The sequence below is a fragment of the Nomascus leucogenys genome, chromosome 18, assembly GCF_006542625.1.
Source record: "Nomascus leucogenys isolate Asia chromosome 18, Asia_NLE_v1, whole genome shotgun sequence".
NCBI lineage: Eukaryota > Metazoa > Chordata > Mammalia > Primates > Hylobatidae > Nomascus > Nomascus leucogenys.
Genome location: NC_044398.1, coordinates 42,261,254 through 42,324,725, shown reverse-complemented (window position 1 = coordinate 42,324,725; position 63,472 = coordinate 42,261,254). Strand labels below are relative to the sequence as shown.

General features: G+C 47.7%; 1 protein-coding gene across 2 annotated transcripts; it reads right to left on the bottom strand.

Moving 5' to 3' along the window:
* Nucleotides 1-19,897: 19,897 nt before the first annotated feature.
* On the bottom strand, nt 19,898-45,449 carry TMEM72 (transmembrane protein 72). Of its 2 annotated transcripts, XM_030798459.1 has the most exons (5): nt 45,173-45,443; nt 28,899-28,965; nt 24,817-24,888; nt 23,111-23,250; nt 19,898-22,245 (listed from the first exon to the last, which is right to left on the bottom strand). In XM_030798459.1, the coding sequence occupies exons 1-5, from the start codon at nt 45,240-45,242 to the stop codon at nt 21,767-21,769; spliced, it is 828 nt and encodes a 275-aa protein (XP_030654319.1). In that variant the 5' UTR covers nt 45,243-45,443; the 3' UTR covers nt 19,898-21,766. The 2 variants fall into 2 exon arrangements, with proteins under 2 accessions (XP_030654319.1, XP_030654320.1); XM_030798460.1 differs by lacking the exon at nt 28,899-28,965 and having other exon boundaries at nt 45,173-45,449.
* Nucleotides 45,450-63,472: the final 18,023 nt, after the last annotated feature.

Genomic DNA, 63,472 nt, shown 5'->3' with positions numbered 1-63,472 from the left:
CCCCTATTTCTTCAAGGCAGAGGTTGGTAAACCTTTTCTGTACAGGGCTGGATAGTAAATATTTTAGGCTTTGTGGGCTAAATGGTCCGTGTCACAACTACTTACTACTACTGGGGTAGTTTGAAAGTAGCCATAGACAATATGTAAACCAAAGGACATGGTTGTGGTTCTCATAAAACTATTTTAAAAAATGGATGGCAGGGCTATAGTGTGCCAACCCCTTCCCTAGATGATCTTGTGCCCTAATTGTCTCTCTGACCTCATCTCCTCCTACTGCCTCTCCTCCCTGCTCTGATCACACTGTTTCTTCCACATACCCAGCCTGTTCCTGTCAGGGTTATTCCTTCCCTTGGAGGGCTCTTTCCCCAGATGTCCACAGCGCTCCCTCCTTCCCCTGCTTCAGGTCTTTAATCACAAATCACCTCCTTTTTAAGGCCTTCCCTGGGCCCTCTGTAAAATGCCTGTCCCTGACCCACGCATACCACTCTGGCATGCTGTATATTCCAGTCTTTATCATGAGCTCCTGGAGGAAGAGACAACTATGTTTCCTTAAATACTGATTCTGTCTGGATTGTCACAGTGTTTAATCAATATCTGAAGTATGATTTTTTTTTTTTTCTTTTTGCGAGATTCAGGTAAGAAACCAGACTCAGGGAGGCCGAGTTCCCCCTCCAAATGACATGTGCAGATAGTGGTAGAGTCCAGGTTTGTGCCTGGTGGCCCCATGTGGTGGTGTCTGTACCACCCGGGAGTGAGGAAAAAACATCTACCTCTAATGGAACACACTGGGTCTCAGGGGAGCCAAGGCCACACAGAAGTTCCTGCAAGACTCCTTGTTCCAGGGCACCACCCCAGTAAAGGAGGCCTTTGGGAGTCCATTAAGTGAGCAGGGCATCCTGTTCATCTTGGGCAATTGCATTCTTTTTGGCCTTCCTACCTCAGAAAGACTTAGGAAATGCTGTTATTCTGCAAACAGTTTGGACTGATTTATAAGATCCATAAAAAGACAAATGGAAACACTCACGAGCCAATGTTCTTATGAAAGAGCCACAAGGGATAAATTTATGTTTGACTTGCAAGTAGGGAAGCTCATAAGAGCCTAAGAGCTTGATAAAGCCTACTGGGCCCGTCTGTCAGGCAGGCTGCTCTGTATGGTTTTGGCTTGAGGCATGTTGGCACCAGGGCACAGCTTCCAAAAGACCGAAAAATTACCTTCTTCCCTTTGGTGCTCCCAGGGGGAAATGCCTGGGTACAATCACATGTTGTTGAGATGTAATTTAGATTTTTGAGTCCTGAAAAATAGGTTTATATATCTTGATGTAAATGATATTAATAATAAGAACCATTTTCAAGCCATTCTCTTAAGACGGTAAATGGGATTTTGAATTAATTTCCGATCGATCTGATTGATTCCTTAAGGCCTTTTATGGATGGCTTTATGTGATTTTTTCCCCCTTCATTGTATCCAACATTAAATTTAAAACAAATGACTTTTACTTCTCTTTCTTTCTTTCTCTCCTCTCTCTCTCCCTCCCTCCCCTTCTTTCCTTTCCTTCCTTCCTTCCTTCCTTCCTTCCTTCCTTCCTCTTTCCCTCCCTCCCTGCTTGCTTGCCTTCCTTCCTTCCATCTCCTTCCTTCCTTCCTTCCTTCCTTCCTTCCTTCCTTCCTTCCTTCCTCTTTCCCTCCCTCCCTGCTTGCTTGCCTTCCTTCCTTCCTTCCATCTCCTTCCTTCCTTCCTTCTTTCCTTCCTTCCTTCCTTCCTTCCTTCCTTCCTTCCTTCCTTCTTTCTTTCTCTCTCTCTCTCTTTCTCTCTCTTTCTTTCTTTCTTTCTTTCTCTTTCTTTCTTTCTTTCTTTTCTTTCTTTCTCTCTTTCTTCCTTTCCTTCTTTCTTTCTTTCTTCTCTCTCTCTTCAAGCAGGGCTTGCTTGCTCTGTCCCCTAGGCTGGAGTGCAGTGACAATCACAGCTCACTGCAACCTTGACCTCCTATGCTCCAGCGATCCTCCCACTTCAGCCTCTTGAGTAGCTGGAACTATAGCCATGTGTAACCACACCCAGCTAATTTCTAAAATTTTTGTAGAGACAGGGTCTCTCTATGTTGTCCAGCTGGTCTCTAACTCCTGGACTCAAATGGTCCTCCTGCCTCGGCCTCCCAAAGTGCTGGGAATTCAGGCATGAGCCACTATGCCTCACCACAAATGACCTTTTCAAGCAATTTTTCAAAAGGTCTGTGTGATTCCAAATGTGTATTCTTTAGAAAACAGTTGATGATTGTGCGTGCTTGATAGGAAGAGACCACGTACAGAACATTTCTTGCTCTGTTTGCTTTGGTGAAATCCTTGAGCAATGAGGTCATGCCATTGCATGATCTTAACATACAGAAGACTTTGTATTTACCATCAATTTTCAGGTGAATTCTCAAAAAATCTGCATACCACTTATCTTTCCTTTCTATATGAAATAGTTTTCATTAACTCCATTTGTTAGCATATGAATAATAACTTTAGGTTAATATATTTTACTCTTCAACCTGTACCAGAGGCAGGCTAGAAATGATAATTTATTCTCCAAATGCACATAAAGTTTAATGATATATGCTATGTAAGTGCCTTCTTGTTAAACAGACAGACATAAATGCACAGATTTTATGTATTATTTTTCCATTATGATTATGCTTTAGAAAAGCCTTTGCATGCCACCCTGCAGAACTAATAAGTGCCTGAGCACAGGGTTTCCTAGGATGGGGGGAGCTTGCTTTAAAAGATGGTATAGTTAAAAACTGCTGCTGAAACTTGCTTTTGAGGAAAAAATAAATGCTTGGCTCAAGCACTTTCTCTACTTGGTCTCTGAGAAAAGGGTGAGCTATCTAACACATGTCTACTCTGAACACATCTGTGAGGACAAGGACAGTCTGAAAGCCCACATGCAGAGAACATAACTAGGCCTGGTTTGTTGATAGCTTTTTCCCTTTATCCTCACCTCCCTATCTTCCTGCTACTAAAAATATCTATCTATCTATCTATCTATCTATCTATCTATCTATCTATCATCTATCTATCCATCTATCTATCTAATCTATCTAGATATAGATATAGATTTATCCAACAGAACAAACTGGAAGGCTGGAAGAGGACATCTCTCCACTTTCCTAGGCTGCCCCTGCCTCCCCAGGACTGTGTCACCTCCCCACCCATCCACACTTCACTACCCTTCTACCTTTGCCTTGGGCTGTTCTCGTGTGGGGCACAGACAGTGTGGGGCTGCTGGTAAGCTGATTATTATTAATGGACGTTGTAACTGCTGTGAGTTGATAACATCTTAAAAATAAGACAAAAATAATTACGATGATGCAAGACTCCTGAACAAACTGCATTTTCAATATAACTCTAATTTTAACAACATCAGAAAGCAGCTTTATGTTGTTCAATATTTTGATCGTTTAACAAACAGCAGCACTGTAAAAGGAAAGTAGGCACAAAACAGTTCAGTGTAGGAGGGTTTACAGAAGGACAGCGCTTCTCAAAGGAGAATGTCTTAAAAATGGATTTTCCTTCACAAAGAGCCTGGTGTTGCAGCTTGGGCTGCAGAATTCCTATGAATAGTGAGATACCACTGAGATGCAAAGCTGTGAACTAGTAAGTGATCAGGACCTTCCCTCAAGCCAGGATGTGAAACAGCCAGAGGAAGTGGAGACCTCCCAGATGGAGAAGGAAAGGAACCTTGAGAGGGCACAGCACATATGCGCAAACAAGGGCGATCTGTCCAGCTCCTGGACTGCACATTTTAAAACACACCATCCTCAGGGCATTCTGGGAAAACCCACCAGCCAAACAATGTGGCTGCTCCCACGTCCTGGGGGGAAGCTCTGTCCTCTCTATCTCTTTTAAGTATGCAGCTTCCAAGGAATGTAAAACATTCCACAAGGAGGAATGGCCAAGCTGGCCCACAGCTAGCTAGACTTGACCTGTTAACCCTGTGTTTAAAGATGCTTCAGTTGAGTTGACCTCACCTCCCAGCCTGCCATCAAAGCCACCTCTGTTAAGCCTCCCATTTGATGGGGGCTGCCCATGCCCAAGCTGCCTTCCCAGTCTTCCTAACTGTGAACTAAGGACTAGTGTTTAAGAAAGGATAGAGCCATGTAATTGCAAATTGTCTTAAGTTTTGTCTCATTTGGGGATCATCTCTGGCTTTTTACCTTGGAAACAAATGCTCTCAAAATAATGAATAAGCTGTCAACCTTACAGCTGAGACAGAATTAGAATGATTAGTGTATTAATCAGGGTTATTCCAGAGAAACAGTATATATATTTATATATATCTCCCATTGAGGTCAAGAAAGACATGCGTATAGCTAGCTAGGTAGTTCACTATATAGCTAGATAGATAGATTATAAGGAATATTTGGCTCATGTAATTGTGGGCTGCCAAGTTCAAAATCTGCCAGGCTGACCCCAGCAGGCTAGAGATTCAGGTAAGTTGATGTTGCAGTGTTAAGTCTGAAATCTGCAGGCCAGCAAAGTGGAAACTGAATCAGGGTTTCCATGTTACAGTCTTGAGGCACAATCGCTTCTTTTTCAGGGCACTTCAATCTTTGCTTTTAAAGCCTTTAGTTGATTGGATGAAGCCCACCCACATTACAAAGGGAAGTCTTCATTACTCAAAGTCTGCTGATTTATATGTATGTGTCATCTGAAAAAATACCTTCACAGCAACATCGAGACTGGTGTTTGATCAGACACATAATAGGCTAACCAAGTGGACACCTAGAATTAACCATCACAACCAGTAAGCGTGGAGAGTTTGACCCACAGCTCATACTCATGTTTTATCAGGACAGACTCTGTAGCAGAGCATGGCCTGATGCCAGGGCATTCCAAGGTTCCTTAGCATGTAATGGTGTCTCTTTTCCCTGGGATTTTATCCACTTGTGCAACCTGTGGCAATTTTTGAGAAATGTTTGCTACTCCATTGGTCTAATGAGTCAACCTTCGGGATGGGCAAACATTTTCTGTAAAGGACCAGATAATGAATATTTTCCTATTTGCAGGCCGCTCAAGCAAAAGCAGCCATAGGCAATATGTAAGTGAATGAGTGTGGCTGTGTTCCAATAAAACATTATTTACAAAAATAAGCAGAGGGCCTGATTTGGGCCATAGGTGAAGAAGAGTTTGTATGATATCTCCCTTTGGCAGGGATATTTTCTCCCCGCCAAACATGGTGAAGGGGATGGGTAAGTGACGCTGTGGGCTGGGGTGCTTTTAGTTGTGAGGAATAAAAAACCCAAACAATGGGGATTTTATGACCTCACATAATAAAAATCCCCAGCAATGGGTAGCTCCAGACTTGGTTTATTCAGTGTCTCAAAGTCATCTTGAAGGACTCAAGTTCTTTCTTTCTTTGCTCATTGCCATCTTCAGCATATTGGTTTAATTCTCCTTGATATTTGCAAATGATTTCTGTGCTTTCCCTCAGACACGCCCACATTCAGGGGAAGAAGAGGAAGAGTGTTCCAATGAGGCTCCTTTTATTTTTTGATTTTTTGAGACAGGGTCTCACTCTGTTTCCCAGGCTGGAGTGAGTGGCACGATCACAGCTCACTGCAGCCTTGACCTCCCAGGATCAGGTGATCCTCCCACCTCAGCCTCCTAAGTAGCTAGGATCACAGGTACATACCACCACACCTGACTAATTTTTTGTAGAAATGGGGTCTCACTTTGTTGTCCAGGCTGGTCTCAAACTCCTGGGCTCAGGCAATCCTTCCGTCTTGGCCTCCCAAAGTGCTGGGTTTACAGGTGTGAGCCATGGCGCCCCACTTAGGGATCCTTTTAGTACTGAGGGAAGGAAACCTTTGCCAGAAGCTTCCCAGTCACCTTCTCTTTCTTCCCATTGGCCAAGACTAGGGTGCAGGCACCTTGGGGAGGGTGGACCACTGTGACTGACCCAGTGCAGGACATGGCTGGCCAAGGGGAGGAAGGTACATAAGCCAGGACAATTCAAGCTCCATCAGAAAGCTGGGGGTCAATAGTATCCCCTGGGAGAAGCCCTGCAATGCCTGCCACAACCCTGCAGAGTCCCAGCAGCTGAGGGGGTCTATTCCAGGGGCGAGATCACGGCCTGCAATGTGTGAGCTGGGTCTCAAGAGGGAGAGAGGGAACAGGCTGGAGAGACGGAAGTCTGGGAGAGCAGCTCCTTGTGAGAGCACCATGCATGAGGAGTGAGGCTTGGGGCAGCTGGGAGAGGACCCAGATATGGGGAGAGAGAGAGGGAGTGTGGCCAGGAGCACAGGGGGCCACTTAGGCCAGAGAAATGGGAACTGAAAATGCTCTGGTGAAGGGGAGAGCAGCAGCTGGGCCTAAGAAAAGCTCCCATGGGCTGCTGGAGGCTTGGGGAGGTGGCAGTGAGCTCTGGGCGCTGGGCACAAGAGGCTTTTGGAGGCTGGGTGCTGGCTGGACTCTGTTTGCCAGCCTTCTCTGTAAGTCCCAGGCATTGGAGCACAGCAAACAGGAATAACAGGAGACCTGGGCCCTTAGAAGGAAACTGAGGAGCAGCCTGGATGTCCATGCTGTGTTCCTGAGTATTACGGTGACATTTTCTTGGCCACTTTTTATCTGCATGGTGTTGGGGAGACCCTGCTGAGGCTAGGGTTCTTGTTCTGGCCTTGGAGGTGGCAGGGCTGGGGCCTGGTGGGAGAGCTTGGCATAGCTCCCAGGCTCTGCTAGGGCCCAGCTCTGCTCAGGAATTATCAGTCACTCAGGGAAAACCCAAAGGGCACTAGGCCTCCAGCAGTCAGCAGCAGTCACAACCAAAGTGGGGAGTGGCTCCGTTTGCCTTCTCCACCTGAGCTAGTGCTCCCCTTTCTCGTGCTTCCTTTATCTCCCACATCGATCAGCCACTTTTTCCTCCTCTTCATCTGCACTGCTACACCCCACCTTGAACACTTAGCATCCCAGGTGACTTAGCTGGAGGGAACCTGCTATGGACCGAATTGTGTTCTCCTAAATTCATATGTAGAAGCTCTAATCCCGTGTGATGGTGTTAGGAGATAGGGACTTTGCAGGGTGACTGGATCATTTGCATGGAACCCTGCTGCGTAGGATTAGTGCTTCTGTAAGCAGAGACATAAGAGAGATGACTTCTTTCCCCCACGTGAGACTATAGCAAACAGGCAGCTGTCTGTGACCCGGGAAGCCAGCCCTCCCTAGAACCTGATCATGCTGGCACCCTGATCTTGGACTTCTAGCCTCCCCTCCAGAACTGCGAGGAATAAATGTTTGTTGTTTGAGCCACCCAGTGTATGGTATTTGTTATGGCAGCCCAAACTGAGTGAAATAGAACCTTAGGGGTTACCTGGTCAAAACCCCCCTTGTTCAGATGATGAGAGGAGAGAGGCCCAGGCCATCAGGCAGGTGAGGTCTATGGCCAGCCTCAGACTTTGGTTTCCTGATGGCATTAAGAATCTCTGCTCTGAGCCTGGAATGAATACAGGCTCTACCTGTTTTTAGCTGTGTGCAAATTACCATGCACTATGGTTTCCCATCTATAGAATGGGGCTGTAAGGGACCTGGCCTCACAGGCTCTGGGGATTGGAGGAGATGGAGCAGGCAAAGCACTGAATCACTGAGGTCTCAGTGCTCTCAGTGATTATCATCATCGTTGTTGATACGCCTGCTTGCCTTATATTCTTTGTACTGCACAAACACCTTCTTTGTTATATATGGAAAATAAATCCACCTGCTTCAGACTCTGATGGACTTGGCCATGCTTCCTTTGTCCCAAGATAGACAATGATGTGCATGATAAGATTCTAGCTCTGCTTCTGAAGGTCAACTCAAATCTACCTTCCAAGACTTCCCTCTGCCTGACTTCCTCCTCATAGCACACTGTGATTTTACTGTAGTGCCATGTCTGCCTCATGTCAGTCGCACATTTGGCTTGTCTAGAGAGCACACAGCATGCCAGACTCACCCCTTCAGTCCAGCACCTTGTGTGATGCCTGGTCCACACAGTAGGTGCTTAGTAAATGTTTTCTGAGTTAAACTGACTTTTGCCCTTAGCAACCTATTCTCTAAGTTTATGCTGGTGCTGCTGGTTTAAAAGAAACGAACATGTTTCAATGTGGAAAGAGGAACTCAAGACTTGGGGCCTGCAAATACCTCACCCAGTTTCCTGGAAGCTGGAAACTGAAGCTATAGTGGGCTGGTGGCACCCTCACCCCTGGTGGAGCGTGTGCAGCCTCAGGTAGAAGCACCTATTTAGGGACAAATGAATAATCAAAGGCATGGCCCATTTGCTTTACTCTTGATCTGCTCTTTAAAGGGAAATTTGATTTGAAACTCACAGAGTCTTCCATATCAATGAGGTGGTAGACATCTGCTTGGATGGGCTCTTGCTCCTGCCCCAGTTATTCCCAGTACAACCTTCTGTGGTTCTGATGCTCCCCACTTCCTCCAGATCCCTGTCCTGAGACTATGCAAGCTTTCTAGAAGCTCATACTGTAAAAAGAATTGCACAGCATATGTTTAGACACAGTGCTGGGTTTTCCTTGGGCTTGCTCTTAAGTTTGGGCAAATGCTCCCTAGTAATGTGCACAGCTGGGCATCCCTGAGCCTTGGAGCTGGCAAAACCTTTTGGGATGGCCTTATCCCTTGGGTTGCATGTGGGCAATGACCCCAGGCTCCAAATCCCAGCAGAGTCAAATAGGACCATACTCCTGGACTCCTGACTTCCTGGATGCTGCTATTCTTTCTATGCAGCTGTCTCACCCTTGTCATAATGGGAAACTCAGGGCATAACATTCCACTTAACTGCAACTTTGCTTCTCGAAATACCTCTTCTCTTCTGTGCAAAGATCATGACTCAGTTCTTCCTTCTTCTGTGGACAATGACAAGACATTCAGCCAGTCAAGCAAGTCCCATGGGAAATCCCCATTTTGGCCAGCAGAGACAGTTCCTCTTTGTCTCCCAAGAACACTACTGTTTTGCTCCCCTTTCCAGGTAGTCAAACAGCTAACTGTTCACCAGCAGGTTAGCAGCTGAGCCCAGGGCTTTGAGGGACAGATGACAGCTGGATGGCTGACCAGCTTGCAGAGAAAGCTTGAAATCTTGGGCACACAGGGAATGGAGCAAGAGATTTTCCCATTTGGACATACCGAAGAGTAAGTTCTCTTTGAGAGTCTGGTGAGAGTGAGATGGGGTAGAATTCCAGGAAAAGGGGATGAAGTTTGTTTCTCAGGCAAACATGCCATCAGCAAGGTATGGGCTCTAGGCTGAGCTGACAGCAGCAGATAGGGCTTGATGAGCATGACTTCCAGCCTGCAGAGAGAGCTGCATTCCCACAAGAAGGGAGCAAATGGCCCCAGAGCAGCCGTAGGCACCAATGTCCCAGGAAAGAAGCATTCTGGGGCCAGGAAGATCCTGCCAATACTTCACTTATATCATAATATTTAATTCTCAGCCATTTGTGAAGGTCAGTACTATTATTATTGCTTTTTTTCTGTTTTTTTAAATGTATTTTTTATTATTATACTTTAAGTTCTAGGGTACATGTGCACAACGTGCAGGTTTGTTACATATGTATACATGTGCCATGTTGGTGTGCTGCACTCATTACCTCATCATTTACATTAGGTATATCTCCTAATGCATTCCCTCCCCCTTCCCCCCACCCCACAACAGGCCCCGGTGTGTGATGTTTGCCTTTCTGTGTCCAAGTGTTCTCATTGTTCAATGCTACAGAATGGGAGAAAATTTTTGCAATCTACTCATCTGACAAAGGGCTAATATCCAGAATCTACTATTGCTTCTTTATAAATGGAGAAACAAAGGCTCAGAGGAGTTCCACTAGCTGGCCACACAGCTGGTGAAGGGCAGATATAGGGCTCAAGCCTAGGTCTTGTGTACTTGATGGTCAAAGTTCTCATCAGTGCACTCCATTTCCTCATGGTCATGGTAAAAAAGTAAAAATTAGGAGCAGTACTTTAGGACGCAGTAGCTCAGATGCCTCATTTTCTAGCAAAACAACTATTTTACTGGAGAAAATGACAAATATTAATTCATTTAAATCTCTGGAAATTGTCCTAAGGGCACACAGCAAATGGAGAAACATTCATTTAAGAAAATCTACTAAATTTTGGTGAAAACAGTGAGGGAGGGTCCATGGCATTTGACCCATGACCCACTCCCCTACCCTCTCTCAGCTCTGCCTTATGGAAACTCTGCCCTAGGGGCTCTACTCTGGGCAGGTGTGGTCAAGAACACAGGGGCTTCCTCTCCCTGTAGCTCTCAGTCTAGGCTATAATTTCACTCTGGGAGGGACAAGATGCGGCTGTGTCTCATCCCACTTGGCCCTGTGTTGCAGAAGCTCTATTCTAGGGAGGCACGGCCAAGATAACTTAGGTTTACTTTCTCTTCTGAGCACCGAGTCATTTAGCAGAAGCTCTATTGCAGGAGCAACAGGTTGAGAATACTGGAGCCTTGATTACTCCACCCCAACTCACTCCTAGGGCAGAGGTTCCACACTGAAAGGGGCAAGCTGAGAATACCAGGGGCCACTTCCTCTAGAACCTACTTGTAGAGCAGAGGTGTCACTTCCCCTAGTACCTACTTGTAGAGCAGAGGTGTCACTCCAGGGAAGCAGATAGTTCCCACTCCCAGCTCCTGTGCAGTGCTGCAGACGTTTTACCCGGGGAGAAAGCAGACAGTAAGAATGAAGAGCTTATAGCTCTGCCTGAGAGGAAGGATTTTGTTCAGGACAGGATATGGATAATTCTGTGCATCATACTGTTATTGAAAACAATGAATATCTTGGGGAGAGCAATTAAAAGTGCTCATAACTCCATGAAACCGGTAGCAAAAACAAAAGGGCAGGACACCCAGAAATTTAACAAATAACTGGGAAAAGAGACAGCCAAGATCCCAAGAGCCTTCTTGGCATCACAGTCAATTCTGGGAATTGGGAAGGCTGGGCAAATACTAGGCTATAGCCAGTCAGGAGCAATCAGAGCAGAATGTGGGGCAACTTGAAAACACTCCCTAATTTACACACAAATCCATTAAAAAAAGAAGTATAGATGCCTTCACTGGCACAAGGGGCTTAAGCACATGCTCTGACCAAACCCTAGACTGGGGCAACTCCTAGAAAGCTAGGCCAAAAAAATAAAATCACATATATCTCAGGCAGTCTAGATCACAGTTTTGTAGGCTCAAGATTGTGCCCTCTTAGAAGTGATCAGAGAAGAGACATCCAAGCTACTGGTCCCTAGATGAATGTAGGAATAAATGTAACCTCTTTGAATTTTGATAGAGGCCTCCAAGCCTTATGCCTCTAGTTAGATACTTACTTAAGAGGTAAGTATCTTATTGGTTAAGGGGTCTTAACCACAACTTTTGACCAGTAAATGGCTTATGCTGACCCAGGAGAAATTCTGAGGTAACCAGTCTGAAAGATAAGGACAGGGAGCAAGGACATCAAAAGCTAAACATTGGGGAAAAAGTGACTGACTTCATAGAATTAGCCCATACCAGTCAATAAACAAACGAATAAACAAACAATAACAAGAGACCAGGTGAAAAAGGAGGGAGAATCTGTATCCAAAATTGATACCAATTATGCTCTAAAATGTTTAAATAAGGGAGTGTGATCCACAGGGAAAATTGCAAGCAATAGACACAACTTTTGAGGGGGCCCAGATGTTGAACTTAGCTGATAAAGACATCAAAGCAGCTGTTATAAATATGTTCACAGAACTAAAGGAAACTACATTTAAAGAATGAAATAAAAGTATGATTGTATCTTACAAAATAAAGAAAAGAGATATAAATTATTTTTAAACAGACCAAATGGAAATTCTAGATTTGAAAATTACAATAAGTGAAATTAAAACTTCACTAGAGAGACTCAACAGTAGATTTGAGATAGCAGATGAAAGAATTAGCAGACTTGAAGATAAATTGACAGAGATTATGCAACCTCAATGACAGTAAAAAGAATGAAGAAAAAGGAACACAGCATCAAACTAATGTGGGACACTATTAAGCACACCAACATATCCATAATGGAAGTATTAGAAGGAGAGGAGAGAAAAAAGGAGAAGAATAAATATTCTAAGAAATAATGGTTGAAGAATTCCCAAGTTTGATGAAAAACATTAATATGAACATCAAAGAAACTCAATTAAGTTCAAGAATAAATGCAGAGACCTACATTCAGACACATTTTCGTAAAAATGTTGAAAGACAAAGACAAAGAGAAAATCTTGAAAGCAGTAAGAGAAAAATGACTCATCACACATAAGGGAACCCCAGTGAGAATAACAGCTGACTTTTTATCAAAAACAGTGGAGACCAGAAGGCAGTGTGAGGACATTCAAAGTGCTGAAAGTAAAAACAAAAAACAAAAACAGAAACTTCTGACCAAGAATAGTATATCTAGCAAAACTCTTTCAGAAACAAAGCTGAAATAAAGATATTCCCAGGCAAACAAAACCTGAAAGAGTTTGTTGCTAGCAGACATACCCACCTAATAAGGAATACTAAAGAAAGCTCTTCAGGCAATGACAATAGCAGCACAAAGGAGACAGGTGGAAACAAAGCTACATTGCAGAAAAGAAATGAAACCAGATGGTAACTTGAACTCAAAGAAAGATATGAAGAGAACTAGAAATGATAAATAAAAAGGTTAATATAAGAAGTGAAAAATATATACTCTTTTCTTCTTTCAGCTTCTTTATAAGACTTGATTGTAAAAAGTAATAATGACAACAATGTGTTGCTGGGTTTGTAATATTTATAGATGTAATACATATTAGTAGTAGTATAGAAAGTTGAGGAAAGAATGGAGCTATATAGGGGTAAAGTTTTTATATTTCAATGGAATTAAGTTAGTATAAATCTAAGGTAGATTTTGATATGTTAAGACATGTGTTATAATCACTAGAGCAATCTCCAAGAAATTAACTAAAAGGAACTAAATTTTTGCACTAGAAAGTATTTATTTATACAAAAGAAGGCAGTAAAAGGGGAACACAGAAACAAAAAATACACAAGATATATACAAAAGTAGAAGCAAAGTAGAGGAGAAAATGAAGAGAAGTTGGTGAATAGGTCACATATATAGTTAGACAGAATATATATATATATATATATATATATATATATATATATAAGTTCTAATGTTTGACAGCAGAGTAGGGTGACTATAATTAGCAGCGATGTATTGTATATTTCAATGTTGCTAGCAGAGAGGAATTGAAATGTTCCCAACATATAGAAATGATAAATACCTAAGGTGATGGATAACCCAGGTACACTGACTTGATCATTATACGTTCTATGCATGTAACAAATACTCTAATGTATCCCATAAATATGTAAAATATTGTGTATCAATATAAAAAAGCAAAATGAGATATATAAATCCCATCATATCAATAACATAAAATGTAAATGAATTCAGTGATCAAATCAAAAGGTGGTGGTTACTGTATTGGATAACAAAACAAGATTTAACTCTATGTTGTCTACAGGATACACACTTTAGTTTCAAAGACACAGGTTGAAAGTAAAAGATGAAAACCTGATACACACTTTAGTTTCAAAGACACAAACAGGTTGAAAGTAAAAGATGAAAACTATTTCCTGGGCAAATAGCAATCATAAGAGAACTGGAGTAGCTACAGTAATATCAGACAAAATTGACTTTAAAACAAAAAAGTTACTAAAGATAAAGAGAGACATTCCATAATAATAAAAAGTCAATGCGTAAGAAGATATAAAATTACTGGCTTACATGCATCTAACGTTAGAGCCTTGAACACATTAAGCAAAACCTAACAGAACTAAAGGGAGAAACAGGCACATTAATTATAATAAAGACTTTAATATCCCACCTTGAATAATGAGTGGAACGAATCAGATGATCAACAAGGATATAGAAGACTTGAACAACAATACAAACCACTTAGACTTAACAGACCTCCACAAAGCACACCATCCAACAACAGGAGAACACACATTCTACTTAAGATCATGTGGAATACCCTTCAAGTTAGACAGTATGGTAGGCCATAATACAAATCCAATACATTTAAAGGAATTGAAATCATACCAAATGTGTTTGCCACCCACAGTGGAATTGAGTTAGAATAGGTATAAATTAAATAACACACTCCTAAATAACCAACAGATCAAAAGAATAAATCACAAGGTAAACTAGAAAATACTTTGAGATGAATGAAAACAAAAACACAATATATACCAAAACATATGAAATGCAGTTACAGCAGTGCTCAGAGAGAAATTTATAGCTGTAAATGTCTATATTAACAAATATATGGCCAGACACGGTGGCTCACGCCTGTAATTCCAGCACTTTGGGAGGCCAAAGCAGGTGGATCACCTGTGGTCAGGAGTTTGAGACCAGCCTGGCCAACATGGTGAAACCCTGTCTCTACTAATAATAAAAATTAGCTGGGCGTGGTGGCACACACCTGTAATCCCAGCTACTCAGGAGGCTGAGGCAGGAGAATTGCTTGAACCTGGGAAGCAGAGGTTGCAATGAGCTGAGGTCGTGCCATTGCACTCTGGTCTGGGCAACAAGAGCGAAACTCCGTCTCAAAAAAAAAAAAAAAAAACAACAAAGAACAAAATCAAACAAAACCCAAACATATTTCATACCAATAACCCTACTTTCCGCCTTAAGAAACTAGAAAAATGAGAGTAAACTAAGTGCAAAGTAAGTAGAAGAAAGGAAAAAATAAATATTAGAAAAGAAATAATGAAATAGAGACTGTAACAACAAAGGAGAAAATCAATGAAAACAAGTGGTTTCTTTGAAAATATTGAGAAAATGGACAAAATTTTAGCTAGATTGACCAAGAAAAAAGAGAAGGCTTAAATTACTAAAATGGGGAATAAAAAGAGGGGGCATAATTATTGATTTTATGGAAATAAGAGAGATTACAAAGGAATACTATGCCGACAAATTAGATAACTTAGATAAAATGGACAAAACTCTAGGAAGACACAAACTGTAGAAACCGATTCAAAGGTGAAATTTTAAAAAAATCTGAGGCTGTATATCAAGTGAAGAGTTTGAATTAAGCCAAGGCCCAAATAACCTCACTGGTGAGTTCTACCAAAATGCAACAAAAAATCGATATCAGTCTCTCAAAAACTCTCAATAAATAGAAGAGAAGGGGACATTTCTTGATTCTGTGAGAGCAGTATTGCCCTGATTCCAAAATAAGAGAAAGACATCACAAGAATAGAAACTACAGACCAGTATTCCTTATATAGAGAAACACAAAAATCCTCAACAAAATATATCAACATATAAAATATAACCCAGCACCATGTAAAAGGATTACATACCATGAGCAAGCGGGATGCATTACATGAATACAAGGTTGATTAAATATTTGAAAGTCAATTAATGTAATGAACCTTATCAATAAAGGACAAAAACCACATAATCAATTCAATATAGGCAGAAAGACCATGCAACAAATCCAGTACCATTTCATGATAAAAACACTCAACAAACTGGAAGTAGAAGGAAATGTCCTCAATCTGATGCAGGGCATCTGTGAAAAATCCACCAGTAACATGGTACTCAGTGGTGAAAGACGAAATGCATTCTCCAACCATCAGGAGCAAGACAAGAATGTTGGCTCTTGTTGCTTCTATTCAACATTGTACTAGATGTTCTAGCTAGAGAAATTAGGCAAGAAAAAGAAAGAAAAGTCTTCCTAATTGGAAGAAGTAAAATTTTCTATATTTGCAGATGACATGATATTGTATGTAGATAATAACAATGTATCCATTAAAAAAAGATTGTATAATACTGCACGGTGGCTCACTCCTATAATCCTGGCACTTTGGGAGGCTGAGGCAGGAGGACTGCTTGAGTCCAGGAGTTTGAGATCGGCTTGGGTAACACAGTGAGACCCTGTCTCTATCAAAAGTAAAAAATTAGGTGTGGTGGTGTGCACCTGTAGTCCCAGCTACTGTTGAGGCTAAGGTAGGAGGATTGTTTGAGCCTGGGAGGTCCAGGCTGGAGTGAGCCATGATTGTGCCACTGCACTCAGCCTGGGCAACAGAGAAAGACCCCGTCTCAAAAACAAAATACAAAACAAAAAGACTGTAACTAATAAATTTGTTTAGCAAGTTTCCAAAATGCAAAATCCGCGTACAAAACCAATCATATTTCTACATTCTAGCATCTGAAAATGAAATTAAGAAAACAATCCCAATCACAAAAGCAAGGAAAAGAGGAAAACACTTAGGAATAATTTTAAGAAAAGAAGTGTGAGACTTGCACGTTGGAAACTACAAAACATTGTTGAAAAAATTAAAGATCTAAATACGTGAAAAGACACCCCACATTCATGGATCAGAAGATTTAATATTGTTCAGATGGAATGGAATACTCCCCAAATTTATCTACAGAGTCAGAGAAATCCCTATGAAAATCCCAGCTTTCTGTTTTGCAGAAGTTGGCGAGCTGATCCTAAAATTCATATAGAAGTGCAAGGGACCCTGAATAGCTAAAACTATTTTGAAAAATAAGAACAAACTTGGAGGGGGCTCAGACTTCCTGGTTTCAAAACTTACCACAAAGCTACAGCAATAAATGGTGTGGCAATGGCATCAGGATAGACATACAGATCAACGGGCTGGAGTTGCAAGTTCAGAAATAAACCCTTTCATTTACAGTCTATTAATGTTTAACAAAGAGGCCAAGACAGTTCAAGTCAACAAATGGTGCTGTAACAATTGTATATTCACATGTAAAATAAGTTAGATTCCACTTCATACCACGTACAACAATTATCTCAAAATTGATTATAGATCTAAATGTAAGAACTAAACTATAAAAGTCTTAGAAGAAAATATAGAAATAAATCTTCATAACCTTTGGTTAGGCAATAGAGTCTCAGATTTGACCACAAAAGAATAAACAACAAAGAAAAAAAGAAAAATTGAATTTCACTGAAATTAAATTGTTTCTTCCTTAAAGGATACTATCAAGAAAGTAAAAAAGGCCGGCACAGTGGCTCATGCTTGTAATCTCAGAACTTTGGGAGGTCGAAGGGGGTGGATCATTTGAAGTTAGAAGTTCAAGACCAGCCTGGCCAACATGGTGAAACCCCATCTCTACTGAAAGCACAAAAATAACCAGGCAGTAGTGGCATGCGCCTGTAATCCCAGCTAATCAGGAGGATGAGGCAGGAGAATCACTTGAGCCTGGGAGGTGGAGGTGGCAGTGAGCTGAGATCACACCACTGCACTCCAGTCTGGGTGACACAGTGAGACCCTGTCTCAAAAAAAATAAAAATAAAAATAAAAAAATAAAAAAGAAGAAAGAAAGAAAGTAAAAAGACAACCTACAGAATGGATGAAAATATTTGCCAATCATGTATCTAAAAAGGGTATAGTATTCAGAGTACATTAAAAACTCTTACAACTCAAAATGAAAAGACAAATAACCCAATTAAAAAACAGGCAAAGCGTTTGAATAGACACTCCTTAAAGATGATATTCAAAGGCCAATAATTACATGAAAGAAGCTCAACACTACTGGTCATTAAGGAAATACAAAGCCACAGTGCATGTATGACTGTAATAAAAAAAGACGATGACAAGTGTTGGCAAGGAGGTGGAGAAATCAGAACCCTCATACACTGCTGGTGGGAAAGTAAAATGGTGCAGTCCCTCTAGAAAACAGTTTGGCATTTCCTCAAGAAGTTAAACACAGAGTTACCATATGCCCCAGCAATTCCACTTCTAGATTTATACCCAAGAGAAATGAAAGCAGATGTTCATGCAAAAACATCTATGTGAATGTTCATAGCAGCGTTATTCCTTATAGGGACAAAGTGGGAACAACCCCAGTGTCCATTAACAGACGAATGGTTAAACAGAAGGTAGTATATCCATACAATGGAGTATTATTCAACCATGAAAAGAAATAAAGATACGTGCCACGACATGGATGAACCTCAGAAATATCACGCTAAGTGAACAAAGTCACAGAAAAACCACTATTATATGATTCAATGTATACGACAGAAAGCAGATTAATGGTTGCTTAGGGCAGGTGATGGGAGGTAGGGAGTGAGTGCGAATGGGTGCTAGGTTGTGTTTGCTTTGGGGGATGATGAAAATGTTGTGAATTTACATTGTGATGAACATAGTTTAAGAATCTACTAGAGGCCTGGCATGGTGGCTCATGCCTATAATCCCAGCACTTTGGGAGGCTGAGGCGGGTGGATCATGAAGTCAAGAGATCAAGGCCATCCTGGCCAAGATAGTGAACCCTGTCTCTACTAAAAATACAAAAATGCTGGGCATGGTGGCATGCGCCTGTAGTCCCATCTACTCAGGAGGCTGAGGCAAGAGAATCACTTGAACCCTAGAGGCAGAGGATGCCGTCAGCTGAGATCACACCACTGCACTCCAGCCTGGCGACAAAGCGAGACTCCATTTATATTAAAAAAAAAAAATCTACTAGGAACTGTTTAGCTGTACACTTTTTTTTATTTAAAAATTTTTTAAAGATTATTTTGAGACAGGGTCTCACTCAGTTGCCCAGGCTGGCGTGCAGTGGAATTATTTCAGCTCACTGCAGCCTTGACCTCCTAGGCTCAAACCATTCTTCCATCTTCGCCTCTTGAGTAGCTGGAACTACAGGTGTGTGCCACCATGCCTGGCTAATTTTTTGTACTTTTGGTAGGAACAGGGTTTTGCTATGTTGCCTAGGCTGGTCTCAAATTCCTGGGCTCAAGTGATCCACTCACCTTGGACTCCCAAAGTGCTTGGATTACAGGCATGAGCCACTGTGCTGGCCTAGCTGTACACTTTAAATTGGTGAATTTTATGTTATATGAATTATATCTCAATAAAGATATTTCAGAAAACTAAAAACAAAAGACCACCTTAGGGCTGATGGGAGAGGGAGACAGAGGACCCGTGGTGTGACCCCCAGGGTGCAGCTACTAGCAAATGTGGGGTCCACTATGCCTTTCCTCTGAGGTAGGCATTGGGGGCTGTACCCTCCCCAGGCTCTAGCCCTGGAACCTGGAGTGGAGACAGGAGCTCTTGGACCTGAACTGGCCTTGCTACAGACGCAAGTCAGGGTGGTGCTTCCTCAGTGCCCTCTCACGGCGAGTCCCCCATAGGGATAGGGATGTGGTGCAATCATAGTGACTTGTTTGTAGTTCTGAAAAGCACTTGCCCCTGTCTTGTTGAGTTACTGCTGTGATTCCCACTTAATAGGGGAACCTGAACCAGAGATGCCAAGGGGCTTGAACAAGGTCAGATGTGTATTTGTGGAGGTCGAACGTGCTCAGCCTGGGGCTCTTCTTCCTGTCATTCTGTTCTTCATATACAAAATGCTCCCCTCTCTGCTGAGACAGGGAGGGGGATCAGAGCAGGGCCAGCCCTTCTAGTCTTTGCTTCTTGGCAAGGATGCAGATCATTACAACATCTGCTATGCAGGGATCCTACTGGACAAAGATGTGGTCATAGAGGTCACAGGCTGAGGATCAATGGAGACACGTGGTGCTCATCTGCTTATGAGGAAGATGCCATTTTCTTGCTTGGTCCACTGATGAGTGAGAGTTCTGGCCTATTTAATGGTCTCTCTCCAGCTTTTTGTTTTTTGTTTTGTAGCCATGAGTGTTTGAGAACTTTACTAACCTAGGTAAGATCATAATTGTCCTGTAATGCCGCACACCAGCAGACACTCTCTTAACTGATGACAATCTCCAGGAAGCCTAGGTGCCTCAGAATTCCATCGCATCATGATGGAACTCCCAGCGCACACTCTAAGACACCTCCAAAAGGGTGCTCCCAACACACATCTCTAAAACACACCCAAAACAACACTCCACACTTGGGTTTACTGAAGTGTTTATTACATGGGATCTGACAGCTCTGACATCACACTTCCTGGTTTGCTTCTTGCGACCTGGTCATCCAGCTCTGCTGACTGGGGCTCTGAGGACAGAGCTACTCTGATGCACAAGAATGTCAGAGGCTGGCCATGTCTGTGCCATGGGGGTGTCTGTGGCCATTGCATTCCCCTTCCACAGATGACAGGGGAAAGACGCCTGGCTCCTCTGCACTTAGGCTCTTTCTGTGCACAGGGGACCTGCCTGAGACACCTGGCCCATCAGCCATGGGGCACCATCCTTGCCTACCACCTACCTATACCCATATCCCATATTGTTCACTCTTCCCTGACTGTAGACAGTCAGGTCCTGAGGTCCTGCCTTGATGGCAGCTGAAGAAGCAGCTCTGCGGCTCTCACCATCGAGGGCTTGCAGGAATGTCTTGATTAGCCATTTGTCATTTGATTGGTGAGACCTGGGCTACTGCAGGAAGAGCTCTGCTTATCTGCTTATCAGCAACACCTGCTGCATTTAGGCCCCAAACTGATACTAGCTTCTGGTTGGCCATTATTTTCATACCTTTGTAAAATATCCTGCAGGGAACACTGATACGTGTGCAAGCACAAACACAAGTTTGTCATTAGACTGTAGAGTGTGCGCTCTAAGGCTCGTTCTACAGAGCTTGGCGTTAGCCCCCACAGGGACTGAGAAGCCACAGGACTCTTCCTCCTGACTGCTCCATCACTGCAGTTGCCATGAAGAATGGTGTGTCTGCTCTTCCTGGCAACAGCCTCATGGACCCGACAGCAATTTTTAGAAGTAAAGCCTATATCGCAAAGCCTTTACAGATTTACAAAGGAATATCTGATTCAGATGTCTTTGTTCCTTCTGGGTTAACTGTCACTTCCGTGGCCTCATGGCAGAGAACTTGCCTGTGTGCCCACTTCCTCATATCCTCCCATTTTCCCTCCTCTTCTTCCCCCCCACTTCCTTCCATTTTGAAGAAATTTATATTTATCACCTATTCTGCTATGAGGTGCTTAAACATGGCACTGCCACTTCTCTGTGCTGTGCCACCCCTGGGCAGCCTCTGTGGTTTTGCACACAGCAGACATTGCCTTCTGGGCCCTGGCATTCACTGCTTTCAGTTTGCATCATCAACTTGGAATCTTGGAAAGGCCGTGTAGTAAGGAGGCTGGAAGTCCCCAGCCATGTTTCTGGAATGAGCTTTGCTCATCTGGCCTGGCTTTCCCACAGTAGAGTGGCATTGTTTCCCTGAGCAGCTCAGCCCCAGCCATAGAGCATGCAGAGAATGCGGCCCACGGCCCGGCTGCTCCCACCAGAGGCCTGCAGCCTCCCCTCCCGACCCTGAGCAGTCTCGGTTTGTCAAGACCCATGGCCACCTTCTCCTGCCTTAGAGATGCTTAAGTTGCTGACACTTCCCTGGGCCTTCAGAGATAGGTGGACCATAGGTTCCTCACTGAGTGCTGGGCCCTGGGTCAGGAGTATGAAAAGCCCAGAGGCTTTTGCTGGGCAGACATCCTCTGTCCCTTCTGGGCTGAGTCAATGGCACCTGCAGCCTTATGCACAGTGGCAGTGATGGTCTCGTTGGGGAAGCAAAAAGGGTTCCCCACCTGTGGCCAGGAGGAAGGAGCTTGTGCTGGCTTGAGGTGGCGTGAGCCTTGTTTGTGCCTCCCTCGAGGCCTCTGCAGAAATGCTGGCCAGTCACACCTCCTGATGGCCTCAGGGGCCCAGCCAGTGTGGGGGTGTCTGGTTACCCCTTGAAAAGCTGACCCGAGAAGACCCTGAAACTCCAGGGAGGGACACTGAGCTAGGTAGACCCCTCACTGAGCGTCCTCCAGGCTGGAGCAAGTGCTCAGAACAGGCCAGTGGCTGTAAGAGATGACAGGAAGAGCGGGACCTGGGGAGGGGGAATGATGGGTGTCGTGTCAGAGGTGGTCTCCTCTGGCTCACTGTCCCCATCATCCAGACCTTCGGCGAGGGAGGGGACGATGCGGACCACGTTGTCTTCAAAGTGCACCTGCTTCTTCTTGGCCAGGGAGTCGGCTGGCTCCAGGCTCAGCTCCATCAGGGTGTTGGGGGGCTGGAGGGCACTGGGCTTCTTGGTCCCCTTCAGGATACTCTTCATGTGGATGAAAAGGGAGCTGGGCCCCTCCTTGAAGGCCCCATGGAAGGTGTAGGTTTGCTCTGTGTCCCCAGAGCCGGTGGTGCTCACAGCGCTGCTGGAGGGGTCTGTGTACTGCTCTGGGGAGGCCAGCACCTCGGGGGCAGCTTTCCTCTTCTTCCGCTTGCTCAGAAGGAAGTAGGCCAGGCCGGTGATGATGAGCATGGAGCCTGGAAAAGAGCCAGAGGTCAGGGCTATAGATGAGTCACGGAAAAAATCCAGAGCCCTTGCAAGCATGTCGTGCAGCAGGGCCCTGGCAACCCGGCACTGTGTGGCCATTCACAGGCCCCTGTGGCCCTGGCCCTCTTGCCTGGCTTGTCCTCACACCCCACATCAGATTTGGGGGTCCACTTGGAGGCTGGGACGGGGATGCTAAATGGCAGGAAGGATGGAGGCTCTGCTTTTCAACGTGGTCTCCCTGGAGGGCTGTCTTCCCTGTATTGTAGATGGGTTCATGAGGAGGGGGCACAGTTTTCACAGATAGGGAGCAGAGGGGAGACGGACACTAGCAGAAAAGGTCATGGATGAAACTGAAGAGGTGGGAGCAAGAAATCCTGGGTTCTGTGATCAGAAACTAGCTGGCCAGTGGTGTGCACCTAGTGAAGTGGAAGTAGGAGATGAAGCTGTGAAGATTTTCTAGGGTCCCACCCTGAAGTGCCTTTCAACCCAGGCTGAATGAGTAGGCACTGGGGAGATTCAGAAAGGTTTGGGCAGGGAAGTGGCCATGTCACACCCTTTGGAGGCTCAGACCACACATGGTCAGTGGGAGGAAAGGTGAGGTCCCCTTTGCGGTTCCACTTCTGGACGGCTCTGTGAAGGAAGGATGCACTTCTTGGGACATTCCTGCCATTTGGTCAGCATGGAGGATGTCTGGCATTCCCGTGATTCCTCATGTCCACCCTCTAGGTCAGAGAGGGCAGTGGGGTAGGTAAGGTCCCTGGAGCCACCACTGGAGCTAGACTTGGAGGGGCTCAGCTCCTCCTGCTCAGAGTCCACCTGTGCTGGGGCTGCATATCTCTACCCCTGTGCTCTTACCTGGGATGGTCACGTGCCAGACCAGGACCGGGTGGAGGAAGCAGGCCACCGACAGCAGCAGGTAGGCCAGGAACTTCTGGAAGCAGCCCAGCCAGTGGGCTTTCTCCCTTACTCTGCCTGCCAGGGACTCTGGTTGACACCTGGTGAGAGGGAGTCCAGGTTACCATAATGTGTCCCAGGAAAACCCCAGCAAGACCGGATGCCATGGAGTCTGGGCCGGGCCCTGCTGTGGGCATGCTCTGCAGTGGGCCTTGGCTGAACAGGAAGCCCTAGCAGTCCTTGGTGTGGGTTCCACAATGAGTGGATTTTCCTGAGTCCCTCTAGAGGGTCCACAAGTTTTTGGAAGGCTGCCCAGACCTGTTTTTCTGGTCGAGGGGGAAGCAAGTTAAATGTTCTCAGGATGCTGCATGAGTTAGTGAGGAAGACAGCTGGAGGCTCAGGGCTCACTGCGAAGTCTGCACTAATGCAGAGAAAGTGTGCAGTTCGGGAGCCACCTGCCTGGGACAGTTGTGCTTGTAGTGCACTGCACAAGAGGCCTGGCCAGGTGAGTGAGCAGGCTGGCACCCAGCTGTGCCTTGTTCACCCAGCCTTGCCTAGGCACAGTAGAGTGTTGGCCCAGCAGGGCTTCTTTTCTAACTGTATACACAGGGACCACACATAGCCCTGGCAGAAGCCTGATGCTGAGCAGCTTCCTTCAGGGGCGCTGCCTCCATGTTTCACAGGGGGCAAGTGCCTGCCTTTAGACCCAGCACCTTCATCCTCTGAATTGGCCTAGAGCTGGGGCTCTGCACAGCCGCATCCTGCCCCTCTAGCTTTGAGGGAGTGCTCAGGCTGTCCAGGTGGCCCAAAGCACTGCTCTTATGCCCAGCCAGCTGGACTGCCATGGCTCACTGGTGCCCCCTGGTGCCCATTCCTGCGTGTGTATGGTGGCAGGGTGCAGTGGACTCCACCCAGGGTCCATTCCTCCCCAGCCTTCTCCCCAGCTGAAGTTTCAAGCACGCCTTGGCAGTGGAGTTCAGCAGAAAGTGGAAAGCTTTCTGCCTTAGGGCTGGTGAGCCTGAGAGGCAGCCAGTGGCCTTGCAAGATGCTGGGACAGCTGGATCTGAAGACTGGCTCTCTCACTGACCACCCAGGGACCAGTGTCTAGGTTCTGAGAGCCACAGTCCTTGGTCTCATCCATAACAGCTTCCACATATTGAGCATAGGCTGAGAAGCAGGAAGGGCCTCACGAGATCCTGCAGGGTCTGCACTCTTGCCCCACGAAAGGGTGTAGAGACATACCGCCCCTGACTTGCCCCCTGGCCCTAGGAAGAGACAGAGCCAGTTCCCAATCCCAGGTCTACTCACTCCCAGCTGGGCCTTCCGCAGGGTCCTCACCCCATGGCAGATGGCTCAGACACTGGGGCTCAGTGACTGGCTGCTCCTGGTGAGGGGGAGCTGGACTTTTCTGGGGATTCTGGGCAAGGACAGGCCCTGAATGAATGTGTCGGTTGGTTCTCTTGGTTGGGACCAGGGCAAAGAAGGCAATGGAGCCCCGTAGGCCTGTGCCCACCTCCAGGCCAGGCTGGCTGTACCTCGTTGGGAGGCTCCTGTCCACAGTGGCTTCAGGAGCAGGACATCCCCTGGTTGTGGGCTCTTGGGTGGAGACACCTGTGGTGTCTGGGGCTGGGGTGGACAATGGAGGGGTCTCTCTGGAGACTACTTACTGGAAGCAGATGGCCAGCAGCTGAGCCACAAAGTAGGCCCCTTCGCATATGGAGACAGCAGCTCCTGTAAACCTGTAGATGGAGACAGGTGAGGGAGGCTGGCGCCTCTGTCTTCCTTCGCTTTCCTGAGGGCTGTCTTCTCACACGTGGCCTCCTGACATCACATCTACAGCCAGTGGACTGACCTGGATTCCCCCAGACAACATTCACCACGCGCTGTCTCCAGGCCATGGCCTGTTCCAGACTGGCCCGTGCTGGGGAGAGGTGGGGTCTGGGGTTCAGAGATGGGTGGGGAGGGCACCGTGGTCAGCAGGTGACATGGCCTTCATCTGGCACCCTGTGTGACACTGGCAGGCACGTCCTTCTACCTGCTGGTCACCAGAATGGACACCCACTGCCTGTGTTCCAGCCTTAAACCTGGACCTGTTCTTGACCCTTTCCTTCTTCCTTTTCCTATTGTCCAAACAGTCACCAGGAGCTGTTGATTACATTCCTTCAATACCTTCCAAATCGCTCCTGTTCTCTGACCTCATGGGCATTGCCTGGGTTCAGGCCCTGCCCCCTGGACCCCTGCACCAGCTCCACTTCCTCACTTACCCCAGCCCTATCTCCTGCTCCCCCACTGTGTCACTCTGGGCTGCCTGACACCTGAATCTGATCATGTTCCTCCTGATACAGGATGCCTCAAAGGCTCCTCGTGTTCCCAGTGTGGTCCAGGGACCCTGCAATCAGCATCTCCTGACGAATGTAGAATTCATGGCTCCCAGGCCACCCCTAGACTCACATCAGAATCCTTGGAAATGGAATATGTACTTACGGAGGGTCTCACTGCCTATCCTCCATGTTCCCTTGACAACACAAGAAGCTGTCAGGTGCCACAGGGCTTTTGCACAAGTGAGCTCTTCCTGGAAGGCCTTCCCCTTCCCTCTGCAGTCTGTCTGGTGACCTCCTCTTACTTCTCCATGTGGTATCATATGACCAGAGTCACCAGTCTGTGAACTCCCAGAGGGCGTTCCCTGTCTAATTCTTCTGTACAGCCCAGGCTCACAGTGGGTTGGGCTTATTGGGTTCCATTAATGAGCATTGCAATAAATGAAGGAATGAAAGTGGATAGTGTTGTGCAGAAGGTGGCTTGGGGTCAGGGTTTCCTCGGAGCCATGGGTGTTTCTAGATTGTGTGATCACAGGTGAGAGGTGTGACCTTTCTGTGTCTCAGTTTCCTCAGCTGTAAACTGGGGTTATTATAGTGCATCAACAGTAAAACTGTTCTAAGAATTAAACGATATTGTAAAGCACTTAGGTCCATGCTTGGCACACAGTGATTATTTCAATTCTAGTTATCATTTCTCTCTGCCTGTGATTAGTTAGATCATTTAGTGATCTCCACTCCTCTCACTCTCTATGTCTCCCAGTGTCAGCCTAACTCTTACCCCTCAGTTTTAAAATGATAATAACTAACATTTACGTAACGATTGCTATGGGCCAGGCATAGTTCTAAAGGCCTTACAAATATCAACTCATTTAGTCCTTGCAATAATTTTATAATAAACACTATATTATATTATAATAAACACTATAATTACTGTCAGTTTACAGATGAGGAAACTAAGGCACAGAAAGGTTTGCCCCATCACCAATGGCCCCTTATCAGTAGCACGGGGAAGATCAGAACCCAGCACTCGGGCTCCAGAGCTTGTGTGCCTAACAGGCACGTCAAGACATGTGCTTTGCAAAATAATTGCCACTGCCTTTTTCTATGCCCTGGGACAGAGGGGTATATCAAGGCTTGGGGAATAAAGTGACTCATTCAGACTTCCTGTCTGGTGCTATTGAGTGGTAGGGAGGGACAGACAGGGCAGGTACTGAGTGCTGATCCTGCGGGTGTTAGAGAGCAGGGCACAGCGAGGGGCAGGGGACCCCAGGCTGGACTGGACCTCCCAGAGACCACATGGGCATAAGGTCCCCTCAAAACAGAGACAAAACAGGGTTCTGGGCAGAAGGCAGCCTGCATTCACCTGCTGTGGCCTGACCCGAGAGTTAGGGACCCACTGGAGAGGAGGAAGGCCAGCCTGCTTCTGGATCCCAGGGCAATGGTGCACAGTGGCTAGGGACATGGTCAGTTAGACATGGAGGGTGTTCAGAACCAGGAGAAGTCACTGCCAGCCAGCAGGGGCTCCAGGCTCAGGGCACAATTGCCAGGGTGGAATGCCAGGAAGGAGTGTCAGGCATTGGGCAGGTGGAAATGGGTGGGAGGTGCTTGGGCACCCAACAGAATGAGTGAAGCTTGGAGGCGAGGCCATGCTGGTGAGTTTGAAAAAGAGTCAGAAGCCTCTGGCTGTACATAAGTGGCAAGAAGTGAAGCAGAGGCCAGAACATGGCACAGGGTGTGGACCAGAGGTGGTGGAAGCCCTTGAAGGTTGTCAGAGAGATCTGTGTGTCTAGATGGCAGTGTGGAAATGGGCTCGGAGGTTGGACTGCATCTGGGAGATGGCAGGTGTGAGCCCCCAAACACAGCAAGGGGCCTGCCCTGAGGTGGGAGAGTGGAGGCTGCTAAGAGCACAGGTCAGCTGCCACCTGAAGGTGGAGGTGGATCCTGAGGAGGGAGGGGAGTAGAGGTCACAGCCTGGTGGACCCTGTAGGCAGAACAGGACATTTGTGGGGCAGCCTGGCAAATTGTTATCTATTGCTTCTCAGTTCAGTAAGCTCTTCAGGATTTGGGGGGCTAGAACACAGAGCCTTCCTATATCATTAGGAAGAAACTGCTAGAAGCCCCTCAGGATGGGGCTGCAGAGATGCTGGGGCTGAGACCCAGGTTCTTCTAATCCCCTGGGACACCACTGCACAGGGATTACCTTCCTGCCAGGACACATTTACAGAGGTAGCTGATAGTGGAGAAGAAAAGACATTGTCTGGGGAACAAAAGGGTCTTGGATTTGAATCTGGATCCTGCTGTTCATGAGCTTGGTGACGTGAGATAACCTGCTTACTCTTTCTGAATTTTCTCATCTGTAAAACTAGGCCAATATGCCCTTCTCCTACAGTGCTGTGAAAGTTAAATAACAATGCAATTAAGACATTTAACTGTGTTTGGCATGTAGAGAAGCTCAAATATATATTCCTTTGACCTGACTCCCCATTCTCTAAACAAGAGCTCAATTAATATTTGCTGAATAAATAAATGATTGATGAGATGCATGGATGGGTGGGTGTATGGATGAGTAGGTGGATGGATGGATGGATGGATAGGTGGGTGGATGGATGGATGGATGGATAGATGTATGGATGGGTAAATGAATAGATAGATAGATGGGTAGATAGATAGACGGGTGGGTGTATGGATGGATGGGTGAGTGAATGGATGAATAGATGGATGGGTGAATAAATGGATAGGTGGGTGGATGGATGGATGGTTGAGTGTATGGGTAGTTGGATGGATGGATGGATGTGTAGGTGCATAGATGGATGGATAAGCAGGTGGATGGATAGATGAGTGGCTGGCTGGATGAATTGGAAGATAGAGGGATAAATGGGTGGGTGGATGGGTGAATGGGTGTGTGTATGTATATATGCATATATGGGTAGATGGATGGATGGGTGGGTGGATGGATAAATAGATGGGTGGGCAAATAGATGGATAGGTGAGTGGATAGGTAGATGGATGGATAGATGGATGGATGGGCAGGTGGATGAAGAGGTGGGTGGGTAGATGGATAGGTAGCTGGATGGATGGGTAGATGGATGGATAGATGGATAAGCGGATGGGTAGATGGGTGAATAGATTGGTGGGTGAGTGGATGGATAGGTGGGTTGATGAATGGATGGGCAGATGGATGGATAGATGGGTGACTGGCTGGATGAACTGGTGGATGGATGGATGGGTGGGTAGAAAGGGTAATTCATTGATTTATGGGATGGTCTGCACAAACCAGGAGCTATTCTAGAGCCCCCTCAACTCCCTTCACCCCTGAGATAGGATGGAATTCGCATGGGAAGAGGACTGCTCTGAGTTATTCTGAGTATAAAGATGTAGGGTGAATTGAGCAGAACTTGCAGGTCAAAAGTGGCACATGCACACATACTCACAGCAGATAGAAAGCCAGGCTTTTGAACTGGCCCTGGAGGAAGGTCTCAGTGCCCACGCCGATCAACACTAAGGGGCAAGAGGAGAAGGAAGAGTGGGCCTGGTGCTCTATACCACAGCACTGCCCTGTTGAGGGTACCTTGGCTGTGGAGTGTGTCTTCTTTCGGGGGACTGACAGCCAAGGTAGGTTCTTCTCTTCATGACACAGGCAGCTGTGACTAGCAAGGTGCAAGAGAGCAGGAAGCCTCCTGGATTGCTCCCTGGAACTCCAGGCAGAGGCCCAGAGGTCTTCTGATTAAGCTTCCCCAGAGCAGCCACCCTTAGTGCCCCCAGCGACTGCCCACACTAATGTGCTACCAGCCCCTTGGTTCACAGCTGTTCTGTCACATGCTGGGGCCCACCCCAGTGTGTGCTGTGTGTCTAGCTTCAGTGTTTGGCTGTGGATGGGTCCTGCCCCAGCCCTGTTCTCTTGTTTGGGTCACCAGTTGCTGTTGTGTGGCCTTGGTCTTGCTTGCTGAGGGGTGGCTGCAGGTCACACTCGTTGCTCATTGCTTTGGACCCAGTGCTGATTAAACCCCTGGGCTTTTGCTCTGACAAGGAAATGTTACTCAACTTCAGCTCTCCTCCTCCCCTTTCTTGGCAGTTGGTGCTGACCTTTCATTTGTCATAGGTGAATTTCATCTCGGACCTGCCTTTCCAGACTTGCTGTCTCTGGGTGCTCTCCGCACAGGGATTCGCTTGCTCCCATGGCTTCCCACAACCAGCACAGCACTGACCCTTGGAGTCCCAGATAGAAACATTCCAGGGGCAGTGCATCGGCCTGCTGACCAGAAGTCTTTCTGTTCCTAACTGATTACACTGCTCACTCTATTTCTCTCTGGGCTCTGATGATGCCCCTGCTGTGTGCTGAAGGGTGGCTTCATCCTCTCTTCCTCCCAGTCAAAGATGGTGGGCTGGGCTGTCATCCCTGGCTGCCCGGGGGTGGCCCCTCTTCCCTGCTGCTCGTGGCGCAGCTTCCTGGCTTCTGGTGCTTCCTCTCTTCCCTGGTAGAGACATTGTGTGGGCTTCCATCTCTTCGTGTCTCAAGCTGATGGGGGCCCTTCGTCCAATGCTGAAACGCCTCTTCTAGAGAGCAGGGAAGAGCCTTGCACTGAAGCTACCAGCACTCCACCCCTCGATTCCGGGGGTGGGGGGTGGGATGGGCAATCATGGAGATACGGGGCAGGGGAAAGGGGACAGAGCACTTGGATCTAGGCAGGCAAGAAGAGGCGGTTATGTTTTCTGAGTGATGGATGGAGGGCTCTGGGGCTCTGCTGTGCTTCATGGGCGACTGCCCACATTAACGTGCCACCAGTCCCTTGGTTCACCAGAGGCAGACACCGAGTCTCCCACCCTCTCCAGGTTCCAGCTGCCCTGCTGGCTCACCTGGGGCGAGGACAGATGATGCTAGTGGGCCACATCCCCCTGCAGTGTCAGCCTAACTGAAAAGTCCAAACTTATAGAGCACTTCAGAGCTTCCACATCATGTTGCACACATCCCGGCCCTTCCAGCAGGCCCGTGGCACAGGAGTCCCACTCTCTCCATTTTACAGAGGAGGACAGTGAGGCTCAGTGGCCTGTGTAGTTCACTCAAGGATACATGCTGGACACTGAGGGCCTAGAGACCAGGTGGAGGCAGCCAGCTCTAGGTGGTGTGCAGTTTCCTGCTACCCACTGCCTGCCAGCATGCGTGCATGCCTGTGTGGACACGCGTGTGCGTGCATGTGTGGACACGTGTGTGTGTGCATGTGTGGACACGTGTGTGTGTGGGTAGGCTTGTGAGTGCATGTGTGAGTGTATGTGTGTGTACATGTGTGAGTGTGTGAGTATATGTGCATATGTGAGTATATATGTGAGTGTGCGAGTGTATGTGTGTGTATGTGGGTGTGTATGTAAGCGCATGTGTGAATGTATGTGTGAATGTGAGTGTATGTGAGTATATGTGTGCATGTGAGTGTGTGTGAATGTGCCTGTGTGAATATGTGAGTGTGAGTATATATGTGTGTGAATGTGCCTGTGTGAATATGTGAGTGTGAGTATATATGTGTGCGTGTGTGTGTGTGTAAGTGTGTATGTGTGTGAATGTGCATGTGTGAATATGTGAGTGTATGTGAGTATATGTGTGTTGTGCAGGCAAATGGCCATTTATTTGGTTTTTGCCATGTCCTATTCTCAGCACCCAGCATTCATTTGCTTTTTTAATCATTGCAGCAGTCCTATGAGAAGGTACTCTTGTTATCCCCAGTTTACATAGAGGAAACTGAGGCACACAGAATGTAAGTCAAACCAACCAACCAACCACGGATGGAGGCCCAGGTCAGATCCTGAGTTTCAGTCTCTCATTTCCCAGTTCATAGCACAGTCACCCAATCTCTCTGAGTCTCAGTTTCCTCATTATATTTCCTGCACACAGTGGTCATGAGGACCGTAGGGAGCTAACTGATACCAAACGTGTCACGGGTGCTCAGTGAATCACTGGCTGGGGAAGAAGTGCTTCCTGCCCTGGGCCTGGGAAGGGGTGTTCGACTCCAGGCTGATGCCTGCGTTGAGCACTCTGTAGGGCAGGCATGGGCTCCACTCACGTGGCATGTCATGTTGGCCAATTTGCAGGGCCTTGGGGCAGACGACCAGCAGATGGCAGGAAAGGGTCTTGGGAACTCAGCTTCTTTCCTGACCTGCACCCGTTTGGCATGTGGAGAGCTATTTTGATGGCTTTTGTTTTGTACTCTTTAGACAAACAGAGGGTCAGCAGTCAGAGGGGCATTTGAGGAACACTGTAGAGACAGTGCTGGTTTGCAAAAAAAAAAAAAAAAAAAAAATCAAAAAATGGCAACAGAGAAATGAGAGCCAGATGGAAATCCCAGTTCTCTGTGTTATTACACACAAGTGGCAAGTACTTAACTCATCCAAGCTGTGTTTTCTCATCTGTGGAAGGGGCAGAATAAGTTACAACTCACAGAGTCGTTGTTTGGACTGGAGAAAATTGCTTGGATTGGAGTCTGAAATGCACGGCTTAGTGCCTGATAGATGTCAGGTGATCAATGCAAAGAGGCGACTACTTCCCCCCAACTTGGCCCTGACAGCTTTGCCAGTGTCCAGTCAGCCACTTTGTACTAAGGGGCATGGGGTCACTCCCACAAGCTCCCTCCCAACCATAGCCAGCAGGATTCTGCCTGCCGAGACTGAGGGATGCCAGTTGGCAGGAGGAGGAGAGTGTGGGGAGCCAGGAGTATGGCTCCTCAATTTACCCAAGGCGGAAGAGGATCAGTGGGGCGCTCATGGGAGGCTGTAAAGCCCTTTGATATCCAGGCCAACGGGTCACCACTTTCTGCTCAATCCTCCCACTTTTGGGGTTCGTGTTCCTGGATGCAGAGCATGCCAGGTTGAAACAACACGGACTCACACCGAGTCCCTCCTCTGTCCCCCGCTCTGTTTGCCTCTGGTCTCGATGTTCAGGCAGCTCTGCTGGGAGCGGCAGGCCCCCCCTCCTTGGGGGGTGGCTCCTGGCCACTTCTCCGAGGCCCACCTGGTCTTCTGTGGTTACCGGTTGGGCCAGGCACTAGGCTTATGGCTGGGGTATGCTTAGTCCAGCAGGAGAGATGTGATGTGGACTGAGAGAAGTGCATTCAGCGAGCGCAGTGACCCAGGCTGGACGAGGGACTCACCCAGGAGTTCTGGGGCCAGACAGGAGGGGCCACTCGTGGGACTATCAGGGAAGATGAATAAAGGTGAAGGTAGAGTAGACTAGGAAAGCAGCAGGAATAGATCTGTGCAGATGGAGGGGCCAGGCACTGCAGGGTGTGGGGGCCCCTAACAGCAGAAGCAGGGGCACAGTGGGGGGCAATGGGCAGTGCATGTGGATCAAGGTGACTGTGGGGTTCTTAAATATTGGGCTCTGCAGCGTGAGCAGAAGGGACTCGTGTTTAGATTGATATTTCAGAAAGCTCCCTGACCCTGTGAAGATGGTGAGAGACTTCGGTGATATTTGGTGGTGGCTGAGGGACAGAGACCAGCTCCAGGTGCTCCTGGCCACTCCCTCTCCCAGCACAGAGTATCTGCTAGTTTCTTTGTTGACTTGGGCTTGAAGCACAGTTCTGGCTGTGGCTCCTGGTGGTGTGGTGCAGGTGGCTTTGCTGTCCAGTGGCACAGCAAGGTGCTTGGCATAGAGACCCAGGAGAGTGGAGGGTCTGTTCTGTCTGGGGACCCAGAGAAGGAGGCTTCCCAGGCATAAAGCAGAAGGCATGCCCTGCCATTGCATGTTGATGTTTGGACTTTATCTGGGCAGTAGGGGGGCAGAGGTGTGGGCTGGCCAGGAGGTGTCTGGGATTGGAAGCTTCCTGGGCATGTCAGCCCTGTTGCCTCTCACCCAGGTGCCACCACACACCATGTAGACAGTAGGCCCTCTCCGTACATCTTGTTTCATCTGCACATCTCCCAAGTGGGAACTGCCAACTCTAAGGTCTCCCAGTTTTCTCAGCGATGTGCTGGCTGCCATCTCTCAGGAAAGTTGGCTAAGAATGGTTTTGCTGTGAAGACACACCTGCTAATCCCTGAGGAGTGAGACTGACATATTGTGAGGAAGCCCAAGCCAGCCTTGTAGAGAGACTTCTAAAAAGAGAGAGGGAGAAATGAGAGTGAGAGAGAGAAAGAGAGAAAGGACGAGAAAGAGAGAGAGAGAAAGAAAAACAGAGAGAGAGAGAGAGAGGCACAACAACCCCAGCTGGTTCAGCATTGCACAGGACAAATGATGGAAGAAGTTATCTTTGACATTCCAGCTCCAGCAGATGTGACACAGACTGGAAGTGATGGACCCAGACAACAATCAGAACCAAAGCACCAGATGAGCCACCTCAGCCACGTGAGCCATGCCAGCCATCCTACCTGTGACCCCACCTGTGGCCCAGTCATCATGGAGCAGAGGTGAGCCGCCTCCACCGCGTTCTGCCAGAATTTCCGAATCACAATGTTTTGAGTATAATCAAATGATTGTAGTCTTATATCACTAGGTTTTATAGTGGGCTGTTATGCAGCCATGCAAGGGTAACTGGAAAAGCAGCTTATTCAGTCATCTAGCCACCTGAGGTTTTTGGCGTAGAAGTCTCTGTGTCTGGCCTGACTCCTTAGAGTAAACATTATATTCTGACTCCTCAGGAGTAAGCATTTCTGGGTCCTGCAGCACCTGCCCTATAGCCTTGGAGATTCAGGCTCCTAGGAATAGGGATGGTGTCTGGGGACTTCCACTGGGTCATGGAATCCTATTGGTGGTTTTATAACTTAAGACTTCATAGAGGATCTGTGGAGGAGAACCCTGTATCATCCAAAGCAGGTCCCTCCTACAGTTGCATTTTGCAAACATTCTCAGTAGAAAAAGTGAAGAAAGCAAGAAGTGAGATTCCTTGCTGCAGGAATTTCATGAACCGTATCCAACACTCACCCCAGAGAGCCACGTTGGGCCTGGCTGTGGAAGCTCCTAGCCTGGTGTGCTGACTGGACTGTACTGGGAATAAAATATTTTTGGAAGTTATCACAGTTCCACATGACATAGATATAGGACCCCAAAGTGTTTTCACCCAGGGCCTGGAGTTTCCCAAAAGTTTTTTTTCCGGGGGACTGATCTCCAGAATTGGCAGGAGGTGAACATGAAGTGTGGCCTGAAATTTAGTGGGGGCTTGAATGAAGAATGGGATTGGCACAGGTAAGAAGGAGCTCCTCTCCAGTCTGCTGAGCATCTGTTCCCGGAGACTGCACAGGTGGGCCCCCACCCTCTCAAAGGCCTCACTTCAACCTGTGGATGAGGACGGCCCACTCCTTGTTTTGTGGACCTTAGGTTTCTGCCAGGATTCAGATTTAGGTGGGGCTCTCTGTTAAACACAAAGAAGTTATGGCACCCGGAGAACTAGGAGCAGGGTGGGCCCAGAAAGACACCAGGGCTCAAAATTAAGGAGGCACACCTCCTAAAATTACAGAGGTGCTCGTTCATTAAGGAGGCGTTCTCCCTAAAACTAAGAAGATATTTGCCATCAAATTAAGGAGGTGTTCTAAAATGAAGGAGGTGCTCCTCTTAAAATTAAGGGGGTACTTATTGTAAAATTAAATTGGCCTCATTGTAATTTAATGTGGCCCTCAGTCTAAGCCCAAGGTGGCACTCCCTCCCTCAGGGGCAGTGTAGGCCCTTCCCTGGCTCTGAGAGTGGTAGCTCTGGCCCTGGCATCTAGAGATTTGGGAGGCCCAGGGCCTGCGGGCTTCTAGCTCCTCTTGGAATTTAGCCTGCGCTCTGGCCTTCCATCCTTCTCACAGGGCAGTGGGGCTGGTGTCTTGGAAGCTCTGCCTTCACAGGGTGCTAGTCCAGTGTGGAAGTGGTTGGCCTGAATCAGCAACTCACTGGAACAGATACCCCCAGGGCATTACCCTGAGCTGGGACCAGGGACTGAAGAGCTGATCTTTGGATTTAGCTGATCAATGATCAGGAGCCAATAGATGGAGACAAACAATGGGACAAAGGCCCTGCTACCCGCAGAATCAGAGCCTTATGACACCAAATTCTCTACAAGAAATAATTGCCCTGAAACGTGCTTCAGTCTGGCTGTGCTGTCTTTCCTGCCCAGGTGGAGGGGCACGCCGCCATTAGTGGCTTTTGACTCCTTCCATCCCTCCCTATTATCCCACCTCAGGCTCCCTAGCTACTCTCACCCCAGCCCAACAGAGGTACCTTATGCCCACTCCAGCACAGCTCACCCCACGCCTCTGTCTCACTCCCTGCATGATCCCAGGAAGTGCCTTGCATTGCACCTTGATGTAGCCATTCATGGACAAGCCTGGCCTCTCTCATCTTGTTAGCTCCTTCCCTCCAGTCTCTGTCCCTCCTGTCTGGGCCAGATCCAACCTTGGTACAAGAACTTTCTTCTCTCAGGGTCCAGGGCTTGCTTCTGTGTTACTTTCCTGAGCTGTTTGTTGTAGTTCAGGCTTAGCAGAGATCAGAGATCCTGGGCCAAGGGCCTGTGGTACAAGCCCTGGGCAGGGCAGCCACTGTGTGAGTATCCTTCTCATCCTGGAGCTCTGGTCTCAGCATGGGTGGACGAAAGCTAGGAGGGGGCTGCACTGGAGCAGAAAGAATACGAGGCCTACATCAGAAAAGCCGAGTCCTGCATCCTCAGGAAAGTGATTAACTCTTTGGTCTGCATCTTCTTCTGGAAAATTGGGAAAATAAAAACATGCAAAAAGGTGCCCAACACTGCTCAGTCTAAGTAAATGAGAGTGTTGCACAAATGCAGATGATGGCTAGGAAAGCTATTATAAGAGGCAGGCAGTTCCCATCAGTATTCTGCAGTGGAAGGAGAGGGTTTATTCTCATCCTTTGCTCCCATTAACACACTTGTGGGTTTTTTTGTGGCCAAAAAGCTGTTCCCTGTGCACCGATGTTGTTTGTTGTTTACTAATTTACTTTGAGGTCCCTTCTCAAAGCCCAGTTGGGATGTAAGTGACCCAAACTCCCATCTATCTCTACATCTCTTATGTTAGCCCTCCATAACCCTGCTAGGGACCCCACGGGGCTCAGGCCAGCGTGTTCCTGAGGCTGGGGCCATCTGTGGGGCTGCCTACTGAGGGGATATTCCCCTGGCCTCAGGCTGCTGCTGCTTTTGCCATAGGGCTGACCTCATGATCCACAGTTGCTTACCCGTTCTGACTCCATGGGTTGAATTGTGACATATGTCTTGCATTCATTGTGATGCCCTTGGTGGCAACATGGGATGCTTCACAGTCATCAGAGGCCACACTAACCTTGGCACTGGATGCCCTGGGCATTGGATGAGAATTTTGTACTCACTGTTGCTGAGGGCAGCCTCAGAACCCACCATGTATGTTTATTGCTTCTTTTCATTCTCATCTCCTGCTGGACTCAGGGTCTCCAAGGACACCTCACGGAAAGATGCTCCAGGCTGATGACAATGGGCATGGATGGTCCAGGAGAGGTGGTCACCACCAGCGTAGAGGTGAAAAGCTAGATTTGTACCATTTCCAAGACTACAGAGTTGCTGGAAACAGTTGCTGTGAATTCACTGGGACAGTAAGGTAGTAGCCACAGGCTTCTTAGCTCAGAAGTTGTGGCAAACAGTAAGCACGGTGGGGAGGTTTACCTATGTGTGGAGATCAGTTCAGCTGACATACATGAGCCAGGGTTCAGAGACAGTGTGGGAAAAGGGAAGGATTTCATGGCAGATATTTCTGGACATTCAGTTGGAAGAGACTTCATATTGAGCTCCTATTGAAACTGTATAGCAATTTGGGAGAGAACTGATGTCTTAATGATATTGAGCCTTCTGACCCATCAACAAGATACATCTCCATTCATTTAGATTTTCTTTGTTATCTCTCAGCAATGTTTTCTAGTTTCTAGTGTAGTTTGTTTTACATCTTTTGTCAGATTTATCCCTAAATATTTCAGATTTTCAATGCTATTATAAATTGTATTTTTAAAGATTTCATTTTCTAATTGTTTGTTGCTAATGTATGGAAATACAGTTGATTATTATATATTAAGCTTGTCTTCTGCAATGTTGCTATTTCCTCCATTAGCTCAAGTAGGTTTTTGGGTAGATTCTATTAGATTTTCTATAGATGATAACATCATCTGTGAATAAAATTTTTCTTTTTCCTGGACAATCTGTATGCATTTTGTTTCTGCTTCTTGCACTGGCTAGAACCTCCAGTACAATGCTGACTGGATGTGGTAGAGTGGACACCCTTGCCTTGTTCCTAATCTTAGGAGGAAGCACTTGGTCTTTTACATTTAAGTAGATCTATGTTTTCTGTAATGACCTCTTAAGGTTGAGGGAGTTTCCTTCTGTTACTAGTTTGCTGATGATAGTTTTATTTTAATCATAAAAGAATGTTGGATTTTGTTTAAAACTTTGTGTCTATTTAGATGATAATATGGTTTTTCTTTTTTAGTTTTTAAATATGATGTCTTAGTCCATTTCAGCTGCTATAACCAAATCCCATATACTGGGTAACTTATAGACAACAGAAATTTATTTCCTACAGCTCTGGAGGCTGGGAAGTACAAGATCAAGGTGCTGGCAGATTTGGTATCTGAGGGACCCCTTGCTTATAGAAAACTGTCTTCTCACTGTTACCACACATTGTATGATAGAAGGGCCTAGGGAGCTCTCTCAGATCTCTTTTATAAGGGCACTATTTCCATTCAGAGAAGGCCCTACCTCCTAATACAATCATCTTGGGTGTTAGGATTTCCACATATGAATTTGGCTGGGGGGACACAAACATTTAGTCCATAACACATGGTAAGTTACATTAATTGATTTTTCAAATATGAAAACAACCTTGCATTTCTGAGATGAACTCCACTTGATTATGATATATCATTCTTTCAATATATTTGTAGTTGTTAAAACTTTGCTTAGAATTTCTGCATCTATATTGAGAAGAATATTAGTCTATAGTTTTCTTGTAATATCTTTGGTTTTGGTACCCACATAAATACTAATTTTATAGAATGAGTTGAGAAGTATTCCCTCCTTTCAAATTTCTGGAAAACTTTGTGTGGAATAAAAATTTCTTCCTTAAGTGTTGGTAGAATTCACCTGTGAGGCCATCTGTGCTGATACCCCACTCTTTGGTGATGAGGAAGGACTCTGCAGACCCACATGGTTCATTGGCACTATTGAGGATAGTGTCTCCCACGTAGAATAGCATCTCCCTTGTAAGGACCCTGATATGGTTTGGCTGTGTTCCCATCCAGATCTCATTTTGAATTCCCACCTGTTGTGGGAGGGACCGGCAGGAGGTAATTGAATCATGGGGGCAAGTTTTTCACATGTTGTTCTCATGATAGCGAATAAGCCTCAAGAGATCTGACAGTTTTAAAAAGAGGAATTCCCCCACACAAGCTGTCTCTCCTTGCCTGCTGCCATCCATGTAAGACGTGACTTGCTCCTCCTGGCCTTCTACCACGATTGTGAGGCTTCCTCAGCCACATGGAACTCTAAGTCCAATTAAACCTCTTTCTTTTGTAAATTGCCCAGTCTTGGGCATGTCTTTATCAGCAGTGTGGAAACAACCAATACAGGCCCACAGGAGAAATTTCTTCCAGGTCTCAATGTCAGGGAGAACTGAGGTATTCACTTCCTATTCCTTCTCAGTGTTCAGGGAGAATGCATCTGCTCACTCATCCACATGGCAGGCTTCCAGAAAGCATTGTCCATGCCCCCATTGTTCTCTGTCCATTCCACACACACCAGGCTTCTTCATCTGACCATTACCTGGCCTCCTGGGGGGCTTCCTGAGCCCCTTCTTCACAGTGTCAGCCACTTATGTCAGACAACATTTCTTTTTGTTCACAGCCCTCTTCAGAAGGCTGAATAGAACCCAGGACAATCTTGAAAGAGCTGTCATCCCATGAGAAATAAAACAAGGCTGCCATCTTTCCTCTGGTTGGTTTACTATATGTGGTGTAGAAATAGCCAAGTTCCTGTGGGCTGATCTTCACAACCCAAGCTCAGAATGTGATGGGAAATGTTTCCCAGTATAATGCTCTTTACCGTGTAGCCCCTTCCTCCTTCCAGCCTCATAAGTCACATACTGCTTTGCTTCTTTCCTCGGATCTTCCTTCTTCTTCCTTCCAACAAAAGCAGCCAATAACTCATGGTACACAGTTCCATGCCCTGCATGTTCCTCTAAAATTAGCCCATGCTGAGTGAGAATCTATGTGCCAGGCAGCTTGCTACTTTAGCCATTGTTTCATTGAGCCCTCACAACTCCAGAGGGTAGATACAGTGGTTGTCCCAGGACACAGACCCACCTCCCAAACACTACGCTGCAGTGCTTGGTGCTCGAATGTGCACTTACTAGTTTGCTTCTCTGTCCAGCCCATGCGCTCCCACAGGGCAAGTTCTTGCCATTCTAATCCATGTGTCTACACTGCATGACTGGGGACTCAGCAACAGTTTGCCAAGTAAATGAAACCTAATTGAAGTTTCAGATTTCTTGTTATAAATCTAGAAGCAAGGCACAGGCACAAAGTTGTGAAAAAAGAAATGTTTGAACCAAATCCTATTGCCTGTTGGTGGTAGGTGGGGGGAACAGAGGGAGGCAGATTCCATTTACTTGTGGAGCCAATTGTAACAGAAAAGGAAAACAGTCAACATTCACTTGGAAGGTCTGAAAATGCAATGTGGGCTCACTTGGGTGATAAATCTCTTGCGAGGCATTGGAGTATGTGACGCTTTCTTAAACAGCAGGAGGTGGTCATGGGGATATACATGTAAGAGGGGTGAAATCAGCATGGAGAGCCCAATATGGCTGCTTCAGAAGCATTTGTTTTCCTGAAGGCTTTGATGTTTCCCTGAAGGGCTAAGGTCAAACCACGCATTTGCTGTATCCTTTAAAATATAATGAGAACAGCTGGGTTTTACATACTTCTTTTCTCCTAATCTACATTAATAAGCCAATGCTCTGTGTGGGAAGCATGGGAGCAGTTGAAAATGTGGCCGTGTCCATTATATAGAGAAACAGGTTAATGGGCCAAAACCTGGAACAAAATAAAACCCCTCAGTGATCCCAGGTTGATCCCAAGCACTCAATTTGTGAGAAACAGCCTGACAAGCAGAGTTTGCTCAGAATGGCTCTGCCTCCATCCCCTCATGCCCTGCTGGCTCTGCCATGCCCTTTGCTTTGGAGCTGCCATAACACAGCCCTGTGTTTGTACAGAGTGGAGTTTCAACACCAGATCTCTGTCTCCTGGCCATGCGACCTCTGCCAGGTTACCTCAGTGTTCTGAGCTTCAGTTTCCTCATTTGTAAAATGGGACTGAGCCCAGCACTCCAGCCTCTCAGGCATTTGTGGGGCTGGAGCGAGACAATGACCGTAATGCATGCAGTCAGTCCTGCACCTCTGGACCCATCAAGGCAAGCCCTACTGTGATAGTTCCCTCTGGAAATGTGTGCAGATTTGTCTGTCCCCAGATAGGTTCCAGGAGCAGGTTTGGCTAGAGAAGGTCATGGTGGTGCTGGTTAAAGCATGTGTGGCAATCTTGAGACAGAGAATGGATAGCTGCAATGAATATTGGTGTCTTGAGATTTAGAAAGTGTTTGGTGACCCTTCACTATGTGCTTCAGTGTACCTGTGTCCTCACCATGACCCCACCTGCCTGATCAGAACTGACCAAGGGCAGGAGCATGAGGGTAGAGGATGGGGAAGTTATGATCAAGCCTCTCTTGCTCTCCTCTGTGTGTTTTGCATCCTGCATCTTGGGGTCATCAAAATACTATGAGACATGCTTTTTAATCCTGATTCAGGTGGAGGAAATAGCGATTAGGAGTGGGGTCTCAGGAGCAGACCATCATCAGGTGGAACTTTGTCTTCTTGCTTCCTAGTGTGAGACCCTGAGCAAGATGCTTCACTCCATCAGGCCTTGGTTTCCCTTCCTGTACAGTGGGTATGAGGATGAACATGATGATGCTTCCAATGACAGGAGGATGAAATGTGATACTGCATTTAAAATACATAGTGCAAAGCTTGGGCTTTGAGTATTATTTGAGTAAATACTCAAATGATCATGTTCATTCTCAGCAACCCCTGCTCTGGGCAGAGGCTGGAAGAGTGAAATTCAGCCCTGGAGATGGGGCAGTGGGGCCTCAAGCTGGAGCCTCTTTGCTCTGAGGGAAATTGGGAGGCCTTGCTCAAGTGCCCAGAGACATTTTCTGAGCAAGCCTCTTTTGGGGAAGCCCATGCACATCTCTGTGTGAGGACACAGCCTGAGGGGAGAGCTTTCTCTCCAAGGCGGGGCCCAGGGACATGTCTCCTATTCCCTCCACACCCAGCCTGGATGGCCTGAGAGGTGCCTCCTCTGCCCCACAAAGAGGGCTCTTCCCATGCTCTTCCTGGCCACCTCAGCAGGAGCTGGGGAGTGGCGAGAGAGTTATTCAAGATTCCCCTGAGGTTAAAGGGTAAGAGGATGACTGAAGTTCAAAGGGAAGCCAACCCTGCCTTCCTAGCCTCCAACTGGGACCAATGCTGTGGGACAGGTCCTTTCTCATCTCACAGAAGAGGAATGCCCTGGACCACTGTGCTCCAGGCTCAGTTAAACCCATTTCCCAGGACCCCTTTCCTGCCATTTGGTCTGTGCCGAGAACCTGTCACAGGGCTGAGCCTCCTCTGGGGCCTGAGTCTCACACTCAGGACATCTACCTTGTCTCCAGTGGACACAGGGAGAACCTGCTTTAAGGGATTGACAGGCGGGAGCCCTGGCATCCGCACAGGGGGATGTGGAGTGCTCACAGCCTGTGTGCCATTTCCCAACTGTGTCTGCTTCCATGGGCAGCAATGGATGCCGCGTCTCAGCAACTGAGGCACTTAGACATCACACGGGCGCATGCATGCACATGGACCCATGGGCGCCTGCCCCCCACACCCACATCCCGAGCCAGGGAGGTGATGCAAATGAACCCGGTGTAAACAATGCGTGAGTGGTCTGTGATGTCCTGGAAACCACATGACTGCTCCAGAAGGAGGGAATTTTCTAATTTTAGAAACACTTCCACCCAGGTGCAACTACCCAAGGCCTGTTTATCCCAATTTGGTGGCGGCAATGATCCGTCTGTGCTCTACGACCCCTCATGATGTGGGGCTGGACACTGAGGTGGGGCAAGAATGGTCTGCGGGACTTCGAGGAATCCTAAGGAGTCTTCATCCAAAGGCTGTGGCTTCATCTACAGTCATAGGGCCTTGACATGCTGGCAGAGGCACCCACCAGATGCCCTCAGTGCTTTTGACAGCCCTGATCCTGTCTGCAGGGGGTCCAGGGAAGAGGCTGCTAATGAGAGGCTGTAGCCTCTTAGCAGCTGCCTGGTCCCCGCAGGTGACACTCTGAGTGCCCTTGGGTCACATGTCTTCCTAGCTTTTAAGAAATCCACACTCCCTACCTCCCTAGGGTTTCTGCAAAGTGAGGCCCTCTATTTCCGGTCTTATTTCCTCTCTAGCAGCAGTGCCCTTGTAAATGAAGCCTGGATTTCTCAACAGAGGATTTCAACAAAAAAGAGGCTTAGGAGAATAAGGAATTTGCAAATCTTATGTACTGGAAATAGGCCAGGAGTTCAGTGATGCTGGAAGAAACTCGAGATTTGCCCAAGAACACCAAACCCTTCTCTCTAGCCTCCCACTTGCTCCCAGCACTCTAGAAAGCCCAAGCAAGATCATTTGAAAGCCTGGCCATTAGAAGGGAGCTCATGGCTATTTTTAGTCTGAATCTCCTATCAAAACCAAGAGGGAGGCCCATTCTCAGCATTAACAGCAGTCCCTGTGTGGAGATAAAGGCTGTGGTTAAGACGAGCCCCATGTGCACGCGTATGGGAGTGTCAGGGGCTGCAGACTCTTCCGGTGACTGAGATAAATCAGACTGTTAAACTGTCTCTAGCTAATCCATTAGAAGCATAGTTACATACATCTTAGAACAGCCTCTCGACAGGAGGTGGGCCTCAGCTCTGGGTGGAGTGTGGCTGGGGAAACTGGGATTCTTGGCATTTTACAGATTTGGAAACCAAAGCCTAGAGGGAGCAGGGTGGACTCAAATCAACAGACACGGAAACCTATTTAGGGTGGCCTTCCTCTCCCCAGGATGGCTTGTTTGCTTGTTGGGGATCTTGGCCATCATTCCCTTATGTGTAGATGGCAACATGCTTCTGAAAGTGGCTGGATCTGGCTCCTCCATCAGTGCCTCCACTCAGAGCCTCAGCAGAGCAATTCTGAACCTCCTCCTGCTGCCTACTCTGGAAGACAGGGAAGGTTTTGGCCAGAGCCCTGGCCTTTGTGAAAGTTGAAGGACCAGGGCTCCAGGCTGGCTGTCCCTCTGACATGCAGCATGACCTTGGGCAAGGTCACCACCCGCATTTGAGCTCAGGTGCCCCATCCTGTAGCAGGAGGGGTGGGGTTAAACCATCCAGCAGCCCTTCATGATCTAACTCACGGCCTAACTGCTGGAAGAGCCCATTGGCCAGCTCATGGTTGAACCCAGCCCAGTGCTCCTGAAATGACCCAGCTTCCCATTGAGGTCTGGAGTGTGTCATGGGGGCTTCTGCTGAGAGGTTTTCATCCTCAGTTCCACTTAGCCATGCTCAGTTCCTGCATCCTTAATCTGTCCAAACACCTGGCCAGCATGTCCAGCATTTCCATCATACAGATCAGAAAGTGCAGCCTCAGAGGGGTCAGGGGCTTCCCAAGGTCATATATCACGCAAGTGACTGGGCTGGGGCAGGAACCAGCACTATGTGATTTTGACCTAGGAGAACTTTCCCATTTGGCAAGACCTGTGGGTAAGCTTTTGCCCAGTGGTGGGGAAGGGCTTTGATAGAGGGTGTGTCTCTTCTTTGTCCCCAAGGGACAATGTGGCTCAGAGTTAAGGGCTCAGAATTCTGCCTGTTCACTTTCCCAAAACAGATCCTGGCCCTGTAGGAGGAATGGGGCTGAGGGTCAGGCCTGCCCTGGGGAAGTGAGCAGGCAGGGCTCAGGATGGTGGCTGTGGGCTCTGCTCTAACAGTCTGCCCTCCTGGCCAGTTGAGCAGCCCTGTGATTCTGCTGGGTGAGGGAGGGAGCCCAGCATCTCTGGGAAGCATCTCTGCTACTAAGACCACAGTGCATTCCTGCAGTCAGACCTCAGAGAGGGGTCTGGGTTCCTACAGGGTGTTCTGTTAACAGGGTCCAGCATGGGCCTGAGGGAAGCCTGTGATCTCCATGTCCAGCCGAGCTCAGCCTGTCCCCCCAGGGCAGAGCTGCTCATGACTGGGAATTCTCTCTCCATGCGGCAGGGCTATGGTTTGAGTAAAGCAGGATGAGCTCAGTTGACCTTTTGTAGCTACACAGTGAGGCCCAGCCCTTTCTACCTTCACCTTCTGTCTCCACCTCCATCTCATGACAACTCTGAGTAGGTGGGGTGAACCCCTGGAATCATTTTGCAGATGAGGATCTGGAGGCTTCCCAAGGTCACAGGGAGGGTGAGTTGCCAAGCAAAGATCCAGCACCCAGCCCTCTGGTCCCTGGCCCTAGGCTCACCCCACTGCACCTGCTGCTGCTCTACAGAGCAGTGTTTCTGGGGGTCTTGGGAAAAAAATGGAAGCACAGAAGTGGCCAGATGTGCCTGCTGTCTCTTGGCCACCTCCCACCCCTCAGGCAGCCCTATCTGCGGTGCCAGTGTACAAGGATCAGCAGCCAGGAGGCGGGGTCTTACCTGCAGCAGTGGTGATGCCCAGGAGCCGGCAGGTGTATTCCAGCCCAGTCCAGAACACCTGGAGCTTCATGGTGCCAGGGGTGAGGACAAAGTCCTGGCAGGGCGGGCAGCAAAGTCTCTGGCCCTGAGATGCTCCCAAACACTCTTGTGTAGGTAGGAGGCTGTGGCTGCTGGCTTGGGGCCCCTGCACACTGGGGCCCTGCCTTCCCAAACCAGTCCTGGCCACTGCAGCCTGGCCGAGGTGTGAATAGGGCTCACCTTCCCTGCTCTCAGCCCGTGCCCTTGCCAGGCACTCAGCTTAATCATTACCTTGGAAGAATGCTCCCGCTGCTCACACAACCCTAGCCTGGGCTGGAGCTGCTCAGCCCAGCCGCCTGAGATCGGCGATTAGGGCTGGGCTGGAGGCAGTCTGGAGCTGGCAATTAACCGTTTCTGGCTGGGAGGAGGGAGCCGAGGAGTAGGCCAGGCCCTTCCTTACCAGGCCATGCCTAGAAAGTCACACCTGGATTTCACACTTGCTGGGGGCCTGGAGTGTCAGGCTCTGGAGGGGACAGTGCTCTTGCAGGTCTGTGCTTGTGTGCATATGGGAGAGAGGAGTGTGTCTTTAAATCACCAGTAGAAACAACTTTTGAAATCCAAGCTTTATTCTTCGCGTATAGGTGGATTAGAAAGCTTTTCAAGTCTGTCCCGGATTTGTACTCTGACTAGACATACTTAGCTCAGGCCCCGCCAGGCAGAGGCCTTCCTTCCTCATTAACATGCATCCCAACCTGGGACGTGGGAAATCATTTTGATTCTTTGCTTTGCGAGGGGAGGTGCTATGTCAATAATTAACCGGGTGACCTTGGGGAAACGCAAAGGCGTCTGTGAGCCTTGGTAACTTTTGCAGAAAATAAATGTGAGGTTTTGGCTGAATTGGTGTTTTTGAAGTACTTGGAGTGTCCCTGTAGCTGTTTCGGGGAGCCCAGCCTTTACACATGGACAGTGGTGGGCTTTTGCTCATTCTTAATTTACTAACGGATGTGCTGGATTGAATGGTATTAAGATTTATCTCTCAGGTGTTTTTCTGAAATCTTTTACCCCTTTGCTCATATAAGATAGAAAACAAAACAACCAAATAAGGAAAAAAACTCCAAGCAAACCCAATACACATGCTCCTCAACTTACGATGGGGTTATGTCCCAAAAAACTCATCGGACATTGAAAATATTTTAAGTTAAAAATGCACTTAATCCACCCAACCTACTGAACATCAGAGCTTAGCCTGGCCTATTTAAACGTGCTCAGAACACTCAGTTTATGGTTGGGCAAAATCATCTAACACAAGGTTTATGTTATAAAGTGTAGAATATCTCATGTAAGAATATATTGTAGGGCATGTCGCTAGCCCAGGAAAACATCAAAATCCAAAATTTAAAGTACAATTTCTACTGAACGTACATCGTTTTCACACCATCCTAAGTTGAACCATGGAAAGCCAAGGTCTGCCAATAATAACGGAAAACTCAAGCACAATTAGTTTGGCCCTTCCCTCCCCTCTCCTCCATCCCCTTCCCTTTCCCTTTCCCCTTCCCCTTCCTTTCTTTCCTCTTTTCTTTTTTTTTTTGAGACAAGGTCTTGTCTGTTGCCCAGGATGGAGTGCAGTGGCGCAATCACTGTGGCCTCAACCTCCCAGGCTCAGGTGATCCTTCCACCTCAGCCTTCCGAGTAGCTGGGACCACAGGTGTGCACCGTGCCTGGCTTGCATTTTTCTTGGTTGAGGATGATACACTCTCAACATATATAATGAACAGATATTTTTTGCTATTAAAATTATTTTAATTTGATTGATTAATTTGATCAAGAATCATGGCATTCCATAAAGATTACCCTTTTTTGTATTTTTCTGCCTTGAATGAGTTTAGGAACCTCTGTGCTCATGTGATCTTCAAGATCAAGTTTATAAGTGTATGATTTACATATTTATTTCCTGGGTTAGTTGTTATCTATTAGCAGACTCTATCAACTTTAGTCTTCTTAAACTTTGACATATCTTGACACCACGCACACCCACACCCCCAAATGCAGGTGTTCCTGTCTCTGTGGCATATGCTGAATTGCACAGATGGAACCCTTGATTTACATGGGTTGGGAAGCTCTGGCTGCCCCACAGTGCTCACTTGCTTCTTGCTGGCCAACAGCCACTTATTTTTGTTTTGTATCCGATGGCCACCTGCTCAGAAGATATGAATTCCTTCCGGGCCTGGCTTGGCAGGCTTTGTTCAGTCCACAGGTTAGTCCACCGTCACCCCTTCCCAGAGACTGCTTTAGGAATGAGAGGGTGTGACCCAGTTCTGGTCGAATAGCCCAGACAGGGTGTGTGCTGAGGAGCTTCTGGGAAAGCCTCCCTTGCTTTTAACAAGAGGGAGAGGACCAGCTGCACTCCCTCCCTTTGGATGCACCTGCTCAGGGTGGCCAGCTGTCTCCTGTTGTGGCAGGGCTCAGCCAAGGCCTTCACCAGCTCAGGTCCTGGCCCATGAGACAGGAGCAGCACTGGGCAGTGGGGGACATTTTGGAGCTGTTCCTGATTGTCAAATGGGTGATGTCAGCTTCCAGTTAGAGCTAAGAGCATTTTGCTGACAGTGGACTGTGTCTGAGCTGTGCTCTCCCCACAGCCTTTTCCGCAGGAGGCTTTTTTTTCTGTGCACTGGGCTCAGGTTAGGGGAGCTGAGAACTAACAAGGCTGAGGGTTATCCTGGGACTGCCCCCATAAGATGGAGGGAAGAGGGGGCTGTTGGGTGATGGTAGAAAGAAAGTAGCGCCTGTGGCAAAAAACAAAATATGGAGGAACCCCAGAGAAAGTCCCTATTGAAGAATCCGCAAAGAGGGCTCTGGTGGAACTTCCGCCTCCTCTACTGCCATCTAAGCCCATCTGTGGAGTCCCCGGAGGAGGGGGCGTTCTGGCTGGGCGAGTGTGCTCCTTAGACCTCTCCGGAGTTAGAGAAGAGGTTGCCAGGAACCAAAGGCCACACCCTAAAATAGAACTTGGAAGAGAAGGTGGTGAAGCCCCAGACATCCAAGTCTGACCCAGCAGTTGCTAATAGACCCAGAGGTAAAAGAGAAGGGGCATTTCCTGGAGAAATCAGCAAACGCCCTGGGAGCTCTGCTTCTAACAGACTTGTGAGAGGGGGAAGGACAGAGAGCCCCAAGGCAGTGAGGGAGGTGGAAACCTGCCCAGTGTGGAAAAGTACTCTGAGAAGGGAGTCTCAAGTTACAGCATTCATGAAGCAGAGTGGACAGGGGCCCAGCTGCCTGGGGAAAATGGTGCGATGTAGATATTACAAAAGAAAGCACAATTGCCATTGCATCCTAAGGAGTCCAAATCTGGGCTAGTGAGGGGAAGCTGGGTAGGGGAGCTTTTAGCTCAAAGTAGGGGAAGACTCTCCAGCAACCCACCACTAGGTGTTAGGCTGAGCTGCTGCAGGAGGTAGTGACACCCCGGAGCCTGTTTGGGTGCTGGGTTGGGGAGGATGTCCCGGACAGTTCTCACACACTGACTCAACCATTTGGACCCAGGAGTCTGTGATTCTGGGCATCTGCAATTCCTGAAAGAACCCTGAGAGCTCTGAGAAGTTGAAAAGGACTTCTGGTAGACAACCTCTGCTGGACCCCAGCATACAAAGGACCAGAGCCGGAGCTTCCCCCTCTGCCTGTTCTTTCTTGTCCATGGTCCTTGGGTGTTTGGTCAGGCAGAGCAGCCATGTATGAAGGGAAGGAGGCCAGAAGAGGCACTAGGGGAGGGGAGAGGAGGGGAGGGGAGGGAAGGGGAGGGGACAGGAGGGGAGCAAAGCCCAGCTTTGCAGTTAGCAGCTGTGTGGCCTGGGACATTCCTTACTCTCTCAGTCCTAATTTCTTCATCTGTAAAATGGGTCTAGAAGTTGTCTTACTGGGTCAGATATACCGTATCTAGAGAGGGTGCCAGGAAATGGAAGATAATATCATAAGGGAACAAGAAAACTGGCCATCCTGACCAATCCTGCATAGGTTTTGTTATAGGATTCCACCTACTGAACCAACACTCCAAACTGGGGACACAGCCTGGGCCCCTGGCCATGGAAAATTGGGGTAGAGGGAGTAGCTTTTCTTTGGAATGATGGGCTCATCCAAAGCCCATATTCACTGTATTGTTTCATTTCACTGTACACTAAGCAAAGTGTCTATGTGTGGGAGCAATAGGAAGACAGACTGACTCAATAAACCTGTAATCAAGTCCCTTGGCAGTCATGTCTGACCTCCAGGGCTTGTGAAAAATAGCTAGTGTTTGCTTAACATTAAATGCATTCCAGGTACTGTGCTAAATGATACATGAACAACACTATTCTTCCCATTTTACAGATGAGGGAGCAGGGTCATGTGAGGTTAAGTGGACTTGCCCAAGGCTTGACCCTCTGCTGCCACTCTGGTTTCATAGGTACCTCAGGCATAGAGCTGCCTAGTGAGAAGAGACCATTTCCACAGCCTTGGGGCAGATGATTTGGGAGGACTAGAGGCAGAGGTGTTGATCTCACTGTTCCTAGATCTGCAGAGCTGATGATGGATTTGGGGAAAGCTCCCGTCATCTTCCTTCCAGGTGGTCCAGGTGAATAAGCTCCCCCAAGCAGTCAAGACCACAGGTCCCCCAGCCTTGACTGGAGCTTCTATTAATATAAATAGATGCTTTGTAGACATTCCCAGCCGTAGGGGATGGACATAAATTGTGCACCATTGATAGTAGCACACAAATTCCAGATGCCTGTGTGGCTCTGGGGAGCATAAGAAGTCGGGGGAGGATGAAACAGGAGTGTGCACTACTCTTCAGCTGTGGGGTGAGGAAATTTCCACAACACAGCAGGAAGGTCATGGGCATTACTCAACGCCAGTGCCTGTCCCTGGAGACAAGTCACCAGAGCTAACCTAAGCCTTTGATTTCTTCTAAACCCCTTCCACCACCTCATCCCTCAACTCAATGTCAGCAGAAGAAAATAGAGACCCTCAGACGAGCAGCCTGCATACTTCTCACATCCCTTGCAACCATCCCTCACCTGTCCTTTCCTGCCACTAGAGGAAGGGGAGTTAATTATCTCAGTTCGTGCTTCCAATCACTGTCCTCATATGTCCTCTGGGACTCTAGATCATCAATTAAGTCTCTGTCCCATGTCTTCCAATTTTCCCCTCTACCTCTTCCCACCAGCCAAAGCTTTTGTGTACAGAACAGCTTTCCCCTGCAAACTACTCTCAGTCTCTCCTCACATCACCACCAATACTCTGGAAAGTGGTCCACTTTTACCACCACCTGCCATTATGTCTTCATTTTCCACCCACTTCTCCATCTGCCAAGAGGTGGCTTTTACCTGCTTTTGTAGCATTGTGGCTGGCCATGCCAGCCTGGAAGCTGGTCACCAAGTCCAGTGACCTAATTTCCATGCCATTCAGTTCCCATTGCCTGGACTTTGTAGCATTTGAAACCACCCTGTCCTTCTGGACAATCTCCCATATATATTATTCTCTGTTAATCATCCTACATGCACTGGGGCTTGCATTCTTTCTTTTTTCTGTGCATCCTTTACAGACTCGTCTGTCTTTGCTGTTTCCTGGGTTGGTGATCTGTGGTTGGCAGCCTCCAATGAACCACCCTCCTGTTATACACATCCTTATGTGGTCCCCTCCCACATTATACCTGGGTTTGCCTATAGGACTGAGCACAGCAGAAGTGGTAGCAATAGTCCAAATGTTGAATTATGAAAGATAAGACTTTGGTCACTCTCTCACTCATGGATTGCTCTCTTAGGGGGAAGCCAGTTGCCTCCATGGGGATCCCTGCAGAGAGGCCCATGCAGTGAGGAACTGAGGCCTCTTGCCAGCAGCTGCCATGTTAGGGAACTTAAAGGCTGATGCCCCAGCCCCAGTTGAGCCTTCAGATGATGGCAACCCCAGCTGACAGCATGGCTACAACTTCATGAGAGGCCTTGAGCCAGAGCCACCCAGCTAAGTTGCTCCCAGTTACCCTCAGAAACTGTGAGATAATAGATGCTTGTTATTTCAAGTTACCAGGTGTCAGGGTAATCTGTTACTCAGCAATAGACCAAGGCATCATTTGCAACCCTCTCTCTCCCATCCACTCTCTGCTGTCTTCCTGGTTATTGCTAAGAGGCTTTGTGGCCTGAGCACCATAAGCGCAAGGACTGTTCCTAGCAAGGATGTACACCAGCATTTCTCCTCAGCCATGAGCTCCATTTCCACCTGCCTATTGGTCACCTCTGTGTCACACTCAATGTATTCCAAATCAAACCGTCTTTCCACCTCAATTCCTTTCCACTTCCTGGACTTTACATCTTGGCTACTGGTTTAATTATTACCCTTGCCACCAAATCTGGAAACAAAATAAGTTTTGACAATACTTCTTCCTCTTCTGTTCTGCCAATCCTCATCCTCATTGCTCCACATCTGCCATCTCTCATCTGTGGCTCCCATCCCTCTCATTTCTTGTACAGATGCTGCCCCAGCCTCCTAATGAGCCTCCCAGCCTCCAGCATCATCCCTCTCCAATCTGTCCTCCAACTGCTGGAATTCACTTTGGAAACAGCAGGTCTTCACAATTATAGCCCTGCTTAAGACTCCCAGAGATTTTCCATTGCCTAAAGTCTGAGTTCCTTCGTCCAGATCCTGAGCTTTCTGCAAGCTTCCCCCGCACCACCTCTGTCCTTCCACCTTCCATCCTTCCACCTTCCATCCTTCCACCTTCCATCCTTCTCCTTCTCCTCCAGACTGACTCCCAGGCCATGCAGACAAATGCTTTCCTGTTACCTTTGTCATGTTCTCCTTATTCTTTTGTTTCCTCCTTCTCCTTTTTTCCCTCAACATTCTCTTCTTATCATCATTACACACATTATTCAAAGTCCAGATCAGTCACCCCCCAACAGTTGTTGATCCCCACAGTCAGAGTGAGTTACCTGCCCTCCAGCCCCCAGCACTCATCCCTTTGTATTTTTTTTTTTTTTTTTTTAGGATGGAGTCTCTCTTTGTCACCCAGGCTGGAGTGCAGTGGCGCTGTCTTGGCTCACTGCAGCCCCTGCATCCTGAGTTCAGGCGATTCTCCTACCTCAGCTTCCCAAGTAGCTGGGACTACAGGTGCGTGCTGCCAAACGTGACTATTTTATTTTTTATTTTTAGTAGAGACGGGGTTTTGCCATGTTGCCCAGACTGGTCTCAAACTCCTGGGCTCAAATGATCCTCCCGCCTCGACCTCACAAAGTGCTGGGATTACAGGCACGAGCCACCGCACCCAGCACCTTTGTATTTGAATTCCCTAAATTAACGCTGGCATTTCCCACCAGCTGGGAAGACTTGTAAAATCAGAGGCGGTAGAGGATGGAATGAATGAAGGAGGCTTGTCCAAGGGGGCCCTTTTATTTAGATTCTTTTCCGTAGAATCAATTGGCCAACATCCATGAAGCAGGTAAAGCCACACACCCAACCGTGGAACAGGGTGCAGTGGATACATTTTCAGGTTCACCTTTTCCCTCACCTCTTCCTCCTTCTCTGAGTTAGATGCAGTCCCCGTTTCCTGCCTCACTCTGTGGGCAGTATCTAGAGCACGTGCAGGGCTTGTGTTCCCAGCAAAGCAGAAAGACCCTGTTATTGTGCATGATTCTCCTGACCATTGCCCAGCAAGTCAATCTTTAGCTTCCAGGGCATTAGAACTGCCTAGTCCACTGGGCATTGGTCTGTGCGGGATGGAGTGAGATACCTGCTCCACAATGGGGCTGCAGAACAGCTGGCTCTGCTCCCCCTGCAGCTCATATGGGGGCCTTAGCAGCTGTCATTTGCCACCTGGTTTCTGGTAGGGGGATGGTGCAGTGGTTTTCCAGCCAGATTACCTGGGGGTGAATCCTGATTGGAGCTAAAGGTCAGTGAGAGCTTGTGCAGCACACTTTTTGAGCATTGGTTTTTCTGTTCACAAAGAGGTAGTTGAACCCTTCAGATCCTCGTGAGTCACTGAAGCTGAGGTCTTTATCACAATGAACTCCATTTCATTGTGATTTTACAAGTCTTCCCAGCTGGTGGGAAATGCCAGCGTTAATTTAGGGAATTCAAATACAAAGGTGCTGGGTGCGGTGGCTCATGCCTATAATCCCAGCACTTTGTGAGGTCGAGGCGGGAAGATCGTTTGAGCCCAGGAGTTTGAGACAGGGCACTGACAGAGTGAGGGATTGCCATGCCAGCCGGGGTCAGGCCAGGGATCGCCTCTTTGCTGTGCAAGCTCATTGGACATCCTTCAGACGGCCCTGCTGGGTAGCTCTGTCTCCTGGCATGAGCTGTCGCGAGGCAGATTTACAATGTCTGGTCATGGGAGAGTCTGAACCTTCCCGGGCCTGGCCTTCTAGATGAAGGCAGATTTCTGTAAATTGGTGTCTGATGTCAGTCCTCCCCAGAGACCCAGGAGACTAAGTACACAGCATTCAAGAGGTTAAGTCCCCAATGCCTCCAGGAATGGATTCCAACATGCAGAGGAAGCAATATTTCAGGCGAAGGCACTGAGTGTCTGTGGACAGAGTCCCCCTCTGCTCTTGCTGTGAGAAAGGAGTTTCCTCATTAATCAGAGCCTCCAGGGGCAAGGGGCTGGCCCAGGAGAAAGCACAAAGGATCCTCTGTGAGGGCTGGGCTGTGCTCTTCAAGGGGTGTAGGGCTGGAGTAGACTTTGGAGGGAAGCTACAACCTCCCATCTGTGTCAGTGCTTTTTATAATAATGCCTCTGAACATTTGACTTTTTCAGTTTAAATTAATTCTCAAAAGATGGCCAAAGTTCTATCAGGAAAAATGAGAATTTAGTCAGTAAAAGTTATTTGTAACTTCGCTAAGTGTTCAAATTGTGTTTTATTCGTTTGGCTCTGTTCATTCCCCGCCATCAACCAATTGCCAATCCACATAGCAAAAATACACACTTCCTGGCATAACTGAAAAACAAAACAAAAAACAGGCCTATTTTTGAAAACACAGGGACTTCCAGATACATATAGCTGCTCAGTGATCGGCATTTGGCTCTTCCCTACCAAAAAAGAATGTGAGAATTTAAAAAACGTTCATTCTGAGGACACAGATAAGAGCAGACAGGAATTCTGGTGAAGGGTTGGGGGGTAACTGATCTTGCGGAACACATGAAGGTTCTGCCTGCAGTGGGCTGTTCCTGTGAGCAATGAGTGCTTCACCTGAGCCCACCTGAAGGGCTTTGCACCCAGAAACACCAGGAATTAAGGAGCAGAAATTGGGCTTGGGGCTGAAAATGAGGGGATAGCTGAAATTCTGCCTCTACAGCAGTCGGACCCCAATCTCCTTCTCTCACCCCACCCAATATGGGGACCCCCATCCCTCCTCTCCTCCCTGCCCCCTCCCTGCCCTTCTCCTGCTTCCCCATCCAATGCAGACCAGAGGTTTATTCTCCAGATAAACTGAGTGGTGACGGGCCAGGCCTTGGCAGGCTGGGTGACACAGAGGATGGAGATGGGGACTGAAGCCAGACTTGTGCCACCCAGTGGCTCTTCAGTCCCCGTCCCCAGAACAGCAGCAGGTACCTCTATCCCAGGCAGTTAGAAGACTCTTCCTGGAGAGTGTCAGTAACCCCAGAAAAGACAGGGATATGGTTTGCCTATGTCCCCACGCAAATCGCATCTTGAATTGTAACTCGACAATTCCCACACGTTGTGAGAGGAACCCAGTAGGAGGTGATTGAATTATGGGGGTGGGTCTTTCCTGCACTGTTCTTATGATAGTGAATGAGTCTCCTGAGATCTGGTGGTTTTAAAAATGGGAGTTTCCCTTCACAAGCTTTCTCTTTGCCTGCTGCCATGCACGTAAGATGTGACTTGCTCCTCCTTGCCTTCTGCCATGATTGTGAGGCCTCCTCAGCCATGTGGAACTGTAAGTCCAGTAAACCTCTTTCTTTTGTAAATTGCCCAGTCTTGGGTATGTCTTTATCAGCAGTGTGAAAATGGACTAATACAGGGATACTAACATTTGGGGGACCAAAAATTCTATGACCCCCTGGTGAAGCCAACAAGTCTTTGAAATCTTCAACACTCACATGTAATAATTTCAATCAGTTTTTCAGGGCATTGTCCTAGGTATGAGGACAGCCCAAAGTCAGCTGGTATTTGAGAAAAGAATCCAACATGAAGCACAGAAGCCAGGACAAATGGAAAAAGGGGACATGGAGAAGGCAGTGCAGCCAATGTAGGATACATACAGAAAACTTAAAAAAAAATATACCCTACCAATATATTGAGTAATATATGAGAAGATGTTACATCTATAAAACAAGGACAGAATACCATGAAATGTAACCAGACCACAAGAACCTCAAAATTAAAGACAGGCAAAAAATTTAAAAACCCAAATAAAATAAAACAAGAAAACAACAGAATGGTTAGAAGCTAAAATCAAGTAGAACAAAAAGACAAAGGGAAATAGAAGAGAAAGCATAAAACAAATTATAGGATTTATTCTCAAGGCCAGTCTCCTGACCTACAAGAGTTCCAAAAACAGAACAGGGGGAGGAAAGCTTCAAAGATGTAATGCAAGAAAATTTCCCAAAACTGAAGAAAAGGAGTCTTCAAAGTGATTATGTGTTAGGAAGATGGGAAGAGGGTTAGTGATGGGGAATTCAAAAGTTAATGCCTACAGCTAATCAATTAAAAATTGCAACATGAATATAGTACTAAAAATATGAAAGTGAAGATGAGAAGAATTTCCTAGAAGTGTTAATGACAATGTTTGTCTTTGGGGAGAACTGGGGGTGGAATGGGTGAAATGGGACTGCTTTGTGTTGCTGTGGTTTTTCTTTGCCTTTTTAAGACTTAATGTTTCTTGGCTTTTTAAACTCAGTGCATGTATTACTTTGAAAAAAATAAAAATTATTTAAAAAAAGAAACAAGCATAAACATTAAGAAAATACTACCTCCCCATCCAGATTTTAATATACTAAAATACATCCTTCTAGATGTATTTTTATGCATATACAGAAAAACATTTTCTTACCATAAAAAGTTAACATGCATGTTGCTAAATAATGATTTATTTAACCTAAATACTGGAATCATCTGTGTGCCAACAGAAATATTCAGAGTGCTTATACATGGATGTCTCACTACAGATACTGCAGAAAAGAATGAGGCCATGTACAGTTCACAGCAATAAAGGCTACATGAATTGAGTGCCACGAGGGAGAAATAAGCAGGCTGAGCTGACCCAGGGAGGCTTCTCAGAGGAGGTGTTTTCGGGAATCACCCCAAGTCACAAATGGGAGGCCTCAGCACCCAAGAGGATGAAATCAGCCCAGGATCATGCCAGCCAGCCCGTGCCACTCACAGCCACTGAAGTGCTTGTCTGAGTCTTGCTGGAAACATGGGCCCATGTTAGTGATTATGAGCCTTGCAGCAGCAGACTCAAAGCTTTCTCTGCTGAGAAGTTTCCAGCAGTTCCATCAGTGTGAGCCGGGAACTGATGACCTCAACGACCTGGAGCATGGTGAGGTCCCTGCCGCTGGGGATTTTGGGAGAGGCCAGGCTACCTCTCTGAGCTGCTGGCAAGCGATTCTGAGTTTGGGGCGGAGGGCATGCCCCCATGACCTTCCATGTGGGCTGATGCTCCCAGCTCTGACCCTATCAAGTCAGCTCCTGTCTGTATGTTCCCAGCTTTAAAAGCCAGGCTCTCACTTTTCCTCTGCCTTTTTGCTTTTCCTGTTTCCTTGCTGATTCAGGCTGTGGGTGGAGATAGTTCCTTGTGCCTGTAGGACAGAGGTCCCTGTTTCCTTGCTGTCTGTTAGGGTAGGGCTGTTCCCAGCTTCTCGAGGGACCCACATTCCTTTGTTTGCAGCTTTTCTCTGTCTTCAAACCAGCAAATGTGACCCAGTCCCTCTCACCTGTGAGTCTCTACTTCTTTGCTCCTCTCTTTCTTCCAACTGGGAAGGGAGCGCCATTGTAATTACAATGGGCCCACCTGGATGACCCAGGCTAGTCAGTCACTGTATCTTCAGGTCAGCTGGTTAGCAGCCTTAATTCTGTCTGCAGCCCGAATTCCCTTTATCCAGCAACACAACACTCACAGGTACCAGGGATTAGGACCTGTACACTATTCTGCCCCAACCACTCTCCATCCTTCCTCTACACGCTCTGCCTCTACTGAAGACTGGGGTGAGGAACTTCAGCACAAGAAGTCAGAGTGCTTTAGTTAGACTTGCACAGAATGCTCATGTCAGAGAAAAAGCTACACTGTGGGAAAGTAGAAAGCAGCAGCCCAGGCCTGCGGTTCTCCAAGGAGGCTCCCAGGACCCGCGACATCAGCCCAACCAAGAATCTGTTAGAAAGACAAATTATGGCCCCACCCAGACCCACTGAATCACAAACTCTGGGGTGGGGCTCAGCAGTCTTGGTTTCACAAACCCTCTAGGAGATTCTGATGAGATCCTTTGCTCCAGAACAGGCGTCCCGCTTCTCTTGCTTTGGTTCTGGTGGGCCCATCAGGGAAACTGCAGGTAGGGCCCTCTGCATCATACTTGGCCCAAGGAGTTCTTTTTAGACTGCCGGTGCCTCCCGGCCACTTTGTGCCACCCCCGGAGGATGGGTAGCTCAATTTCCTCAGAAGCCAGGCTGCTAATGCCCTGAAAAGGTAACATGACCCAGAAAATCGACCAGCAGGAACTGAAAAGCCTTTGGCAGGGTCTCCAGGGAAGCCTGCCTGGCTCCTGGCTCAGACAGGGATGGAGGAAGGCAGGACTGCAGGGGAGGAGCCTCAAGACAGCTGCATGCAGGGCCTGGGCAGCCTGAGCTTTGTGGTGCCAGCTGCAGGGCTTCTCTGCATGTGGGGCTGTCTCCATGGCCAGAGATCTTGACCTTAGAGGATGATGTGCATGGAACTCCTTGGGGTTAGCAAGCACCCAGGCGGTGGGGGCCTTTCAACTTGTGCAGTGGCTCACCGCTGTAGTCCTAGCACTTTGCAAGGCCAAGGCGGGCAGATCACTTGAGGTAAGGAGTTCAAGACCAGCCTGGCCAACATGGTGAAACTCTGTCTCTACTAAAAATACAAAAATTAGCTGGGCGTGATGGTGTGTGCCTGTAGTCCTAGCTACTGTGGAGGCTGAGGCAGGAGAATTGCTTGACCCCGGGAGGTGCAAGTTGTAGTGAGCTGCGATTATGCCACTGCACTCCAGCCTGGGCAACAGAGCGAGACTCTGTCTCAAAACAAACAAAAAACAAACAAACAAAAACTTTTCTGAGAATCCCAAATTCATTCTTCACCTATGTGTCACTTAAGACATTGGGCCTCACACTTGACTGCCCGTAGGAATCACCTGGGAGCTTTCAAAAATCCTGATGCCCAGGTCACACCTCAAACCAATTCCATCAGAATGAGTGAGGTAGGACCCAGTCTTAGTACTTTTTCTAAGGCTCCCCAGGTAATTTCAGTGTGTACACAATGTGCAGGCAATGTTGAGTTGAATACTACTTGTTTAAAAGTGGCTCTTGGTCCTGGCTGCACATTAAAATCAACTGGGAAACATTTTAAAAAATAATAAAGCAGGCTGCCCCCATGCCATAAGTCAGAGTCTCTGGGGAGGGGGCCTGAGCATTGCAGGTGGTAAAAGTCCCCAGGTGATTGTACTGAAGCACAGCAGGGTTGAAACCCTGGCACCACGGGCTGTGGTGCTGTCTCTTGTTGGCTGTGTATGGTCCCTGGGCTCAGCGCCACCATCTCTAGGGTGGGATTGTCGTTTTTAAACTCCAAGACATGACAGTGCTCGGTAAGCCTTCCTTTGCATCCTTTGTTGTTTGCAAACTGGCTGTTATTTGTGAGCCTCAAGGAAACCTGTGGCAGAAGGAAGGCTTGAGCCCCACACACGAGACCTGAGAGTTGCCCCAGAGGTTGCCTGTGTAGGTCTGGGTTGGCTTTAGAGATTATTTTTAAAACTAAAGATCTAGGACTTTAAAACTAAAGATCTAGGATTTTGATAGCTTACGGAATGATTTTCCTAGTTTATCTTTTTGCTCTTGCAGTTCTGTATAACCCACAGAGAAAAACCAGACAAAGGAATCAAGAAGGGACCATTCCTCAGCACTTGCAGGTGTTCAAAGATAAACTGAGGCACATATTAAAATATTAAAGAGATTTTCTTGAGCACCTCATGAATTGGGCAGTGCCAGATAGAAAGCAGTTAGGGCCCCAAGGAAGGCATGCGAGAGGAAGGCTTTTACAAGGCAGAGGTGGGAGCAAGGCAAAGAAAATACATGCTTGTTTACAGTGAAGCAGTAATTTCATTCGGATCTTTCCAGTGGAAAGTCCCTAGTTAGAGAGTAGTTGGTGGTTTCTGATTGGTTAAGCTTAACTAGTAGAAAGTCGCCAGTTAGGGGTTAGTCAGTAGTTTCTGATAGGCCTAGAATATGACTATTTTTGCTGAGTTGGCTTGTGGATTGCTAACGAAGGAGTCAGGGGCGCTGCAGCTGCCTCAGCCCGATGGCCTCCCGATTAATTTTTGTTTTTAACACAGGTATGACAACACAGTGGCCATATGTGCCTTCCAGGTCCCTGGTTGGGAAGGTTGGTGAGGTAGCAGCAGCAGCTCCCCAGTGCAGAAACTGAAGGCTCTGCTCCTGGACGCTGCCCTTTCTGATGGGCAGCCAATACTTCTCACAAGATACCCTCTCTGCAGCTCTCAGCCCCTGAGGTTCACTTTGTGGCTTCCAATGTCAGTGGGCCACTCTTCCTGAGATACAGGCACCCATAGTATCATGTCATGTGGTGTTAAAAGCAGGGTGGGTGGGCTGGTCAGTTTCAGCTATTTACCAGCTGTATGACCTTGGTCAAGTCACTCAGCTTCTCTTAGCCTAGGTCAGGTTATCTGTTTTTAGTGGGTATGCATTTTAGTTTATAAACACTTGAGTATAAAAATTGTCCCATTCTCCAAATTAGATAACTGCTGTAGTTTCCAATCACCGAGCTGGTGGAAGACAATGCACTCTGTCCAGCTGAGCAAGTATCAAGAGTTTTAAATGGTTCAAGCATGACTGGGCATAGTGGCTCACACCTGTATAATCCTGGCACTTTGGGAGACTGAGGCAGGAGGATTGCTTGAGTTCAGGAGTTCAAGGCCAGCCTGGGCAACATAGTGAGACACCGTCTCTACAAAAAGTTTAAAAAAATTAGCTGGGCATGGTGGCATGTGCCTGTGGTCTTAGCTACTTGGGAGGCTGAGGCAGGAGGATCACTTGAGCCCAGGAGCTTGAGACTGCAGAAAGCTGTGATCGCACCACTGCACTCCAGCCTGGGCAACAGAGCAAGACATTGTCTCAAAAAAAAAAAAAAAAAAAAAAAAAAAAAAAGAAAAGAAAAGAAAGAAAGAAAGGTCCAAGCATTCAGAAGAGGCTCTCTGGCATTCATTCCACACTGAAATTCTGAAATCCTCTTTGCAAATCCAGAGGTTTCTTGAAGGCAGGTGACTGGGTCACCTCATAGGCCTATGGCAGCAGAGTGCACAAGCGGCCACAGTCCTCCTCTCCTTCCCATGTCCACACCCTTTATAATGTGGCTTTGCAGCAGCTTCTCTCCACTCTGAATCTGAGCTGGACTGTGTCTGGCTCTGGCCAATAGCAGAGTGATGAGGGGCCAGCTCTGGACCTGCATCTGGCTGCAAGGCCTCCATGCCCTGCATTCTCTCTCTCCCTGAACCCCACCTGGTTGCCTCTGGAGCAAGTCTGGCTAGCTGGCTGGAGGAGTAGGGAGACTGTGGGAGCTGGCCCAACTGCAAGGCGCCCCCCAGACCAGTCAGCCCCTGCTCACCCAGCAGCAGAGGCACACAAAAAACCATGTAGCTGAGTCTGCCTCAAATTGCCAATCTGCAGTATTGGGAGATAATAAGTAGCTGCATTTTAAGTCATTAGCTTTAGAAGGTTTATTACTCTGACAGAGCAGTCTTTATCCTCTCTCAGTTCTCTGCAAGGAGGGAGACCAAGCTGCTGCTACTTATAGAAAGGAACCCCACCATCCCCAGCCTCTCCTTCCTAGTGTTGCTAATTCCCTCTCAGCCTTGGCTTCTTTCAGCAAACTAAAGCCTATGCAGCAGGTGCATCCTTCTCCTGGGCACCGTGTGACTTGAGGTGTTGTTCCTGAAACATGAATGACAGTCACAGCTCTCTTGGGAGGGGACTCTTATGTCAGAACACACAGTGGGTTCCCTTTCTAGATGAGACAGTGTCACACCATTCTTGTTCTCTCTGTAGTCCCTAGAGCACAGAAAGCAAAGGACCATCTCTGCAGGCAAAGCAGGAGTGGTGCCTGCCAGTATCTGCTAAAGGAAGTTGGAATGTGCAGGTGCTGGGTCCGCAGTTACTGCTAAATGAAGATGGAATATGTGGGTGCTGGGCACAGTGCTGGGCCCATGATCACTGCTAAATGAAGATGGAATGTGTGGGTGCTTGGCACGGTGCTGGACCCATGGTCACTATCAAATGAAGACAGAATGTGTGGGTGCTGGGCACAGCACTGGGCCCATGGTCACTATTAAATGAAGATGGAATGTGGGTGCTGGGCATGGTGCTGGGCCCATGGTCACTGCTAAATGAAGATGGAATATGTGGGTGCTGGGCACAGCGCTGGGCCCGCGTTCACTGCTAAATGAAGATGGAATGTGTGGGTGCTGGGCACAGCGCTGGGCCCGCGTTCACTGCTAAATGAAGATGGAATGTGTGGGTGCTGGGCCTGTGGTCACTGTGAAGTGGTGGGGCGGGGCTGTTTCTACCTCACTGCTGCCCTGTCCACACTAGGCTTGCTCTGGCCTTCCTGTTGCCTGGTGCCTTCCCTCTCTTGCTGCTTCAGAACAGGCAGGATAATCTCTCTCTAGGGCAAGGAATGCACTTGGGCCAGGGACTCCTCACCACCAGCTTGAGGGGCTGTGCCCAACTCCGCCTCCTTCAGGAGGGTGTCCCAAGTTCTGTCCTTGCCTAAGCAGCCAGCACCTATGCTCAAAATATTTATTGCCCTCATGCCAGCTGCTCTCCCACTTGTCCTGTCAAAGGGAGAGTGGGGGCCTGGGGGGTCTTGCTGCATCCCAGCCCAAGCCCATTAGATGTGGGGAATTTTGCCCCTCTGACCCTGCTGCTCATGAGGCACAGCCTGCGTGATGTGACAGCCCCAGCGCTACCTGAGCCCATGGGACTCAGCTCTTCATCCTCTCAGGGCCTCTTTTGGTCTAGGTGCCCAGGGCACTGAGAGGGACCTGGAGAGACAGGAACACATGACCCATGGAGCAGAGGTGGAGCAGCCGCTCAGGGTGGCTGTGTGCCCTCCCTGGGTGTCATTCCCTCTCTCTTGTCCTACGAGCTTGGGGTGCCCATGCTTGAGGCAGGAGGCTGTGTGCTCCTGGGAGCTGGCCATGGTGCCATCTTCCAGGACCATTTCTCATGCCTCCTAGTTTCCAGTCCCTCCTGACTCCCCTCCTTCTGGGTCCTCCGCGGCACAATGATATATTTCATATTTCTATGAAAGGGGTGTCATGTCTTAGCCCCCACACTGGCACACACACACACACACACACACACACACATATATATATATATATATATATATATATTTTTTTTTTGCCAAGTAAGTCAGCTTGGACTCAAATGTCAGTTTCTTTGAACAGATTTGTCAATGACCTCAAATTAAACTCTCCCATTTGAGGAATGGCAGGTGCTGCCCTTAATATATCTTGCAGGCCTGGGAGTGACAGGTGTGGGGCCTGCTCACCTCGGATCAACCCTCTGGGCCTTGGTGATTGCATCTGTACAATGAGCATCACAAACATCCTGTCACCTCAGACACCCTGAGATTGTAAAATGAGGTGAGCAAGGGAAATGATCCGTTAGCAAGGACATAGGCATCCTCTCCCAAGCTCTTAGCTCTTGTCGAGGTTCCCAAGAGCGCACCTTTATAAAAGTTCTAAATCTGAAGGCGTTCAACTCATTAGCCAGGAAAAACACCTTCTTGCTCACTCTTGTCAGACTTTAGAATGTCAGCATATGAACAAGCTGGAATTTATACTCATAGTGTTGGCCGCTGTTTGGCACTTGCTTGGATTTTGAGATATGAATTATACTTGTGAGCGTGTCCTGCTCTAGGGCTTAGGTTATTTATTATTTGAGGTTAATATACATGGGGGATTGGATGTGGACCAGGCGAGTCTGGCCGGGGACAGATTACAGGGCCCTGGGTTACTTTCTCTTGTTCTTTACCCATTCATGTTGGTGCCAATTATTT

Coding starts and splice junctions, on each gene's coding strand:
- TMEM72 (XM_030798459.1), bottom strand. CDS start 45,242: ATGAAGCTCCAGGTGTTCTGGACTGGGCTGGAATACACCTGCCGGCTC. Junction 28,966..45,172: donor GGGCATCACCACTGCTGCAG/GTAAGACCCCGC, acceptor CTTGCCCCTTAG/TGTTGATCGGCGTGGGCACT. Junction 22,246..23,110: donor CTGGCACGTGACCATCCCAG/GTAAGAGCACAG, acceptor GCTCTTTTCCAG/GCTCCATGCTCATCATCACC.